A 72,089-nucleotide genomic window follows, 5' to 3' on the forward strand; every position below is an offset into this window, starting at 1 on the left:
ATTTAAGGGAATTGAATCAACTACATAAAGCATTGGGTTTTTATCATAGATACCAAAGTTCAAATCTTTGAACTAACATCTAAAATGAAATTATAAGAAATGATTTAGTTTCTCATTCCTTGGCTTCTAATAATAATTTATAAATTGTTGCTCCTAAAGAACTAAGTAGTTGTATCAGTTAAATCAATTGCTCATTTGATTTATACTTGTAACTATCCAAAATATTTATTTTTCAAGTATAATATCCACCTACATGTGTAGAGAAAGATTTATGAAAGATTCAAGTTGTTGTGGAGTAAGCATCCAATGTGTGACCTGAGATGAAACCTCGCATCGCTATAAGGCGACCCAAAATAGGGTAGATGTAATTATAGATCCAAGGCTAGGGCATGTTGATCCTTAAACCAATCTAGGCCCAATTATGTTCCTAGATATCCAAAATTAATTATAAAAGATTGTGAGAGAAAGAGAGTTGCTCGCTAAAATTGAGACTTAAACACTGCCCTACACTTGTGAACTAAGTTGATACACAATTAAATTTTGGTTGCAATGTTTTTTATTATTAGAAGCAACAAAACAAGGGTGTTGAGCCTGTATTCAAATAGCCTGTAGGCGGCATAAAAGGAAGGCAATAAAAGTGTGCTAACCCTATACAAGCTTGGGTGTAATCTAGCCAATAATAGAAGAACAGAAGGCCACTGTAAAAAGGCCTACCCAACCAACAACAACACAAAAGCAAAACCCACCTCAAGAGTGGGAAGAATCACCCAAATTTGACATGGAAGAGTTTAGGGGAGGGGAGATTTACCTTTACGCCTATGACAAACAACGGTCTAGGAAATACTATTATTAGGAACATCACTGCAAGAGGGAACAAGAAGGGAAATCCCCCATAATGACTGCCAACACCTAGAGCAAATTGTTGCTACAAAGCAATACCTGGAGTAGACTCAACAGAAGCAATAAGAGTAAAAACCTCAAGGCCACACCATTAGTATATAAGGGAGCAGTAGAGGCCAAAGTAGCAATGACCTCATCCCTAGAGGAGTCATCATCAACATGTGAAGAGTCATTAAAATCGAGAACCTTGACAACCAAATGATTAGCACTAGCATCTTTCCACCAAGTAGCAGCACCTTTACATTGAGAGAGAGAACAATCTGAAGATAAGTGACTAGTTGAGAAACATCTACGACAGCAAAAGGGGAGGCCCTCATAATCCAGCGACTGAGTCCATGGCCTATCCCAAGCCATAAGAACCACGTCCCAAAGAGAGGCATAGAGATGTGAATGTCAATTAAAATGAAAACAAAATAAAAATGACCCATGAAGGACGTGGAATCATTAACCTTCAAGAATCAGCCAATAGAGTTGTTAATGGCCTCATAACAAGAATGCTCCCAAAAATAAAGAGAAATATTAGGAAGGTGAACCCACACTGGATGCACATTGAGTGGTTCAATAAGAGGGTTAAAAGAAGTTGTCCAGGCTTTGATCAAGAGAGAGTTGAATCCCCAAGCCCACAGTTTGCCCAGCACTGAGTCATTATCATCAAAAGAAGCAAAGGAATCATTAAAAAAATCCCTAGCACAAGAGAAAAGCTCAATGTAACTAGCAACCAAAGGCTTCCAATAATCACTCACCCGATGATGATTAGCGAGAAAAGGCTAGAACACAGCAAATCTACACACCAACCCACAACATTGGTAAAAATCAACATTTTCAACCACATCTTGACCACAAACCACAACGAGGGAGGTTTTGACATAGGGAAGAGGGCAAGATTTCCCCATGGGAGGATAAGCATCTGTAGATCCACCAACACGGACAAAGCTATGCCCACCATCAGTGGAAAAAGGTTCTTGAGGGACTTCAGCATCCGTAGTAGCCTTGGAAAGACCACCAACATCGTAGGCCCGAGCATGACCACCATCTAAAGCAGCAGGAGCAACATCATCACCCACCAAAATCGAAAAACCCCGCCTACAAGGGGTAGCCCAAGTAATGCAAGCCCATAACCAAATGAAAAGAGTCACTGCAGGAATGAACACAACAGTTGCAGAGGGAGCAAGAGTCACGTCAGAAGTTGTAGTCGTTGCAAGAGGAGCAATAGCCATAATTTCAGACTTCTCAAGGACATAATTTGCCTCTGATGTTATATAAACTATCAAGGACATGATTTTCCTGCATAGACATAATTTGTCTCTTATATTGATAAAATTCAATTAATCAACATTGTACATATCAATGCTTAGCTTTCAAAATTAGGTTAACCATCATTTCCTATCTTTCATTTATAGAATATAAGGCAAATGTGATATGGGGGAATCATAATGTCTCCTTTTGGGATTGCCCTAAATCACAAGTTTCATTAAAATAGTTAGAGTTGTAACTTTCCCAATTAAAATGCTTTAAGCAATATAAATCCTAGTTTAGGTCCTACAATCATATTTGACTAGATTTGACATATAATTCACAAGAACAATTATTTCTACAAGGGTTGGGAATCAAATATATAAGTATATATACATATATATTAATAATTATCATAATCCATTAGATAAGTCATGTAATACCTATCTTCATTTTTAGTATTCAACCATAACAGGGGTTGAATAAGAGAGAAGGATAGGGTGCCCAAAGAAACCCTCACACTAAGACCAAGGGCAGAAGTAATACCCCCTTGTCCCACAAGTTGCAAACACGTTAGTCATCCACCATGGGGTGGCCTACCCAATGCAAGTGCTCCTCACTGCCCTCCCTATTCGTGACACCTTAATCACCTATCTATGATTGTGACTTCAACAATCAACCATTGTAGAGATTGGAGAGGAATAAGGTGCCCATAGTTCCTCCTATCTAAGCCCAAGAGAAAAATGTATACCCCCTTGGCCCACATGTGGCAAACACGTATGTCATCCATCATGGGGTGTGCTACTTAGAAGGGGGTCTCGTATCTTCTCTCCCTCCTTGTATTTCCTTTTCTTCTTTGCATGATGGAGTGTTGGGGAAACAAGTAATCTAATGATTAAGGAAAAGCATTTCATATAATGGTGTATACAAAATATAAGAAGTTATATATACAATATATTATCATATTCCATACCAAAACACTTTGTAAAAATAAAATTTATTGTAGATTCTTTAAGTTTGTTGAGTGCAAATTAGATATTGTTTTTCTAATCTTCTTTTTCTTAGTTTGATCTTCCTTGATGCAATTAAGTTAGGTTTCCCTTTTCTCTTATACCTTTTTATTGAGGGTTGGGTCATGCCTCTTCAATTTGGAGAGATGTGACCCTTCAAGAGGCGTTGTTCTTTCCAAGCATTATATAATGTTTAATTAATTATTTCTTCTATATTAAAATTAGACTTGCTAAATTCATATCCCTTTTACCCTCCATTTGTTGATCTATCATGGATGCCTTTTTTCTGAAATTAAACTCAGGTTTTAGAATTTCTAATCTAATCTTTATTCTCTTCTAGATCTGCTCTTATTTTCCATATATTCTATTTATAGATCAAATGCTTATTCCTTTGATTCTATTTTCTGCATGTTTGTCCAATCAATTTTCTCTTCCTTTTATATCTTCATGTGGAGGGGATTACACTTCTTCACATAACTAATATCTTGCAAAGGTTACACCCCTCAATAAATAGCTATTAACTAATATCTTGCAAAGGTTACACCCCTCAATAAATAGCTATTTAACTAATATGGTCGATCCTATCAATTTGTTATCATTTAGCTTTACTACTTGTTGGCCTTGCTAGAAATCATAATAACCCTACCTTATGAGTTGACCCTCTAATGTATAATTATTTCCTTGGAAGTGGTTGATAATACCTTTATTGAAGTCGGTCCCTAATTAATTGTTTCTCCATTACTTAGGTCAGCCCCCTATTAATCCCTATCGCTCAAGTTTATTATTAAAAGAGGCTGGGATTTTAGATGTTGCGATAGAAGTTGTGATCAATTGTATTTATTTGCAAGGGCATGACAGTGTACTCGTCCCAAGATTGCTTGTCCTCAAACAGATTTTAGATTGGGATGATTATGTTGATGTCTTAATAGGAAGATGGTGAGGTACCTTTCACTGAGGTTAAGAGAAAGAGGGGGAGACCACGGGGCCAAAAGGTGGTCTTTCCCCTCCCAAAGAAAAAGGATAACAAAAAGGAACTACCCAAATGTTCAGCAGCTTTGCAACTGCGAAGGACACTTCTGCATAATAGTTTTTTTATGCATTTGAAAGTCATCTCCTAGCACATTAGGGGATTAGAATCCGCTGACATAAAACACATTGTTAGGAGATTCCTCAATCAATATCTTGGATACATCTTTGTGTTAGCTCAAGAGCTTAACATATATTAAGACGAGGATTAGAAGCATGACAAACATCTAAGGTTTTAATTGCAATGTTCTTTTCAAAAAGTGAATTTATATCCATTTTTTGTTCTTTTTTATTGTCATCATATTCTATAACTATTTCAATCATAAAGTTTCCAGTCTTCTTCTCTTTCATATGTAATTTATTCTTATTCTTTTTAACATCAATAATGTATGGATTGGCCATATGGATATTACAAATATGAATCAATCCTAGTTGAGTATCCACAATATACCTGACAATTTTTATAATTGAAAGCATGGCTTTTATACCCAAATGTCAAAAGTGTTAATAGAGGATCCTTGCCTTATTGAGGTTGTTAGATAGAGCTATATACAATCTTGACAGAGATCTTTCATACTTAATTAATGTTGATATCAATTGAATTATCTTTGGTATGAGCATACTAGAGAGATTTATATTTATGTAATTTATCCTTAAGGTCCTTAAGGAGTCGAGAAGCTCATTGTTAGATTGAAATATCAACTCTTAAAACTTATCATAAGTTTTTCAATGATATTTCAAGGTTTTATGTCGTAATGTTATTGATATAAACTATCGTGGAATCTTGATGAATAGTCATTGCATTTTAAAAGGATTCATGGGTACTTGAGAGCTCTTATAGAATCTAAATTGTTTCGCATTTTCATAATCATGAAGCAACATATAAATACATGTAAGATTCAATGCATTCATATAAGTGCTTGCAAGACACGATGCATAAATATGTAAGATTTGAAGGGTTGCGAGGTGTACTCATAAAAATTCATGAAACATACTTAAATACGCAAACATTTAAGGCATGAAGCATGCATGTAGGACTCTAAGCATAAGATACAAGTGATACATGAGAAAGGTGTTTATGGAGTAAGCACATTGTAAACCATCAATAATGAAGCAAAACCCAAACACTTATGATACGGCGCATCAAGACACAAAGCATACATGAGAAAGGTATATAAAACACATGGAGTAAACACGTGAAAAGCACACTACGCATGAATCCAACACGTCAAGTATAAAGCATACAAATGAATACATAAGTCATGAGTCATACACATGAATACACATAAGGTGTAAAGCATTAAGTATACATATGAAGGCACATTAGGCAAGAAGAATCCACGTAAAGCATGCATTCAAGGCATGATTTATACACACAAATACACACAAGTTGTAAAGCATGGAGTATACATATGAATGCACACAAGACGAAAAGCATCTACGTAAAGCACGGAGTATACACATAATGCACACGAATACATGTAAAGCATGAAATGTACACAAGAATACACTATACACATGAATACATGTAAAGCATGAAGTATACATTTGCAAGGTACTTAAGGAGTAAACATGTTGAAGACACATCAATTGTGAAGCAAACACAAAAATACACATAAGACACAAGGCATACATATAAAGCACAAATGTCAGACATGAAACAAACACAAGGCATACATGAGAAAAGCATGCATATAAAATGTGCATGGAGTAAGCGTGCTCAATACATATAGAAATGCAATGTTGGCCTACTTGAAAACAAAGTGAATGACTATCAAAGTAGGTTTGTCAAGATTAGAGTTACAATACCAATTGTAATGTCCCTTTTTGGGATTGCCCTAAATCTTGCCCTAAAATCACAAGTTCAATTAATATATAAAATATAAAATAGTTGAGAGTTGTAACTTTACCAATTAAAATGCTTTAAGCAATATAAATCTTGGTTTAGGTCCTACAATTACAACATTGGACATACAATTCATAAGACCAATTATTTTTACAAGGGTTAGGGATCAAATATATATGCACGCACATAAATATACATACATACGTATGTGTGCGTGCACGCGTGTACGTATATACACACAGATATAATCCATTACGAGTCATGTAATACATATGTTCATTTTTTGTATTCAGCCATAATAGGGGTTGAATGAGAGCACAATAAGATGCCCAAAGCAACCCTCACACTAAGCCCAAGAGCAGACTTAATACCTCCTTAGCCCACACGTGGCAGACATTTCAGTCATCCACCACCAATTATTTTTACAGGGGTTAGGGATCAAATATATATGCACGCACGCGTGCACATACGCACGCGTACAAATATACATACATACGTATGTGTGCGCATGCACGAGTGTATGTATATACACACAGATATAATCCATTACGAGTCATGTAATACATATGTTCATTTTTTGTATTCAGCCATAATAGGGGTTGAATGAGAGCACAATAAGATGCCCAAAGCAACCCTCACACTAAGCCCAAGAGCAGACTTAATACCTCCTTAGCCCACACATGGCAGACATTTCAGTCATCCACCATGGGGTGGCCTACCTAGTGCGGGTGCTCTCGTCTCTGCCCTCCCTATTCATGTCATCTTATCCACCAGTAGGCTGCAATCCTATTCTACATTAAACTTATAAGGTCTTAAAACCTTAAAAGCAAGGGTTATTTGCGGCTCCCAAACCTGAGTCTTGACAAAGAATTCCTGAATTTAAGTATAACTAAACCTCCCCTCCAAAATTAGATTAAATCTTGTCTAATATTGGCTTTGAATCATGCACTTCGAGAGACAAAAGAAATCTATTCAAGTCCATTCATTAACAGAGAGTTGAATGGGATGAAAAATTAAAACAGGTATTGATAGCAATAAGTGTTTAAACGAGCTCTAAAAAACACTTTGACAGTGCAACACTTTTAACTAAAGGAGCAGAACCCCAACCTGTTGATTCTAAAAAAGAAAGAGCTATAGCAATTCCAGGTTTTGGCCTGGCAGAAGATAGAGAATTTACTATCAGGATGGCTCAGATTCGAAACCTGGAAAGCTCGTAAGCTTTCTTCCTGTGATAACACTGAAACAAAATTAATGTTTTATTATTAACTGTAGTTAATAAGATGTTTTCCAAACTAAAATTGATGAAAAGGGGCTCCTGCCCTTGTATGTATTCTGTAGTACAATCAATTTTTATTTGGTCTATGGGTCTCGGTTCTTTCAAGAAATCAATGGGATGAAAAAACAATGCAAACCCCTAAAGGAGAGTGAATCCAAACTGGAAGAACTTATATGGGCTAAATCTATAAGAGGTCCAGGCTGTGTTCTCACGGTCTGTGCTCTCATGATAAGATGGTGTGATCACCCAGATCACACAGGTTCAAATTCTGGTATGACCAGTTTGCATTAAGATCACACCATCTACAGTTTGTTAAAAGCAAGGGTTATTTGCGGCTCCCAAAACTGAGTCTTGACAAAGACTTCACTCTTGCACCGTTAAGATCACACCATCTATAGTTTGTTAAAATGAAGTGCTTGCTCCGTTAAATACACTCTTCTAGTATGACCAGTTTGCATTAGGATTAATCTCTATAGGTCTCTCATTTCCAGGTCAAATTTAAGAATTTATTGTGTTAAACAAGCATGATGTTTTTTGGTGGATCAGTTTTTAGAAAAGTCTACAGTCAAGTCCAAGTTACTGATACTACGATGCAATTATATTCATCAAGTATTGTACAAATTCTGTAGAACCTAATCAAAAATTGATATTAAGGTGAGTTCATATATACGTAAACAGAGGGGTCCTCTTTTCAGAAATCCCACTTATGTATAAAATTATAAATAGGGTCCTCTTTTCATTCATTAAATTGGTAAATTTTTTGTCAGACTTGAAAGATGCAATACTCTGTTACAGTTGAAATTTTGCAGGAATCAATTCTTGGAGGCACTAGGTTTCCACACATGTACATAGTGTTGTCTTGTCAGACGAACAAGACTTTCCATCTATACGTGAGGATTTGGAGAGACTTACAACATGGAATCACACATTGTAACTTATCTTCTCAGAGATATAACAAGGGTATCTGTGTGCAAGGCATCCAACTAAAGGTCAAACGCCAAACTAATTTTCAGCATGCTCAGTTTACGGATGCTTCTCAAATAATAATAGTACAATGGGTCAAATCAATAGTCCAAGAAATTCAAGGTCCGGGAATTCTTGGATGCCAAGTGGTGAGAAGTTAACTGGACCCACTGATTGAATAAGACTGAACTCACCAACATCTAACCTGCCATGTAGCAGTCCTCGACAAACTTCATATGTATAAAACACTGAAAAAGATTCTGTATGAAGGTAAGACAATAGCTGGTGCATTTCCTTTTCTCCTTGGGAAACATTTTATAAACCCTTCCAATAGAAATCTTGGAGCACAACTAATTTTAAATGTACTATGTAACATGAAGCGTGGTAAGGCAATACAAGTTGACGGAAATTATCTATGTTATATCCAGTTTTCATTCTCCACATCATACAAATAAAGGACAGTATTTTCATTCTTTTTGTTGCAACTGTTTCAAACTGTGAACTGTTGGCAGGAGTGAATCTGCCTTGAAATGATGCATCTGTATGGTGATAATGTGCTTTGTTGCTTGGAGAGATGTACAGAGAAGTGTCGGATCAGTGAGAGCCATGGCCAAGATTAAGTTTTTTCATTGAGTGACCTAATTGTTTCTATCTCACAAAGGACTATGCAAATTGTGACGGGAAAATAACAATAGCAATTACAAAGGAGCTTTTGGATACTGTAGCAGATAAGACAACCAACAGCTATAAATGCATTTGCCACCTGCAAGTAATGTATCAAAAGTAAATCAAAGAGAAATCTACTACCCAACTTCAGCAATCAATTTTGTAGCAGATAATCTAATAAGACCAGTTATTCGAAATGACATCCGAAAAGGCCATCTACAGCTGCATCATTCAATTCACAATAACCAAAAGGTAGATCTTGAAGTATTGGGTTTTTCGAGCACCTAAATTCTGGAAGGCTAATAAAAATAGCAGCAGAAAATATTTAGGGTTCCAACTTACGAGGAAAATTTAGCTTCCTGGTGTATTTTACAGTTCCCGCTTCGGGTATGGGGAAAATTTAAGTTTTCCAGCACAAGACATTTCCGGTGGGCAGTTACCCTATCATCTAATAATTATTTCAAATCATTCTCTAGGAATGACCTAAAATAGAATGGTCGCGGTATTCTCCCTTAACCCTTAATAGATTTCTTAATTTAAAACTTGTACAAAGGATAAAGGCCTACGCATGTCTAGTGGACAGTACTAGTTGAGCCTGTAGTAAGAGCAATTCCTGCATTTCCCAATAATCAATAATGCAGGCATGCTTCACTGATAGTTTTGATTGCTTTCAATGGATGAAAAACTTCCTTGTAAAACAAATCCCATCATCCGTGCCATGCCATCTAGCTATATATTAATAAGACAAATCAGCACCAACTACTTCAAATTCATATTTACTAAAAGATAACAAGTATCATTAACTTGAAAATAAGCTGTCTCAACCTACTTGAGCATGTTCACAACCATCATTAGATATTTTAATAAACTCTAGTATCTTCCTAAATGGTCATACAAAAACCTATTTTCTAATGAACACTACTTATAAAAAATCAATAATGCATGAATAGTTCACTTCATCAATGAATAATACAGATAAGGGCTACACCCTGGTTCTGATCTACAACAGCTACAGCTTGAGCAAATCCCCACAAATAATTGCATGCAACCAATGGTCACAAAATACTGAAAAAGGGATAAAAGCCAGATAAAACCAAGGCAAAATGTGCTATGGTACAAGATTATATTTTATCTAATGCAAAGTAGAGCCAAAATGAAGAATCAAAAAATCACAACCATAAACAATAAATAGTGAAAATAGGGATAAAGCCAGATAAACCCAAAGCAATATGTGCTACAGTAAGAGTAAAGATTTAACATTTTATTTAATGCAAAGCAGACCAAAATGAACAATCAAAACACAATTATACACATAAGCACACAAACATAAACAACATTACTTTTCTAGCACATTCTTTCTCCAACCAATTATACCTTAAATTTAAAGTATGAAACCTTTGAATAAGGCAAACAAATTAAGTACTAGCTATCTCAAATAGTTTATTTCAAAAATAACAAAACTTCTTTTTAAGATTTTTATATATCAACCCAAAGAATTCTGCAGTAAACGTAGATGACAGAAATAGTTAAGAAACTTTATAAGCTCAGGAATTTACTATAAATGAACTTACAATTAAATAATCTGATAGCTATAACAAAATTTAGCCAAAACAAAGCTAGAGATAGTTCAGTGCCAGCTGCCTAAAACACATTCTACCAAAACGCATTAACTGTCTCAACTCAGGGAAAATGGTCTTTCATTTTGATAGTCCCTTAAAAAACAAGTTCATGGGGTTTCATTCCTGATCTCAAAGAAAATCTTGCTGACAAATAATGCTTCAAATCAGGAACCGCTTCAACAGCTTTCAGTACTTGTTCATCAAGTGCTTTCTGGTCCTCCTTTCTATGTGGAGCTACAGACTTTGTTGCCTGCAGCACACAATAGAGTTTACATACAGGTGTGAGTCTTACAGAAAATATAAATTTAAATACAGATGGACTAAGTGTGATTACATTAAAGCTTCCACTCTGCCAAATCTCAAATTACCAAATTTCTAATTTTATTCCAGGAGCTAGACACAATTGTAATTCTGCTGTGGATTGCATAAAAATTGCAGTCTTAAAGGAAAAGGAACAAACTTCAAGATGGAGAAAGATTTGCACATATGTTTAAAACTTTAACCCTTACAAGTCCTTTCCAACAAGCACTAAACACCACCACTAACATCTTTACAAATCATTCTAGTGGAAAAGCAAAAATATTTCTATTGAACAGTTAAACTAGCACCCTTGATAATGTTTAGAAATAACTTTGGATGTATCTTTTCCATGTAATGGAAAACAAGATGACCTACATTCCTTAATCTATCTAAAAATATTTGCAACTGATTCAGACAGTTTTATATTTTACTCCATTCCATTAAAGAAACCAAATAAACATCCTCATTTTACCATTACCCAATGTAATACATAAGACATTAGAGTGCATCCTGTTCAAATCTCAAACTGTGGCACAGTAGAATGAAACTTACAAGCAGGAATAATGTGTGCATGTACATGCAAAACAAATATAGATGATTTAACAGAATTAATCTGGAACCCATTTAGAGGAACAAAAAACAACAATACACCTAGGGAAATCTAGAATGGTTAAAGTGTCTAGCTGTTCAAATGTATACCTTTTTCTCTGCCTCAAAAAATTGCTCCTCGGTCTTCTTCTTTTTCTCAACCTCCCTTTCAAAATACTTATCATCATATTTGCTAACATCAACATTGCTCACATCTATCTTTGTAGAAGTTGCAATAACATAGACCTGGTTCACTCTTCTTGTCGGCACGCCATTAACCTTGAATGGACCTAACCCATTTCAACATATTTAAAAAAATGATAATCAGAATGAATAAGTAATCATTTCAAACAAAGCTAAAGCAATATTAGAGCTGCTCCACTCAATAACTTCAAACTGACTACAACAAAGAAAAAAAGGCAATCACTCGATGGAAAATTCTTGAAAGTTTTGAAAGAGTAACTTCCATGAATTTGACATTTTTCTGAATGACATTAGCACAACAGCTTCATAGAATAATGTTACATGGATGCTTTTCAAAACACATTAAAGTAGCCAGGGATTATGGCCCTTAGAAAATAACCAACATTTAGAAAACAAACAAGAAACCCCAGAAGGTCACAAGTAATACAGCAAATGATATGTATTAGCATTTATAAGTTCACTATTTCCATTACATATTTCCTACACACACTGAAGACAAAAAAAACATTCAAAAAAACAAGTGCACCTATGTGATGTCACCATCCGAAAAAGGGGCCTATTTTATAAGGAGTGCCTCCCTTGGGGAGCCAAATAATTAATTAAATATTACAAATGTTTTTTAGGACCCTTCCTAGGAGGCAGCGGAAGTTGGAGACAGAAAACAACTTAAATTAAATAATGTTTAGTTTACAATTACGAGGAAGCCCAAATGTGGGTTATTAAAAATAAATAAATAAATAAAAGACATTTGGCCTGACTTAATGGCAAGTTGAAATCGCATCACCTATTTAAAGGTGATTATTATTCATTGTAAGGCATCAAGAAGCTTTTATACAAAATTATAAATTCAAATTCTATATTTGCCATACGAGGATGCAAACCCTTGTTTGGAGGTGAAGGAGGACAAAAATAGGAGGATGAAACCCCTCTTCTTGCATCTGAACTTAATAGGCAATTCAATTAAGCTTGGGCAATCAGTGTATTCATCTCAGGTGTTGAGGATTCGAGAAAATCTGTAAGAAAGTTGCAATTCTAACAGTGAGTCATCTTGTTTACATTTTTTGGTAAAATTACTGATATTTAATATTTTACTAGGCAACCAAGATTTCATACTAAGTTTTGTTTTAAGGTGCCTGATCCATACGATTGTTAACCCTGCCATTTTCTAGATTGATCAATATTGCAAATTCCTGATGATAACATAGATTTAATGAAAAGAGTTGTATACAGTTTGATGAATGTGATTTCTGTATTGCTGATTTGAGTTTACTTTTCCATTTTGGCAATATTAGCTTGGAATATGGTAACATAGTATTCTCTGAAGGAAAAAAGCTCTAGCCCATCTTAAGAGTATGGAATTCTGTATAACAGTTGTAGTGTGTCTCATTAAGAGCAATCTGGGAATTAGTACAGTTTGGTACACTCTCGTTGGTTTAGAAAGCATATGATTTATAGAGCCTAGCCAACTCAGACAAACCTAGCTCATCACATTGGCATCAGAACTGGAATCCTGCCAGTCTGTGAATCATTGGATTGGAGGGGAAAGTCAATCATGGCATCCTTTGAGAGAAATCTTGGAATGGATCTTTATAGTGAGGGTGGAGAAGAGACGGCAATGTTAATTTACCATTAATCTTGGGTTGCAGAAACTGCTGAAAGGTATGAAAAATATTTAATATGCATCAGCTGGAAAAGTTGAAGGCAACTCTCTCCTTCCCAATATATGAGGAAATAATGAGAAAGATCTAAAAAAGTATATGGCAAAGCAGGAGTCTTATAATTTCCTCTTTTCACAAAATTGATAGAGGCAACAGAAAAAAATCGTGCTCAATTGCAGGAGACATGCCTCATTCCATTAATCAAGATTAGAAGGAAGAACAGTCAAAACACAAGCAAAACATTGATAAGTTAAGGTGGAACAAGCTTTGCTTGTTGAACACGAAAAGGCCAAGAAAGAAATAAATGTTCCAATCCACAAATTGCCCAGACATGTGTCAGAAGGTAAGTCATTGTAGCAAGTAATTAATATTTGGAGTTACCATGTTGAGGAGAATGTCTTAGTTGATTCTAATGCTTAAATTTTAAGTCACAGAGATGATTGTGTTGGAGTGAGTCTTTCAAAAGCATCCAACTCTGAAGGATGTAAGCACTCTAATTACCGTTATCATATCAACTCAGGATATGAGACTACTAGTAGAAATCTATTTCAGCTTTGCTACCATGAAAAACATCCGTATATGGAAAATGTAAAAGGGTGCATAAATTGTTTTGTCCAAAACCATCTATACATTCTGATTTGGGATCTGGAAGATCATTTTTCTTTGATGTGGGATACTCAGAAGCCTGATTTTGGACCCTTATATCTTGCAAAATCAAAAGAGAACTCAGTCCATGCTTTTGGTGGAAATCTGTTCGCTCGGTGCTCTATATTTACTGACACCATACGTATGGCAACTTCAAAAGAGAACTCAGTCCATGCTTTTGGTGGAAATCTGTTCGCTCGGTGCTCTATATTTACTGACACCATACGTATGGCAACTACCTTACCAAACAGAGTTCAAGGATGTCATGAACATGAAGTAATCGGAACGACATCTTCAGCAGGCAAATCAAACGCAAAGAAATTCTATTTTTTTACTAGAATAAAGACATTACATCTCCGCACAAAGACAAGGAAAGATAGATAAGCATGGATGGAAATAGTGTGTGCTGTAAAAGAGTCAATTCCTAAGAGATGGACTAATTTGGTGGCCTTATCAAAGCCTCAAAAAATAGCAACTTAAAGAATTATTGAAAAATGGGTTAACAGAAGGACTCTTTAAAGAGAGGATCAGGTATCATGAAGGCATAATGAACTATAAATTTTCCACCTTACAACAACTGCTGAGATCACTTCAAAGAAAAGCATATGCTTGAGTGAAAGGTTCAGACAGTTACAGGCAGTAGAATGATAAATTTAAACAAGAGGATAAGTCTTTTCTACTTGTTGACAAGGGTTTTTATGATGGTCTAGGTGCAAGAAAATGGGTAGTCATTCAAACTCCAAATTATGGTGAAATATACACTCAATTCAACAACATCGACTGCCACAAGCACCGTGATGTAAAACCTTTACTGTCTTTGATTTCTGAGCGTGTTCCTATAAATTGTGATGAGAGGGAACTGATTGATAAAGGTACATCACCTGTTGAGAAACAGCAAGACAGAAAGGTGTGAAGTCAAAAATAGGTTATACCATGAGAATGGAAAGCACAATTTATGTGAGATTGAAACTAATACTGATACAAAGAGAAATAACATGAACTCCTCTCAAGAGAAAATGCACAAGAGTATGCTGGATGTCTCTTCAAGGTCTCGAAATGACAGTGCAACTGTTAAAACAGCAAGGTTGAAGGTTAAAAAGTAACATGAAGTTCTTTGCAGCCTTGGACAGTGAAGGTTGACAGGGCAGAACAAGACACAAACGAGGGTCATACAATGGAAGTAATAAAAATATTTTCAAATCAGGTGCTGACGAAGATGGTGTTCACTTTGTAGTTTGTCACAATAGAATTCCTTGGTGCAAGTACATTGAGTGGAAAATCTTCATTTGTGCTATCAAAGGAATTTCCTGAGCTAGATAACTCTATCAATGCATCAACTTATTCTTGAAACAGCTAAAGTGTAATCCATTGCTTAAGATTCTGGAATCAATTCTTCAAAAAAATGGTATTATTGTAACAGGTCTTCTATTTGCAAGATAATTTCTTGTCTCAAAAGATGTTCAATGTGACTATAGTCTAGTTTTGTTTGCAAACTATATAAGGAGACCCATAGATGTTCAAATGATATTAGTCTGTGGTTAGCATCTCAAAAGAAGGTATTAAGAAAATTGAGAGATTTATTATGCAAGAGTTCCACTTGATGAAGGGGGGATTAGGTCTCGTAGTAACTGCAGTCACGGATGGAGGTGAATGGATGCTAGAGGCAAGGGTACTAGCCTTTGTTGTATTGACAATCTTGATAACTCTACTCCTCAGCAGAACTGATATACCCTTAGTAGTATTGGATACAAAGAAGACAGGCTGGGGTAAAATTGAGACATCACATACATTAGTTGAGCATGAATGGGAGGAAGTTAGTGTGAATGATGACTTAAAAGGGGTTTAGACATTGATCATGTTAAAAAGATATCATTACAGTTGTATCCACTCTGTGAGGAGTAATTTCCATCAAGTTTTTAACGAAGCAGGCAGCATAAGGTGAGGCATCCATGACAATGTCTGGCATATGGAACTATGTCAGTAATACTTCTCATTCTAGTCTCGTAGAAACCCTGATGAGAATCATACAGAGCAGGAAAAGCTGATTCTGTGAAAGCTAAATCTTGTGGTTAAAACTTCAGACAACCAATATGGATTCAATGACATCCAAAAGAGTGTTGAAACTTCCAATAATAAAAGGGTAAATATTAATTGTTTTAACAATGGAACACACAGCAACCCAAGCACATGCAGCACTAAGAATATCGTCAAACAATTTGAAGCTCTTCGTTGCAATTTTTTTGGCAGGAAATGGGTCATTATTCAGCAAGAAGATTTAAGGGGAAAATCAATGCAAGCGCTTCATGGAAAAAATTCGGATTCATTAAAATCAGTCAATAAAATTGCAACTAGATCTGATAAAAAACATTAAATTTTGAATTATCTATCTATCCGTTATGCATGTGAAAATGGAGATGTGAATACCATCGATAACATGCCATTCCTAGAGCAACGACAACAGACTGAAAATAGTCTTTTTAATTGGAAGACACGACCTACAGCATTTTCATTTCCCATCCACATTTGACTAGACCCTCGATATAAACAGCAGGCTCACCAATTTTTGGGTGCATACCCACAATTAGCAAAAGTTGTTTTTCATATGAAAATCATGTTTGGGATGGATCTCTCACAAAACTGCCCAGTTTCCGAAAATCTTCAAATTTGTCTTCTCAACAATCAATACAAACAGGTCAGCCCGACTCTGATACTATCTGGTCAAGAAGGTCAGGCCCCATTGCATTCAATACACAGTCAAATTCCACCTAAACCAATCCAGCCGCAAGTTGAACAAAATGGTGAAGTGCAATAGCTACAACAAACCCAGGTCCGCAACGTACCAATACAATTAATTTAAACACCTATGGTAAGTCTCCAATTAAAGTTCATCAGCAATCTCAATCTCAAGTTTCACAACCAATATCAATCTATTCAAACATTATCATAAGATCTGTATTTACCAGTTCAACCTACAGTAAAGTCTCCTCAAAATGTTGTCATATATTACCTGTAACGAGAAGAAGCCCGGATTCAAGCTGTTTAAGGAAAACAACTCTCTTTCCTTTGAAGTGGCCTGTCAGAATGATCAGAACAGTCCCCGGGGTGATGCTAGCCCTGAAAAACACATCATATCGCAAATCAAACCCTAAAAGTAACATCTGGAAACCTCAAACCCTATAACCCAAAACATTTAATTGATTTAAAAACGAAAAAACGAAAAAAAAATAAAACACTAGTGTTATAAGTGTTACCTTAGTTTGGTGGGCTTGTGCTTCCTCTTGTTAATGAGAGGCTTGGGCACATCCTCCGCTGGGTAAAATTTAGGAGACTTCTTCTTCTCATCGACTGCTGACTCTGCTGTGGGCTTGCCGTGTTGCGGGAATGAGCCGCCATTTTTCTGTTTAATGGCCCAAAGGCCACGCTTATGATACATTTTAGATTTGGAAAACCTACCCACGCCCCTTATTAAATCTTTGTTTCTTGTGGATCGGGGATTCACTCTCTTGGCCGCCATTTTTGCTCTGTTTTTTCTCCTTCCTCCTCCCTACTTCCTGCTCTGTGTTTCCTCCTTCCTGTCGTCCTTCCTATCCTTCTGTTTTTTAGGGTTTAGGTTTTAGGTTTTAGAATGCACTAAAATATAAGGTAAAACTTGCTGGCCGTTCGATTTGGCCGTCGCCGTCTTTATTTTCTCGCTGTTCCGTGGAGTATTTCGTTCTCTGCTTTGGTATCCTATACCTAGGGTTTCGTTATATTTTTCTACCGGAATGCCAGTTTTTTCACAAACGTTTGACGGTCAACTTGTTCCATCAGTAAAACTAAGCTCTACAATAGTCCGTAGAATTTAATAAAGGAAAATTAATAAGCATTATATATATATAACACATAGAAAAGTGTGGTGGTGAAGGAGGTCTAAATTTTTATTAAATTTTTAATGGGAAAGATATCCTTTTTGATGCATTTTTTTTTTTTTTTTTCACCTTAAATTCTAGTAGACTTCTTTAGAAGGATATCTTTCAATATATTTTATATATATTATAAAATAAAATATATATATAAGCTAGTAGCAGTCACGATGCAACATGAAAGACATTAAAGTAGTTAATATATATTTATATATTATTTTATTATTAAATAGAATTTACTAATATATAATAATATTATTATATTATGATTAATTTTCAAAATCTGTAATCTTATTAATATTGAAATTTGAAACTCCCATTACCCATTATATATATATATATATATATATATATATATATATATATTTGAAACCTATTTGTACATTTTTTCAAATTTGATATCTCTCGACATATTTTACATAGATTTTTTCAAATAGGATTCAATTATGGTTAGGGTTTGATTATAGTTAGATTAGTGCTCAAGATGGAGGTAGGGTTTGATTCTATATTCTAATTATGGTTATAAAAGGGTTTGATTATGGTTAGGGTTCAGGTTTGATTATTATAAGGGTTACGGTTTTATTATAGTTAGGGTTATGGTTTGATTGTGACTAGAGTTTGGAACAATTATGATTTGATTACGGTTATGATTTAATTATGATTAGATTGGGGTTCAATTAGGTCTAGATTAGGGAAATTGTCAAGGTTAGAGTTTGATTGTGGTAAGGTTTTAATTATAGTTAGATTTATTATTAGAGTTGAATTAAGGTTATAATTTAATTATATTAGGGTTAGAGTTAAATTAGGATTGAAGATTAATTAGGATTAAGGTTTGGGCTAGATTTAATTAGGGTAAGGGTTCATATTAGGCTTAGGGTTCAATTAGGGTTAAATTAAGGTTCATGTTGTAGGTAGGGTTTAATTGTATGGTTAGAGATAAGTTTATGGTTAGGTTAGGGTTGATGGACTTGAAAAGCACTAAGAGGGGGGGGTGAATCAGTTATTTTCAAGTCCATCAATTGGTATCAGAGCCTAACTTCTTTGAAGCCTAATCGCTTAGAAGGGAGCCTTGAAACCACCATGGGGGACATGAGCTACTTCGAGATGGCTAGAGAGCTAGAAGCTAGCAGAAATGAACTTGAAACCCTTAGGGTCAAACTGAAAGCTTCACAAGTCAAAAGGAGAGAGCTAAGTAAACAACTATTAGAGATGTCTAATGATAGTTCTTCAGATGAAGCCAATATTGATGCTTTAGCAGAGGAAGTTGAAAAGTTAAACGATGAGAAACTGAACCTGAGGAGAGAGAGCTAGAAGGTCTCACTATCTGCATGAGTCAGGAATTGGAATCTAGAAGAGCTACTGAAGATCTTATCAAGGAAAGAGATCAAGAGATTACAAAGATCAAACGGGAAAGTGTCACTACGCATGAGCATTTGATTGTTGAAAGAGAAGAAAAGGAGAACCTGCAGCTAGATCTTGAATTGGCATCATCTCTGAGAGAGAACCTGTCAAAGCATAATGAAGATCTCACCAAATAGCTTACTGAAGCCAATGAGAAATTGGAGAAGTTTAGCAGAAGTTCTACCATGCTAGAAGAAAAAATTTAATCACAAAGAATGAAGGGTGATATCTTTGGACTTGGTTTTCACACAACTGAAAAAGGTGAATCCTTTGGTACAAAGAGCAACAATCCTAAGAACAAATCTACTCCTAAGACCAATAAGCCTACCAGTAAGAAGGTCTTTAAACCTGATTGTTTTGTTTGCCATAAACATGGTCACACTACAAATGTTTGTAGAGACAAACCTAACAGAAAATGCAAGTTACAATACTAATGCTAGGTATGTGTCCAAGAATTTTGAAGGTCATTGTTTCACATGTGGAATGCATGGACATAGATCTGTTGAGTGTAGATATGGAACAAACAATCTTGTACCACACATGCATCCAAGACCAAATGGTGACTGGATGAGGAACTTTGACAACCGAGTAAACCTGAACTGGCAAAGACCCTGCAGCAATCGGTTTAGTCCATTTGAGATGGAAAAGGTAACAAATGTTATTTGCACCATCTGTAATAACTTTGGTCATGTGGCTATGAACTACAAAAGAAGAACAGGAAGAGGAAATGCAAGACCTTGAAGATCATCCGGTATGGCATGTTATCATTGTAACAAACTGAGGCACTTAGCAAAATTTTGTAGATCCAAAAATAGCAAACCGGTCAATTCTTCTAAGGAACATAAAGGAAAGCAGAAAGTTAATGTTGAAGAAACCAGAGAGGAAATGAATCGGATTTGGAAGAAGAAAAGTGATGACTCACTTGGAGAAGAAATTATTCCTTCACCCAGTGAAGAGAACCCTGCATCGGTGACTTAAGCCTTTTTAATATGGCTAAGGGGAGCTTAACGGTTAAAATACCTCCGGACCTTGTGAAAAATGAGCAGGAAAATAATTTTGAAACATGAAATTTTGGTAACTTTTTGTCAATATGTTATCAACCGATTTTCCCCTTGAGTGGTGAATTTAGGGAACTTGTAACCCTAATGGGCGAGCATTTAATGCAGTAGGTAAAAAGGATAAAAGCGAGTTTTACTTTGTCATTTTTACCCTAACGTATTCAAGAAAGAAATTTGGAGCGCTTGCTGAGCTAAGAAAGATTGTTTTGTTGTTAATTGCTGAATTGTTTCGCTATTTGTGAAATTAAATTGAATTGAAGGTTGCAAAAGGTTGAACTGGTGTGCACTTGGGCATTTCAACCGATAAACGGAGCAACGTGTGTGAAACAAGGTATTGCTTTGAACATACTACTTCTAATATTGTTCATCTGAAATGGCATCAACTTCAAAGACTGTAGAGAGGTTAATGATTACTTTTGAGCCTATGGAAGTTGTAAAGGCATAATAGATTGTGTCATATAATGCATTGTCACAAGTTATGAGTGGAGTTTTGGTCAAAGGTGATTTGTCTAGTTACATTGACTATAAGATAGAAGATTTAGGATCTCTATACATTTACACGCAGTTGAAATCACTTTGTGATGAGAACGGTAAGATTAAGACAAAGTATGCTAGGGTTTTTGAAAAGGGTTTTCATAATGCCGCTTATTTTCTCGAAGATTTCGAAGAAGGGCATATTAGAATCATTTTGAGTCGAGTTCATGGAGAAAATATGTATTTAGAAAGAACTCACACAATTACAAAGGAAGCCATTCTGGCTATTTCTCAACCGGTGAAGTACCTAAGTTAAGGAGAATTTCTAAGGATATTGTCTTCAACTTAACCAATTCTACATTTGATGGGAGTTTTTTTTTTTGTTAACAACATTAAAGACCATGCAGTGAAACTAGCAGCAATCGTAATAGGTTACCGAGTATTTTACTCCAGTAGACTTAACAGTGTCCCTTCAGCAGCAGTTCATATAGCTCACAGAATGGTTGTTGATAATGCAAATTATGATCTCTATGAAGCTATCAGGAGTCAATTGTTTTTTAATTTGCAATCTATCAAGAAGGATATCAATTTGAAATTCAAGTTTGGTCAGCTATTAGTTGGACTATTCTTTTATTTTCAGAACTTTCTACCAGAAATTGGAGACATTGAGTGGTCAAAGGACTCACCAGTCTCAACACAAATTAAGAATAGCATCAAGGTTGTAAAGAATACTTTCCCTGCTACCATGAATAAGCATTTTAACAAGTTCCAAAAGAAAATGAGCATGAGAATGAGACTACTAGAAGAAGTGGTAAAACACTTTGAAAAGGATATAATCTTCATTGTTACCACTAATTTTTGCCTGATGCAAGCAACTGAGCCAAGAGAGGAAGAAATGGAAGACATGAGTTATGAGGTAAACTATGATCTACTAGTTGGTTATGCTAATACCCTATTAGCATCACCTAAAGACAAAAAGAAGGCAAAATTGCACATTGTGGTAGTCCAAGATGCACCTGCACAAACCAGTACTGCACCTGTTAAAAGTGCAAGAGAAAAGAATAAAAAAATTGATGAAGCATCGCCAGCAATAAAGAGTACTGGGGTTACCAGGAGTGTCCTAACCAAAAAGGAACCAAAACCCAAAGTATATATTAAGAAGGAGACAAAGAAGAGAGGCAAAAAATTAATTTTGCAACCAGAGTCTGAGGGAACGAATTTTGATGAAGAACCAAAGAAGGCAAAAACAACTGGCAGAATATCCAAGAAGGTTAAGGAAGTGCCAAAGGCAACTGTGCTTATTGATATAGTATCTTTCAAGCCAGAAACCCATTTTGAAATAACAATGAAGACACTAAGGAGGAATAGGTTTGACAATGTAAAAGAGCATTTTGATTCCTTCATTGAAAATGAGAAAGAGCAAGTGATTCAACAGGTAATCACTCATTTGTGTCATTACAATAGATATCCACATGAACTAGAAAAGGATATCTCAAATTCTTTGTACACTATTCTTTTGAATAAACGGGAGGAAGTTATTAAATTAGAAAATGAAATCATTGATGAGGTATTTGTACAATATTTCTCTGAATTTTCTAAAGATGATATTAGTGTCTTAGTTGCTCGATACAAATCTCAATTTACATTCAAAACAAGAAGACTGAAGTTACTCAGTGGAAAGAAGACAATTGTTGAAACTGAGACCCATCAAATAGCCTGTGAAATTAGAAAAATGGAAGAACTCACCCAATCCTCTATGAATGAGGAAAATTTTACTGATGACGTTAATCGACTGGAAATGGATGAAGAAGAGATTATTCAACCCGATGAGGTCTATCCTCTTAAGAAAAAGGATGACTCCATTATTCATGTTGTTGATAATGTTCAGGACCAAGTTGACCTATCTGGAGATAACACTGCACCAGATATGGAGCCTCATGCAAATGCTGATGTACAGGTTACCTTAGTTGAGCAACCAGCAACTCAACTAAAAGTGGACAATCCACCAACAACAGAACAACTGGAGAAAGCCCAAACTCCACCAGTCATTCAAGTTATTCAGAAGGAGCCTACTGAAATTGTTGTCACATGGTCCTCTGAAAAGGAAATGAAGAAGAATACAAAGAAAGCAATCATTAAGGTTGTATCCTCTGAACCAACAAAGTAGAAACAACTTGATGAAGATGATGATGATTCTCTAAGTATCTCATGACCTATTGTTATGAACAATTTGAGCGCATCTGAAATGATGAAGATTGCAAATGTCATGCAATCTAGAGCACATAAGAAGAGATTGAAAGAGCAAAGGGTTGAAGCTGAAACAATTTAGACTGTAGTAGATATTTTATCTGGTCTGCTACCGGAAACATCTACAACACATCTATCTACACCTATTAGCAAACTTGGTCAGTTAGTTGCAGATGCATCTGATCAAATCAAGTCAATAGAAGATGATGCTCAACTGTATGCTGAAAAGAGTCACAAGAAGAAATATGGAGAAAATTGGCAAAGGGTATTTATAGTGGCAAAATGGCTCTATCACACAATAAAAGTTTATTGAGTAAAGCTATTGAAACAGGAGAAATGTATCTTTCTTCTACCTCCAATGTTAATTTCTTTTATTTTGACATTTCAAAAAGTCAAATTGAAACTAAGCAAGAACTGGAAAGGGTATGCAAGCCATATGTCCCACTCCAGGACTCCATACTTGCCTTTAGCAGATCTGTAGATGATTTGCATAAAAGACTGGACATCTATGATAATGAGAAAGCAAAGAGACTCTAATCTCTTAAAGAACTCAAAAGTCAGCTCACATCACAGGTAGACATACTTCAGAGAGCCCACTCCAATGCAGAAGCTATTCTTGCAACCCCTGAAACCTGCACACTAGACTCATTGGAAGAATTTCATTTACAATTGATGTCTACATTTGAGTATACTGAGAACATATTGGAATCATGGGAAGATGCTTTGTCACGGATGAAGAAGAGATTCAATGATATTTTATGAGATTAGCTAATGCATGAACTTTTAAGTTATTGTTGTATATGTTGAACACTTTGACTCTCTCTCTCTCTCTCTCTCTCTCTCTCTCTCTCTCTCTCTCTCTCTCTCTCTCTCTCTCTCTCTCTCTCTCTCTCTCTCTCTCTCTCTCTCTCTCTCTCTATATATATATATATATATTACTTTTTCAATTTGGCATTGTTGTCAAAGGGGGATTAGAAATATGTATGTGTGTTTTTTAAAATTTTGTATAATGTATGCATTAAGGGGGAGCATGAGTAACTGTGTAAATTTGTTGTGTATGCACACTTAGCGGTATTACTGTAAAATTTTATGAGTGTTGCTATCAATGACAAAGGGGGAGATTGTTGGCTTGATGATGATCGTAATGTATTCATCATTTGTTGTCATTGATGAAACACTCTCACACACACATATGATTATATTGACTATTGGTGTAACTTCAATTGTTTACTCTGTCAACCGGTATCTTAGAGGTTATACTAAGAGGTTTATCTCTAACCGGTACTTTGTGTCAACTAGTATGTGCATAAGAGACAGTTTGTGATTATACTAAGTCGACATCAAGATGAAGATCAAGATGGAGATCAAGCAGAGATTTTAAGGACATCGGTTCATTTGTTTTATTCAAACTGGTATTTGATTGTTCCAACTAGTATTTGGTGATTTTGTGATGAGTTACCACATTTCATGATGAGTTACTTGCACCGACTGCTTGGTGGCAATTTTTGTGACGAGTTATGATCACTTGTCCAGATACACTGCACCTAGGAAATTGTGTTATTATTTTTTAAGGCCGACATGAAATCATAAGGTCTATATATTGACATTGCAATGAATTATTTGATACAGTGAAAAGTGTTGTTATGTGCGAAAGGAAAAAGAGTTAAGTTGCAAAGTATGCAGAAGAGCAGTGTTGAATATGTTTAGAAGGATCTGATTAAGCAAGTATTGTGCTACTCATAACAGATCAAACCATTCTTGTTGTTTTCTAACCATTACAGCAGAATCAAATCCCCTAACCGGGTAAGTTCTAACAAGCTTCAATGTATAAATCCTTTAACAAGGTGATCCATTAGTTTGGATTCAGAAATCTTCCACCGAGGTTACTCCTAACATGGTACTACCTTTAATAGGGTATAAGCTTCTAATCAAGCTTTGGGATCTCTAACAAGATTCGCTCCTAGTAGAGCACTTTGTAAACCTTAACTGGTCAATTATCTATTACTGCAGATAGTTAACTTGTGAGTTCCATCTCACTGTGGTTTTTACCTATTTGGGTTTTCCACGTACAAACACTTGTTTTATGGTGGATGCTTTACTTTTTGTGGATGTTATATCACTTTGGATTGCATGCATTGTGTTTAAAAGCTTTGTTAAGTTCATCTACCAGTTAGTGTTTGAAGTAGTTTTATTTCTGGTGTCACTGATTCACCCCCCCCCCCCTCTCAGTTCTTTTCAAGTTCGTCAAGGGTTGGAATTCAATTAGAGGGATTAGGGTTAAGGGTTAATGTTATAGTTAATTAGATTTAGCATCCAATTATATGATTAGGGCTTAATTATGGTAATCATTTTATATTTGGGACTAGGATCAAAGTTCAATTAGGGTTAATATTCCATTTGCATTAGGGTTAGGGTTCAAGTTGTATTTAGGGCTAAATTCTAGGGATATAGTTAAGTTTAAGGTTGGGATTCAATTATGGTAAGATATGGTTATGATTAGGGTTCAATTACGTCTAGATTAGGGATGTTGTTAAGGTTAGGGTTTAGTTATGATAAGGGTTCAATTATAGTTTGGGTTAGTATTAGATTTCAATTGGGGTTAGAATAGGGTTTGATTATGGTTAGGGTTAGGGTTTGAGTTCATTTGGGGTTGGAATAGGGTTTGATTATGGTTAGGGTTAGGGTTAAGATTAAATTGCATTAATGCTAGAGTTGAAGTTGTAGTCTGACTTAAGTTTAGGTTTATAGTTAAGTTTAGGGGTAGGTTATGATGAAGTTTCAATTATGGTAAGATTAGGTTATAATTAGGTTTCAATTATATTAGGGATATTGTCAAGCCTAGGGTTTTATTACGGTAAGGGTTTAATTATAGTTGGGTTAGTATTAGATTTCAATTTGGGTTAGAATTAGGGTTATGATTCAATTCATTTAGGGTTTAGGGTTAAATCAGGATTTGAATCAATTAGGGTTACAATTTGAGTTAGAATTCAATTAGGACTAGGATTCAATTAGGGTTAGGGTTCAATTGTGGTTTGATTACATGATTAGGGTCTGGTAAAGTTATGGGTTAATTATGGTTGGGGTTTAATTATGGTCAGATATTGGGGTTCAATTAGGTCTAGATAAGAGAAATTGTCAAGGTGAGGGTTTGATTATGGTGAGGTTTTAATTATAGTTAGGTTTAGTATTAGAGTTCAATTAGGGTTAGTATTCAATTACATTATGGTTAGGGCTATATTAGGATTGAAGTTCAATTAGGGTTTGGGTTTGGGCTAGGTTCAATTGTAGAGGGTTCAATTAGGTGTAGATAAAGGATATTGTCAAGGTTAGGGTTTGATTATGGTAAGGCTTTGATTATAATTGGGTTTAATAGTAGAGTTTAATTAGGGCTATAATTAGGATTACAATTCAATTACATTATGATTAGGATTAAATTAGGATTGAAGTTCAATTAGGATTAGGGTTTGGGCTAGGTTCAATTAGGGTTGGGGTTCATATTAGGCTTAAGGTTCAATTAAGGTTAGATTAAGGTTCATGTTGTAGGTAAGGTTTAATTCTATTGTTGGAGTTAATTTTATGGTTGGGTTAGGGTTGGCATTCAATTGGCGAGATCAAGGTCAAGGGTTAAGGCTATAGTTAATTAGATTTAGGTTTCAATTATGACTAGCATTTGATTATGGTAACAATTTAATTATAGGTAGGATTAGGATTAGAGTTCAATTAGGGAACCTTATGATGTAATTTCATTATGGTTAGAGTTAAATTAGGATTACGATTCAATTAATTGGGGTTGGGGTTAAATTAGGATTAGAGTTCAATTAGGTTTAGGGTTTAGGTTAGGGCTAAGATTCAATTCAATTATGGTTAGATTAGGGTAAAAGTTATAGTTAGGGCTTCATTCTACGATTATAATTAAGTTTAGGGTTAGGTTATGGTTAGGTTTCAATTATGGCAAGAGATGGTTAGGGTTAGGGAAATACATATAGATTAGGGATATTATCATGTGGCTATGGTTTGATTATGATGAGGGTTTAATCATAGTTAGGGTTAGTATTAGATTTCAAATAGGGTTAGAATTAAGTTTATGATTCAAGTACATTAGGGTTAGGTTTAAATTAGGATTAGAGTTCAATTACATTAGGGTTAAATTAGAATTTATGAGGGTTAGGGATAAGGTTCAATTAGGAACAGGGTTAATATCACAATTCAATTAGTGTTTAATCAGTGTTACAATTAGTGTTAGGATTCAAATAGGGTTAGGGTTCAATTATGGTTAGATTAGGGTTCAAGTTGTGGGTAGGGTTTAATTCCAGGATTAGAGTTAAGTTTAGGGCTAGGTTTCAATTATGGTGAGATAAGGTTTAGGGTTAATGTTAGGCTACAATCAAGCTTATGAATGTAGAATAGAGCATTCATAGCACTTATTATCATTTTCTTATAAAATATTTTTTTAAAACTTCATTATTATGTACTTTAATGGGACTAATTTTTAAAAAATAAATACAAATAAATTTAAATTTTATTAATATATAATAAAAGAATTCAAATTCAACTAAGAGATAAATAAGATATAAATAGAAAATTCATATTTATATGACAGACTACTTTATTTTATTTTCATAGTTAAATAGTTGCAGAGGGGCAACACCCATTATATTAAAAATACAAGGTTTATACATTAATGATGAGAGAAGTCTGAAAGGAGAACTGATAGAAGTTATATCCCAGCTATGACACCTTGCTATCTTCCAGCTAGTAGCCTTGCTATCTAGTATACTACCCATAGACTTAACAAAAATTGGGCATACTATTCTACATATCCCATAGCCCAAAACTACCATACAAAAAATAGGAAAAGACATATCAGAAAGCCCATAGACCACAAAATTGGGCATAGTTGCATAAAGATAATTACAAAAGAAAGTAGTCATCCTCAGCTTCTTTCGTCGGCTCTACTACCTCATCCTTTGATTTGCGGTCTCCCTCACTAGCACTTGACACTCTAAACCACAACCAAGATGGGTCAAAGAAGCTACCACCTCTTCCACATCCCAAGCATCATTGGCACCCATTCCCCCACAACCTAAACCCCAATCATCGTTTGGAATCACCTCCTCATTCTCCTTCACCACAATATCCACGCATCCTTGCAAACCCTCCTCCACAAATCTCCTTTGCCACTCATCATCGAACTCGTGCATAATACCAGTTGTATGCTCAAAATGTTTCACCTACACAATAGACACAAACAAGACAAGCACACCAATCAGACATTGCATTAGAGATCAAAATTAACAAAACAAATTTAGTTAACCAAAATCTCTCAAAATCGTCTCATTGTCCTCTATCTCCAAGGACCTTCAAGATTCAAGGTGGCCCTCACTTGGAAGAGCACTTAATCTCTAAGATAATTGCCTAAAGAACAAGATTTGGATGATGAACTAGAATCGAAATGGATGCAACTAAGATCCTAGTTGATTAAATGATTGAAACTAATGATATGAAGATGATATGCAAAATGGAGTTGTGTTTCCAAATTGAAGGATTAAGTGATCTAATTAAGCTAAGATGAAGATGATAATGCTATGAAATTGATATGCAATTAAGTTAAATGACTAATCTAACACATGATAGAGTCCAAACATGATGCAATTAAGATGGCCTAATGCTCGAGAGAGGCACAATGAGAGCCCCTTGATAACATGCAAAACAACTATAATAAGGATGCATAAAGTGAATATTGGGATCCTTTGATATGAGACAAGAGCTCATCATATAGAGTTGAAGGCTTAGAAATGAATGGCCCAAATTTATTACTAATCAAGGGTCAAGATTAAAGGGGGAATGTGGTCCCAAGTTGAAAGGATATGCTAAATTCAATGTGGTCCCACATGTGTGGTTCTACCTTAGGAGAAGGGGGATATGTGCTCACACATGTGTGAGCAACCTTGGAAGAAACAAAGTGGATTAATTAGGATAATGAGGAGATTAGATAGGTTCTAGAAGGATATTATCATGCTAATGAGAAATGTAGGAGAATGCAAGTATGGGGGAGTAATAGGTATTTTCAGATAAAATAAAAGGTTTATTTTAGCCAAAAAGGTGCAACTTGCATTTATAGGATTTTGCAAGTGGGGGGATCATGTACAAGAAAATATTGATTTATTTGATTGCAAAGGGGATTTTTAATCAAATGTGAATTTAATTAAAAGGGAAAAGGCTATTAATTTAATAAATAAGATTTGTTCAATTAAGTGGCTAAAGGGCACTTAATCAAACCTTAGTTTGATTAGTGGGCTAGATTAGAAGAAGGGTAATTAATCAAATCTGTAATTTGATTAATAATTCAATTAGAAGAATGTTGTCCTCAATTTCAACGCGGCCAAAATCGTGAGGCAACCTTGCGAAATTGGTCTGTTTCGTACCTTACGACCTCCGGGAGAGCTTGATCGACTCTGTTGGTTAGCTCATTTAGCTTTTCGCTTTTCATTTTTATTATTTTTCGAGTTCTTTAGATTTGCAATTTTTCCTACAGGTCAGACTTTAAAGTCCAACCTACAGGGTTCCTTCTTTTTAAAGGTAATTGCACATCAGACTTTAAAGTCTGATGTGCAAAGGTTTGGTTTTATACCTGCAGGTTGGACATTTAAAGGAACCATGCAGGTCAGACTTTAAAGTTCGACCTGTAGGTAATCCTTCCCCTGTATATCGGACTTTAAAGTTTGATCTGCAAGTCATTCAGTCAAAAGTTGCATGTCGGACTTTAAAGTCTGACTTGCAAGGGTTTTAGTCCTGCATGTTGGACTTTAAAATCTGACATGCACTGCATAAACTGGTAATTAATGGCCACATTAATTGCTAAATTAGGGGTTATTTATTAATTTTTTGGAGCTTATTTCTTCATTCTTGTTTGCGATTTCTCCTCTGCACGTGCCTCCTCTTTTCTCCTCCATTTTTGCTCACCTACCTTGCGGATTTGTTGAATCTCCATCAGATTTTTATTCACCGTGGCAGATTGAGGTAGGTTTTTGTTCTATTTTTATTTATTCCTTTTGGGTTTTTTCCCTGCATTATTTTCTCTATGGGTTTTTTGTTTGTTGGAGGCGTATCGGACATTAAAATTCAATTGTTCTTAAAATCTCCCAATCCGTAGGCTATGTGTGAAGATCTATCTACTTTTCCTTTTTCCCAGCTTGCATGATGGATTTTATAATTCGATCCGCAGGTTGCATGCAGAAATTAAAGTCCGATATGCAGGAGGGTAAACCTCACATATCGATATGCGAGGGGAGATTGTTCGATTGACATGTCGGGTTTTAAAACCTAACACGTCAATCAGATCGCCCTTCCATTGCACATCGAATTTTAAAGTCCAATGTGTCGGTCTTGCTAGTGACAAAATATTCACCCAACTATTTTTTGAGTTGTTGTCCTTGATTTCAGTGCGGCCAAAATCGTGAGGCAACCCTACAAAACTAGTCTATTTCGTACCTTACAACCTCTGAGAGAGCTTGATCGACTCTGTCGGTTAGCTCATTTAGCTTTTTTCTTTTCATTTTTATTGTTTTCTGAGTTCTTTAGATTTGCAGTTTTTCCTGCAAGTCAGACTTTATTCCTTCTTTTTAAAGGTAATTGCACATCGGAATTTAAAGTTCAATGTGCAAAGGTTTGGTTGTATACCTACAGATTGGACTTTAAAGTCCAACCTGCAGGTAATCCTTCCCCAGTATATCAGACTTTAAAGTCCGATCTACAGGTCGTTCGGTCAAAAGTTGTATGTCGGACTTTAAAGTCCGACTTGCAAGGATTTTAGTCCTGCATGTCAAATTTTAAAATCTGATATGCATTGCATAAATTGGTAATTAATGGTCGTATTAATTGCTAAGTTAGGGGTTATTTATTAATTTTTTAGAGTTTATTTCTTCATTCTTGTTTGTGATTTCTCCTCTGCGCGTGCCTCCTTTGTTTTCACTTGCCTACCTTTGGATTTGTCGAATCTCCATCAAAAATTTTATTCACCGTGGTGGATTGAGGTAGATTTTTGTTCTATTTTTATTTATTCCTTTCAGGTTTTTCCCCTGCATTATTTTCTCTTTGGGTTTTATGTTGGTTGGAGGCGTATCAGACATTAAAATCCGATTATTCTTCAAATCTCCCAATCCGCAGGCTATGTGCGAAGATCTATCTGCTTTTCCTTTTTCCCAGCCTGCATGATGGATTTTATAACCTGATCCACAGGTTGCATTTGGAGATTCCTCCGCATATTAGACTTTAAAGTTCGATATGCGAGGGGAGATTGCTCGATTGACATGTCGGGTTTTAAAACCTGACACGTCAATCAGATCGTCCTTCCGTTACACATCGGACTTTAAAGTCCGATGTGTCGGTCTTGCTAGTGACAAAATATTCACCAAACAGTTTTTTGAGTTGTTGTCCTCGATTTCAGCGCAGCCAAAATCGTGAGGCAACCCTACAAAACTGGTATGTTTTGTACCTTACGACCTTCGAGGGAGCTTGATCGACTCTGTCGATTAGCTCATTTAGCTTTTTGCTTTTCGTTTTTATTATTTTATGAGTTCTTTAGATTTGCAGTTTTTCCTGCAAGTCGGACTTTATTCCTTCTTTTTAAAGGTAATTGCACATCAGACTTTAAAATCTGATGTGCAAAGGTTTGGTTTTATACCTGCAAATCGAACTTTAAAGTCCGATCTGTAGGTAATCCTTCTCCTGTATATCAGGCTTTAAAGTCCGATCTACAGGTCGTTCGGTCAAAAGTTGCATGTCGGACTTTAAAGTCCGACTTGCAATGGTTTTAGTCTTGCATGTCGGATTTTAAAATCTGACATGCACTGCGTAAACTGGTAATTAATGGTCGTATTAATTGCTAAGTTAGGGATTATTTATTAATTTTTTGGAGTTTATTTCTTCATTCTTGTTTGCGATTTCTCCTCTGCGCATGGCTCCTCTTTTCTCCTTCGTTTTTGCTTGCCTACCTTGTGGATTTGTCGAATCTCCATCGGATTTTTTATTCACCGTGGCGGATTGAGGTAGGTTTTTGTTCTATTTTTATTTATTCCTTTTGGGTTTTTCCCCAACATTATTTTCTCTTTGGGTTTTATGTTGGTTGGAGGCGTATCAGACATTAAAATCCGATTGTTCTTCAAATCTCCCAATCCACAGGCTATGTGCGAAGATCTATCTGCTTTTCCTTTTTCCCAGCCTGCATGATGGATTTTATAACCCGATCCACAGGTTGCATGTGAAGATTCCTCTACATATTGGACTTTAAAGTTCGATATGCGAGGGGAGATTATTCGATTAACATGTCGGGTTTTAAAACCCGACACGTCAATCGGATTGCCCTTCCATTGCACATCAGACTTTAAAGTCCGATGTGCCAATGATTTTTTTCCCAAGTTGCACATCAGACTTTAAAGTCTGATATGCAAGTAAGATGTTTTATCTTTGCACATTGGACTTTAAAGTCTAATGTGCAAATTTTGACTCCTAAGGTGTAGATTGGACTTTTTTCCCCAACTTGCCATTTTTGACAGTTTTGTTCCCAAGCCCGTTCTGAGTCCGATTGATAAAATTTGATTTTATTGATGATGATAACTATCAAACGAGCTAATCCTCAGTGTTGAATGTAGTCATTTGCAAATGTCAAGGCCCTCTCATGACAAATCAGAGCCCTCCTCAAGTCAGTTGGAATCTTCTTCAGGTAAAACATCAGCAAAGAAGATGAAGTACAAGTACGATAAGTACTTGAATTTGTACCTAGAAAGTTCAGTAGATTCAAACATCAAGGAGATCAAAGATACAAAAAATGGACATGTCAGTATGCAGGAGTTTATTGATCAAGTTGAGAAAGCTCCTGCCCGCCTTACAAACTTGATCAAATCCGAGTTGCATAAATATGCTTCCTTCCTAGTTGCAGCTCGTGATATGGATTTTGTACTTGTAGTAGCAGATCACTTTGATCCAAATATAAGATAGGTTAGGGATGTTGATCAAAATTTGATCATGAATTTGGATAGTGTCTTCTTCAACAACGTTTTCAAAGGTTCTTTAGTCGAAGAAGTAGTCGACATTTCTCAAGAAAGTGCTCAGGAGTACTATGATTAAAATGAGATCAAATGCAAGAAAGTGATCAATACTGTGCACCTCTCTGCTGCCAGAAATTCTACCACCTCGCGATGGCCTAAGTATTTTCACAGGAGTGACTTCAATGAGGAGTACAACGATATGGTCACCATGTTATCAAGAGTGAAGGGTTTAAAGGATTCTCACTACTTTAAAAAGCTAGATGTGTTATTACATAAATATAATCAGGAAAGGGGCTGCTAGGATTGATTGGGGTGTGCAGATCAGTGATGCACTCTATGCACAGTTGAAAGAAGTCAAAGTGACATTGAAATTTTATATGACTTCTTACCTGGTTTATGCAGTTGCTTCCATGAGGCAATATCCAAGTTTGTCTACTAAAGGTGACAGGAGATTAGTGCCTGTCTAGGAATACTATGATCAAATCACAATCAAGAATCAAGGTAGCCACTTTATAAGAGTTAATGATGCCTTCTTTGTTATCTGGAAGTTCATTTTTGATAAAAGGCTGCAGAAGAAAAGATTATCAGAGGCTGCATATAACAGGGTGTCTCATTTTGGATGTGTTTTTCTTCAGTTCCCAACATTCACTTACATCCGGATCGGATGTTTCTTAGGTGAGCCCTTCATTCTACCAAGGAATCCTTCCGATAAGATCATTCTCATGGAGTTGTGTTGGCAAATGATCTATGTGCATGAAAAGCAGTTGCAAGCACATAAGACCGGGTTGAAGTTTCCATAATCTATCGACAGGTACTCAGTTATAACTAACCCCAAAGCCAAGAACATGGAGGAAGAAATGCAATGGAATATTATGAGAAGATTCAAGGCATGGAATAATTTTGATTTTCGTGGCATGAAGAACAAGCTCAAGAGAAGTTACACCCATGTCTATAGGCTTGAGGATGTATGGACGAACTGCAAAGATGAAGAAAATATAAGAAGGATGGATTTCAGTCGTCTTACCCTATAATAGATTGAAAACTTGGATTTGGCAAAGATCCCAATGACCATGGAAGAAACTGATGACATAATAGATCCAATCTATTATGAAAAGAAGATTGTCGACTCTCCACTTCCACCGGTGCAATGGTCAAAAAAGAAAGTAAGTCTATCACCCAAAGAATCTCTCCTATTTTGGAAAACACCAAGGCATGGTTGTTAAAAAATAATCTTAGAATGAAACAATTTCCTGATAGTTCTGGAGACAAAGATAATAGTGATGGCCCAGTTGGTAAGACAGTTATGGCTGAAACAAGAACCAAGGGCAAAGTAGATTCACAAGCATTATCCTCGGCCCTTGCAACGCAATCCAAGGGGAAAGGACCCAAAATCAATTTCACAATTAAAGGGTCCAAGAAAGTTGAATCATCTTCAACACCACAGGAGACAACCACAAAAAAACCATAACAACAAACTGCTAGAGATACTAATAAAGAGAAGGAAATTGAAGAAGGTGAAATTCCTCAACAAGAGGAAGCAGAGGTTGAAGAAACATCACATCTTGGTGAATTTAATGTTCCAACCAATTCATAGATGCAAAAACTTTCTCAACAACTTATCTAGTTAACACAATACCAACTGGTTGTCACCATTACTGAACTTAACCATGGCAATACCGGTTAACCACAGTAAGATATCAGCTATCATAAACTGATAAGTCTGAACACTTCAAATACGATCAATACTTGATATCAACTTCACCCATAAACATATGCATGTGGTATACTAGTAATATCATAGCCTATTAACTCTTCATGCATAATCTTTCAACCAAATACTTCATAAACATCACATGAAAAATGCATAACACATAACACACAAATTTTTCACGTGGAAACCCAAATGGGAAAAACCACGGTGGGGATGAATACCCACAAGCTTGTTTTTGAATTATTTTGAAGCTTGCCCTGTTAGGAGCCTAGTCCGGTTAAAGACTTTACAATAAGGTTTTGTTAGGAACCAATCTTATTAGAGATCACCCGGTTAAGGGATGGTTATATACCCTGTTAAAGGTTGAAACCCTGTTAGAGGTTACCTCGCGAGAGGATTTGAAGAACTCAATGATCTCGAGTCACCTAGTTACAGGTTTTACAATAAGCTTGTTAAAGCTACTTGGTAAAGGGATTTTCTAACTGTTGAAATGATTAGAAGACAACAAGTAAAACTTCTGATCTGATAACAACACTACATGCCAAGGCAGATCCTTTTCATTTCCTCTACTCTGCAATCATACTCTATAGTTTTCCTCTTACTGGTCTGGCAAGTATCTCATCACTCGGATACACACAATATTTGCCAACAACTTTACAATAACAAATATCATCGACCTTATAGACAATAGTCAGGTCAGTAGCATAAACCCTAAAGTCTAAGCATCTTAGGTTTACAGCATAGGCAGTCCATTCCTGACTGTCCAAACACATTGCATAAAGTATTACAATTTCAAACAGATCACAAGACAATCTACATCGTTCATTCATCACTGTACATTGGAATCAGTAACCCATCACACTTTCTTCTCATACCACTAAGAAGAATGATCATTCTTGAGGTAGACTTCAAATGCAGTCAATCTTCTCATACCTCAATCCTTCACGTGCACAAGGCTGACGTGGCACCTTGATCTCATTCACATCTCTTAGCTAACTCATCACAGAGTATCATTGGTTGCATCGCACAAGCTGGATCGCCAAACCGATAACCATAGAGCTGAGACTACCAACCGGTAGTCACACTTAGTGAAAGCCTGACACCCGTTCACTAGATCTCTTCATGCCTCTTCATACTGGTTCACCAACTTCTTTCAATCTGCATATCAGTTCACTTACACTTATTGATATCAATGACAACATACATTATCATCATATCAACATGCTAGTTCATCATATGCCAATGATATCCAACAATCTCCCCCTTTGGCATTGATGGTAATATTCAATGTAGCATTGCAACTGTAGACATCATAGACCAGTGTATCTTTAATATCAGATATCTTCTCCTCCATACATCAGATATCTTCTCCCCCTTTGACAACAATGCCAAAGTGGAGGCACAAGCTTCCAAAATCTACTATGGTGCTCCCCCTAAGGAGTAGCATCCTTCAACACATCAATCTTGAAGAATTTGTCACTGTAGTACTTGACTGATGCGGAGCACACAACTTTAATTCACTTCATGAAGGGGCAGAACCCCTAGTTCACCTCTCAAATAGGTAAATGTAGTCTTCGGTAAGGGCTTAGTGAATATGTATGCTAGCTACTCCTTACTACAAACATTTTGTAGTACAACCTTCTTATTCTGAACTTTCTCTCTCAAGAAGTGATATTTAAGCTCAATGTGCTTAGTTCTAGCATGCAATACCAGATTCTTGGAAATATTTATTGCACTTGTGTTATCACAAAATATATTCACCGGTTCAGATGCAGGCACTTTGAAACCTTCCAATACATGCTTCATCCAAATTACTTGAGTGTAGTACATAAATGTTACCACATATTCTGCTTCAACTATAGATTGGGAAATATAGCTTTGCTTCTTACTTGTCCATGATACTAATCTTCCACTGAGAAAGAACACTCCATCGGTTGTGCTTTTTCGATCATCCACATTACCTTCCCAATCGACATCGATATATACCTTGAGATTATAGTCACCATTATATGGATACCATAATCCATAATCAACTATTCCTTTCAGATATCTAAGAATCCTTTTGAAAACTACCAAGTGGGATTCTCTTGGACATTTCTGAAAATGAGCTACTATGCCTACTGCATGAGCAATATCTGCTTTGTTGTGCACCACATAGTGCAGTTTACCGATCATTGACCGGTACTCCTTTTCATTCACCAGTGCTAAATCATCTTCCTTAGTTAGTTTACAACCAGACACCATAAGTGTACCAACCAGTTTGCTTTCCTCCATGCCAAAAGTCTTCAATACCTCTTTGACATACTTGGACTGGGTAATAAAAATACCCTCTTTCATTTGCTGAATCTGTAAACCAATGAAGAACTTTATTTCTCCTATCAAAGGCATCTCAAACTCTTTCTTCATTTCATCTGCAAACGCATGACTCATTTTATCATCTCCTCCAAAGATTATGTCATCCACAAACACTTCACATATCAGAATCTGATCACCTTCTGATTTCAAGTAGATGTCGCTATCTTTACATGTTCTCTGAAATCCAATCTTCACAAGATGAGAGTGTAGTCTTTCATACCATGCCCTAGGTGCCTGTTTCAATCCATATAGGGCTTTGTGTAATTTGCACACCATGTCACTATCTTCTGATAAGGCAAACCCTTCAGGTTGCTCTATATACACTTCCTCTTCTAGGATTCCATTCAGAAAAGCATACTTCGCATCCATCTAATAAACCTTAAATCCCTTAAATGTTGCAAATGCAAGTAGCATTCGAACACCTTCTAGTCTAGCCACAGGAGCAAAGGTTTATCCATAGTCTTCTCCCTCCTCCTGAGCGTATCCCTTGCATACAAGCCTAGCCTTGTTTCTTACAACTATGCCTTCTTCATTTAGCTTATTCCTGAAGACCCATTTGGTACCTATGACATTTTTATGTTCTGGTCTAGGCACCAAAGACCATGTTGCATTCTTCTCTATCTGGTCTAGCTCCTCTTACATTGCTTTGATCCAGTCTTTATCTGTAAGAGCTTCTCTGGAAGTCTTGGGTTCAAATTCAGAAATCATGCAAGAATTCTCCTTCACTTTTCTTCTTGTGAGTATCCCTGCATCTTTATCTCCTGTGATTTTCTTCAGATCATGACGCAACTTCACATATCTAGGAATGATTCTAGCCTGATCTGCTAGCTTCTTTTCTTTTTCACTAACCTCTTCTTCTTCTCTTACTGCAGCTTCTACCGGTACAGGAACACTGAGATCTTTACAAGTTTTTTCTTAACCGGTTCCCAGAAGGCTATACCCGGTTCATCTTCCACTTCTTCGTTGCATGTTTCCTCAGGTTCCTCAGGGGATTCATCAACCTTGACGTTGATGCTTTCAACAATTTTCTGAGTTCTATTGTTGTAGCACTTGAGAGCTTTGCTCTTAGTGGAATATCCCAGAAATATTCCTTCATCACATTTTGCATCAAATTTGCTCAAATGCTCACCTCTCTTGATATAACACTTACTACCAAACACTTTAAAGTAACTCACAGTGGGAGTTTTCCCGGTCCAATACTCATAAGGGGTTTTATCTTTGCCTTTCTTGATGAGTACCTAGTTCATAGTATAGACTGCAATGCTCACCGCTTCTCTCCAAAAAGTGTGAGCAACCTTTCCTTGGATCAACATTGTTCTAGTTGCTTCAACTACAGTCCTGTTATTTCTTTCTACTATGCCATTCTATTGTGGTGTCCTTGGGGCAGACAACTACCTCTTGATACCATTATCTTCATAGTACTTATTGAATTCATCAGAAGTGAATTCTCCTCCTTGATCAGTTCTCAGGCATTTTATCTTTTTACCACTTTCTTTCTCTACTAATACTCTGAAGGCTTTGAATTTTCCAAATGCTTCAGACTTGTCTTTCAAGAATGTGACCCACATCATTCTTGAGAAGTCATCAGTAAGAATCATAAAATACCTATCTCCCCAAATACTTCTAGTTTTCATAGGACCACACAAATCAGTATGCACAAGATCAAGTAATTTTTCTGTTGAGAAAGACTTACCTTTAAAAGTTGAGGAAGACATCTTCCCAAGTTGACATTCTCTGCACAAAGAATTCCCAGGTTTGTTCAGCAAAGGTAATCCTCTTACTACCTTGATCTTATTGGCTTTAACAATGTTGTCAAAGTTCATATGATAGAGTCTCCTATGCCATATCCAACTATCATCAAACTTAGCCATTAGACACTGACTTATCTTAGCATTCAATTGAAATAGGTTACCTCTGGTCTACTTACTGGTGGTAATAAGTTCACCACTCTTCCCAATTATATTGCAAATTCCACCTTTGAATTCCAAAACTAATCCTTTGTCATTTAGCTGAGCAACACTCAACAGGTTATGCTTAAGACCTTCTACCCAATAGACATCATCTGCACAGCTCTTTCCATTCAGTGATATGGATCCTTTACCTTTCACCAAGCATGGTGCATCGTTGCCAAATTTGACAACACCTCCATCATATTCCTCTAGAGACATAAACTGTCTCCGGTCACCAGTCATGTGGTGAGAACAACCACTATCAATTATCCACTTATTAGAGTTGTCAATGCAAGAGACAAGAGCTTTCTTGTCAGACACTTCTTCCTTTACTGCTACAAACACTATGTCTTCATTTTCTTTATCCTCTGATTCTTCATCAGTGACACCTTCATCCACAACAACTAGACAATTTCTTCTGTTTCCTTTTTTATACTTTCTGAACCTCTCCGGTTTATCCTTATTGTTATTGTTAGGACAATTAACAACTATGTGTCCTATCTTTTTGTAGGAAAAACATTTCAAAGGAACTTTACCTCTATATTTTCCAATTCCCTTCGGAAGTCTTTTAGCAAGAAGAGCTTCAAACTCCATTAAAATATCTTCATCGTCCATATCTCTGCATTGTCTGGACTCATAACTGGTATTAGTTTCTTTTCCTTTTCTGGATGGTATAGTAGATGCTTTAAAGGCTAACCCAGTCTTCTAAATATTGCCATCATAGCTATTCAACTCATATGCAGTTAACTTTGCAATGATAGAATCTAAGGATACTTTGGTTTTAGCAATAGAACTTAGTTCCTGAATAGCAGCAACTCTGATTGCATAGATTGATAACAATGATCTAAGGACTTTACTAACAACAATGGTATCATCAATAATTCCACCAGCGCTTTTGATATCACCAACCACAGTCTTAATCCTAATGCCATATTGTTGAATGGTCTCACCTTCAACGATCCTCATATCCTCAAATTTACCTCTAAGGCACTCTTCCTTAGCTTTCTTTACATGCTCATCACCACCATAGATGTTTTCTAGTGCATCCCATACATCCTTAGGTGTGTCCTTGTCTTGTACATCAATAAACTCAATATCTGACAGGCTGCTGATAAGGGCTTCCATGATGCCCATTTTCCTAGATCTCTCTCTTCTGATCATCAATCAAAGTGCCAGTGGGAGTCACATAGGCATTCTCAACATAGCTCCAGTGTTGAGCACCCATACTCTTGATGTAAATATTCATTATGTCCTTCCATATCTTAAAGTTATCTCTATTGAACTTAGGACCTTCCCTCTTCATCATTACAGCAGGATCTTTTATCTCAAGCAGTTAATCTTATATCACCGAGGACCTGGAGGTGCTCTTATACCAATTGATGAATAATGATGAACAATAGATACCCCAACCGGTACTGAGAGGGGGGGGGGGGGGGTGAATCAGTACAGGCAAAAACTTTATCAACAACTTATCTAGTTAACACAATACCAATTGGTTGTCACCATTACTAAACTTAACCATGGCAATACCGGTTAAACATAGTAAGACATTAGATATCATAAACTGATAAGTCTGAACACTTCAAATATGATCAATACTTGATATCAACTTCACCCATAAACATATGCATGTGGTATACTAGTAATACCATAGCCTACTAACTCTGCATATAAGAATAAAGATGATATACGACCTGAGGATTACATCATGCAAATCGTAGAGCTTGGGGAGGAGATGCATGAGATTGTTAAGTTGGATTCTCAGACAGCTTTAAACTCTTTGTTAAAGAGACTTGACCAAGAGAGGGATGAGAAGAATGAATTAAAACACAAATGTGAACAATTGACTAATGTTCTTCTGAAAGTTACCCAATTCTCCCAGGAAGTTGAGCCCATAGGATCATCAATGGATACTGAAGCTCTTAATAAAATTGAATAGGTAGGAGCCAAGGGCCGAGTGGTGGACAAGTGGATTGCAAGGCTGAATTCATAAGGGTCTCATCTCCTAAGTTCAACAGTTGGGTTATTGACGGATTTTGAAGTGATCCAAAGTCATATGCAAAGTGTCGAAACTTCATTATCTCAGGAGATTGAAAATATTGAGAAAAGTACAATCCTTTTGAGCAAAATGGAGGACTTTAGAATAGACGTCCTCATTGAAAATAAAGTGGTTCCTTCAAGGGAAAAATATATCCAAATCTTGTCGCTATTGTCTTACATAAAAGAGACAATAAGGTTGATGATAGCAGAGCTGGATCGAGAACGAAAGGAAGGTGATGATGAGATTGATCTCATTTATGCCAGGATTGCTGACCTTCCTTGTTATCTGTATGATGACAATCAGAATCTCGTCACCAGTGATGCCATCACACAGGAATTTTTGGCCTTAATGGATCACTGCACGGGGTAGGAGTTCCCAATTGGTGCATTCGATAAGTTACTAGAGATCCAAGTCAGTTTTGAGGTCCTCGCATCCATGCTGAAGGATGAAAAAAATAAATATGTAGAGGTTGAGGATACGATCTCCCATGTTCGTGTGATCATAGATTCTACCCAGATGTCGAACCAAGCAGAGATGGAGGCCATCCTGACTAAGTTCGAGGAATTCCACAAATCAAACGAGGAGGAGAAAAATGAATAAAGTGTCCCTTTTTGACATTTTCTTTTCATGTAGTTGCATTGTTAGATGCTGCAAGTTTTCTTGCAGCTGCACTTTTTCTTTCTACTGTAGTTGTAGTCAAGTGGGACTGTGCAGTTGAATTAGTTAACTGTGCCCACATTTTTCTCCACTCTTCTTATATATAAGGGGGACCCTCATTTGTATATTTTTATCTTGGATTATGCTAAGCAAAACTCTGCTAAATTTTTGCTTCAACTAAGACTTTGAGCTTTTGTTGTGAAAATTTGATCAAGAAAATAAAGAAAGCAATTTTATTTGATCCCAAACTTTGTGTTGTGTTTAAAAAGAGTTGCTTATGTGAGTTTATGTTCTTACGTTCATGACTTATATATGGTCTTGAATTTCTTAATATAAGAAGTATTAGTAAGTGGATTTAAGAGCTCTTGAATTGTGAAAGTAGACTTTGTGCTTCTTGAATATTTGAGAAATTTTCTATTGTTAAGTGATTGGTAGTAGGCTTTGTATTGCTACTATTGCTTGTAGTTTTTAGGATTAAGGAATTATACTTGAAGACTTTGAGTTGCAAGTTGAATTCCTTATCATTGTGATAATTAGTTTAGTTAGTGTTATATTCAAGAAAGACTTTGTGCTTCTTGTTTATAAAACCTTGATATAGTTTGTTGGATAAATTCGTTAATTTCCTTAAGTATTGAAGTGATAGAGAAATTGTAACAAAGTGAAGGGAGAATACATTAACTCTTAAAAAAGAGAGTTATATGCCCAACACTAACCCACAGACTTTAATTTCTTATTAATTAGAGAAGAGATTTCAAAGAGAACCTCCCCTTGATGAGAGGAGAGATTAATTTCTCAACATAGCTATGTGTGAATCATATATTTTGTCATTGGTACGCTAGTGACAAAATATTCACCTAACAGTTTATTGGCGACTCTGCTGTGGAGCGACGTGCAACCGGTATTTTCCCTTTGGGTTGCAATGCTCTTTTCATTGTAATATCCATTTTTTATGATTTTCTAAAAAAAAAATTCATAATTTGGCTTATCAAAGTTACACTCGTGGGCAACGATTAGCGAGAGTTGTTGATCCTACTTTTGAGTTTTTGTAGCAACATAATTTTCCTTTTGTGACACCTCCATGGACGCTTTCTCCTTTGCAGCGGACACAAAGTTTTCCTCCTTCTGCATGGCGATCTCCTGTACCAAGTGAGGCATCAAGTTTACAAATCTTATTTATTCCACTTGTAAGTCATTTTGTAATACCACCATATAATCTATTAAGGATTGTTGTTGCTAGCCCTTGGGGTACTGCTTTTGGTCCACTGAACTTGACCGCACCTTTGCATGAACTTCCCAAAGGCACGTGAAAAAATTTACCTAAATTTTTTGGGGATGGTTCTCAACACCTGGACGAATACATTGTTGCCTTCTACATCGCATGTGGAGTCCTAGGTTTTGAGCATGAAGACATTTCAGTAAGATTGTTCATTGAGACTTTGCATGGAGCCACTGCTGATTGGTTCTATCATCTTTTGAATGCTTGTATCACAAATTGGGCAACTCTCAGAACACTGTTTGAAGCGAGGTTCAAGTCTGTTGAAGATGATCATGCGCTACTAGCACAATTAACTCAAATGAAAAAAGAACCTCAGGAAGCTATGCGTGAGTTTGTAGCAAAGTTCAACAGATTGCACAATCGCATTCCAGTTGCTTCACAACCTACCGTTGGAAATTTGAAATGCTTCTTTATCAATGCTCAATTGCCAGAGGTGAGCTTTCTTTTGCAAAGGAATAATCCTACAGATTTGGCCACTACACAACAATTGGCTATATCGGTTGAAGATAATCTTATCCTCGCCGATAAGATAAGGAGAGATCCTAACAAGGTTAGGAATAATCAAATTGTTGATTCATCTTTTCCTTCAATGAATTCTGTTGATCCCATGATACAAAAGTTAGCAAATGAGTTGTTATCACTTAAGAATAAAATTTCCTCACAAGGAAATACTTCTTATTGTGATGTTACAAGAAGGACTTATCCAAATAATGCTTCCAATTATGCCATGCGTAATCAAAATAAATTGCCTCCTGCTCCAGAGAGGCTAGCGTTGGAAGCACCACCCCAAAATTCAGATACAGGTTATTATGAAGCTTAACAAAATGATATTCCCCCTTTTGGTGAAAAAGACGCCAATTTGCATCAAGAAGAAGATGCAGAGTTGGCTAGCGACTCTAATATCATGTTTATGCAATATCAAGAAGATGATACACCAGACACACGTGATGGGAATGTCTTTGCAGAATTCACCCGTTTGCAAGCACAGGCAGCCCAGCTACATGTCATTACGAAGAGTGATGATCCTATTCAAATCAAGGACTCTCAACGTTTGCCAATTTCTATCGCTAAGCATGGGACTCCCATACCAAATCCTGCGAAAGACAATGTTATCTTGATGGACGCCGCAAAGGATAAAAGTGTAAGTGATTCTTTGACTACTGTCAATTTGTCTACACCTGTCAATTCTTCTACACCTACATTGAAGACTAGTGTACCTAATATTTTAAGTTCTCAAAATGAGAACCCAAATCAATCTTTGATGAATTCTTTTCAGTCATTTGATATTTGATACCATGCTAGGAAAACCAAAATATAAATGTTTGCGGTTGAATTTTTGAGATCTAATCCAGATCAATTTGACCATTTGGTCAAGTTTGTTAAGGAAAAAGATACTATCCCTAGTAATCTTCTGAAGTCTAACTTACTTCGAAATAACATAGTGACTTCCCCTTCTCCTATAGAAAAGATACAACCATTCTATATCTCTTTGTTGATAAATGGTTATAAGCTTAGTAATTGTGTAATTGATTCTGGGGCATCTAATAATGTTATGCGGTCAAAAGTTTCCAATGCCCTTGGCTTAACTTTGACCAAAACATTTGGAAGATGTTTCTCTATGGACAACAATCAAGTCCCCCTGATAGGTCAGATCAAGGATGCGCAGTTTGCTTTTGCTGCATGCCCAGAAAAGAAGATTAAGATGATAGTACTAGTAGTCGATGTGTCGACTTCCTATGGTCTATTGTTGGGAAGAATTTTTTGTAGAAATGTGGGAGGTGAGTTAAACATGGATATGACCGAGGCTCGTATTCCTGTTAAAGGAGTTATCCAAAAGTTGCTTCCAGAAAAAGAATCAAAATACATCGTTATCAAGTCTGATGATCAGCGGGCACAGATTCTTTTCGAATCGTCAGGTATGGGTAATTATTTCTTGCATACTGATGATGGTTTAGAGGTTGTTCCTGAGATTGAAGATGCCATTCCACTCAATGAGGTTCCAGTTGATTGTGAAAGTATTGTTACAGAATCAGAAAGATCTTCAACTTCACAACAAGAAATTCTCAATTTTGATATTGTCAGCATTGGTAGTCCAGATGATGTTTGGACACTAGAATTTGATGGAAGTTGTTCTTCTACTGGATTAGTAGCTAGTGTTGTGTTAGTTTCTCCTAATGGAAATTTCCTCCCTTTCTCCTTCAAATTGTAGTTTGGCAACACAAATAACACTGCTGAGTATGAATCTCTTGTTTTGGGGATGAATGTTGCTCAAAGGAAGGGGATTAAAAATTTACATGCTCAAGGGGATATTGAGTTGATAGTTTGTCAAGTTAGGAACATATATCAGACAAGGAGCGATAGGCTACGACACTATCATAACCTTGTATGGGATCTAATAGAGGCATTTGATGTTTTTGATATATGTGGTTTCCCATGAATTTAATGACAGAGCAGACTCGTTATTAGTATCAACAACCTCTTTGGTTCCTCACAGAGATTTTTTGGGGTCAACATACATTGTTGAATTCGTCTTTCAACCAAGTGTTCCTGACAACTCTAATCATTTGCAAGTGTTTAATGACAATCATCATGTAATTAATTTCTTGCAGACAACTGACAATTTTGATGATCTGTACTTTGAAGGTAGTCACCACCCTTCAAAGGATGCAATTGAAAGTATTGATGCTGAAATGGGAGAGAAATTTCTTCAATTAAAAGGAAACAAGATCCCTAAGGGTCTAGTTTCTTTAGAAAAGCTTTTTGACAAACATGACTGTTATGTAAAAAAGCAACAAAGATCAGCTCCATGATCAATGGAATATGAGCAAGTAAACATTGGGACTAAAGGCAATCCAAAAATGATCAACATTGGAAAGTGTTGTTCACAAGAAGAAAGGCATAAATTTGTTGCATTATTGCAGCAATATGTTGACGTCTTGGCCTACTCCTACGAAGATCTAAAGTCTTTTTGTCCTGAAGAACTCCATCACGACATTCCATTAAAGTCGAGTATCACGCTTTTTCATCAGAAGCAAAGGCAATACAACCCAAAGATCTCCGATACTATCTTTGTTGAAGTTCAAAAGATGTTGAAAGCAAGGATAATCTTCCCCATTCCTCATTCTTATTGGATAGCCAATATTGTACCTGTATGTAAGAAGAATGGTGAGATCCAGATATGTGTTGATTTTTGGAATTTGAACCAGACATCCTTAAAAGATAACTACCCTTTACCTGTCATGGATCATGTCCTACAAGTTGTTACTGGATCAGAGATGATGTCCATGTTGGATGGGTTTTTAGGTTACAACCAAGTGGAGGTTCTTGAAAAAGATCAACATAAAACTGCATTTACCACACCTTAGGGGCACTTTTGCATATCACAGAATGCCTTTTGGGTTAATAAATGCAGGAGCGACTTTACAATGTGCAATGGACTTAGCCTTCTGAAGTTTCCTTGGTAAGTTCATTGTAGTCTATTTGGATGATTTGACTATTTATTCTAAGAGACGTCAAGATCATTTCTATCACTTGCAACAAGTTTTGGGTAAGTGTCGTCAGCATGGAATTTCCCTCAATCCCAAGAAATTTGTTTTTGGAGTTACCGAAGGTAAGTTAATTGGGCATATTGTTTCAAAAGAAGGTATAAAAATTGATGCTGAAAGAGTGAAATCTATTCATGATCTTTCCATGCCAACAAGTAAGACTGTTGTTCATTCATTCTTCAGCAAAGTAATTTTTTTGTGAAGATTTATTTCAGACTTGCTGAACAAACTCGTTACATAGTTAACATGATGAAAGTAAATTCTCTTTTCAAGTGGACTCCTGAAGGAAAAAAAGCTTTCCATCAAATCAAAGAGGCCATGGCAAACACCCCAGTCTTGGTATGCCCTGATTATACAAAAAAAAATCATGTATAGCTATGCATCAGATCATACATGTTCGGCCATACTGATGCAAAAAAATCATGAAGGAGCAGAATCACCCATTGCATTCATGAGTTATCAGCTAAAGGCTCATGAGTTGAAGTACTTAGAAATGGATAAACATGCTTTTGTTGTGGTAAAAGCGGTGAAACATTTAAGGTTTTATATTCTGAATTCATATGTCATCGCTCTTGTTCCCGTTGTTGTTGTCAAGTCAATTTTGACGCAACAAGAGTTTGGAACTAAAAGGGGCAATTAGGTTGCTAATATTCAGGAATATGACATGAAAATCAAGCCCACTAAGTTGGTTCGTGGAAAAGGTATACGTTAGTTGATAGCTGACAACAAATCAATTGATGAAGTGGTGCTGGAAAATGAAAGTATGAATCAAGATCTTCCCAAGGTTCTCTTTGTCAGCACCACTGATGAGTGGTATTCCGACTTGGAATATTTCTTAACATGTGGAGACTGTCCTGCACACCTATCACGTAATGAAAGCCGAACCCTGAAGCTTAAAGCAGTGAATTTTGTCCTATGGGACAATGGTTTGTATAAGAAAGGTCTAGACGACAATTTCCTGTGCTGCGTGGACAAACAACAACAAGTAAGATTACTTCAAGATTTTCATGATCTTGCTTGTGGTGGAAATTTTTCTGCCCATGTCACTGCACACAAAATCTTGCGTGCTAGATACTATTGGCCGACATTGTTTAAGGATACATACAGTTGGGTTCGCAAATGTGAGCAATGTCAGCAATTTGTGGGTAAGCCTAAACTAGCTACACTCCCTCTTAAACCAATTGTAATTGAAGATCCCTTTCAACAATGGGGATTGGACTTCATTGGAACTGTCAATCTGACATCTAGTGCAGGTCACATATACATTCTCACAGCGATGGATTACTTCACCAAGTGGGTGGAGGCAATCCCAACTAAGCAAGCTACCTCGGCGGTGGTTTGTCAATTTTTGAAGGAAAACATCGTTTAAAGGTTTGGGGTTCCTCATAAGATTATAACCGATAATGCTTCATGTTTTTCATCTTATGAGATCATTGAATTTTGCTTTGATCATGGTATTACTCTTTCATACTCATCTGACTATTATCCGCAAGGAAATGGTCAGGCCGAGTCAAGCAACAAGAATCTGGTTACTATTATGAGGAAGCTTGTTGATGAGAGACAACAAACTTGGCATAAATTTGTTTATGATGCGCTATGGGCGGACCATATAACTCTAAAAAGAGCAATCCGTATGTCACCTTTTCAACTTCTGTATGGGTTGAATGCTGAGATTCTAATTACTGTGGAACTTCTAGCATTAAAGCTCGCCAAGGCCATTGAAGATGAAACCTATCAAGATTCATTGGATAAGCGGATTATGTTTCTTTCTCAATTGGAAGAAACAAGAACATAAGCGGTTGATAGGATTGTTGCACATGAAAGCCAAGTGAAGGTGTTGTTTGATAAGAAAACAACTTCTTGTGAGTTCTCAGTTGGTGATCAAGTCTTGTTATGGGACAAGAGGAGGGAACCAAAGGGTTTGCATGGAAAGTTTGACTCCTTATGGAGAGGTCCTTTCACTATTCATGAAATATGTGGCGATGATAGCTACCTACTTGCATGTGCTAATGGTACCTCATTCTTGCTACCTCACAGAGGAGAACATTTGAAGCTCTTTACTCAATGAAGAGCAATGTAAAAGAAAGTTGTACTCGTTGTAAAAATTTGTGTATATTTTCGTTTTAGTCTTTTTTGTCGCCTAAGTCTATGGCCCAATGGATATAGGCACTCGGAGTTCTTGATTCTACAAGCTTCAAGTGGTGTAGCTTGTTCCTCAGTCAGAGCTAGTTGTCCTCGATTTCAGTGTGACCAAAATCGTGAGGCAACCCTATGAAGCTGGTATGTTTTGTACCTTACGACCTTCGGGAGAGCTTGATCGATTCCATCGGTTAGCTCATTTAGCTTTTTGCTTTTAGTTTTTATTGTTTTATGAGTTCTTTAGATTTGCAGTTTTTCATGCAGTTCAGACTTTAAAGTCCCACCTGCAGGGTTCCTTCTTTTAAAAGGTAATTGCACATTAGACTTTAAAGTCTGATGTGCAAAGGTTTGGTTTTATACCTGCAGATCAGACTTTAAAGTCTGACCTGCAGGTAATCCTTCCCCTATATATCGGACTTTAAAGTTTGATCTGCAAGTTGTTTGGTCAAAAGTTGCATGTCGGACTTTAAAGCCTGACTTGCAAGGGTTTTAGTCTTGCATGTCAGACTTTAAAATCCGACATGCACTGTGTAAACTGGTAATTAATGGCCACATTAATTGCTAAATTAGGGGTTATTTATTATTTTTTTGGAGTTTATTTCTTCATTCTTATTTGCGATTTCTCCTCTGCACGTGCCTACTCTTTTCTCCTCCATTTTCGCTCACCTACCTTATGGATTTGTCAAATCTCCATTAGATTTTTATTCACCGTGGCAAATTGAGGTAGTTTTTTGTTCTATTTTTATTTATTCCTTTCGGGTTTTTCCCCTGCATTATTTTCTCTTTGATTTTTTTGTTGGTTGGAGGTGTATCAGACAATAAAATCTGATTGTTCTTCAAATCTCCCGATCCGCAAGCTATGTGCGAAGATCTATCTGCTTTTCCATTTCCCCAACTTGCATGATGGATTTTATAACCCGATCCGCAGGCTGTATGCAGAGATTCCTCCACATATCGGACTTTAAAGTCCGATATGCAGGAGGGTAAACCTCACATATCAAACTTTAAAGTCTGATATGCGAGGGGAGATTGTTCGATTGACAAGTCAAGTTTTAAAATCTGACACGTTAATCGGATCGCCCTTCCATTGCACATTGGACTTTAAAGTCTGATGTGCCGGTCTTGCTAGTGATTTTCCCCCAACTTTCACATTGGACTTTACTTTAAAGTCCGATGTGCCAATGATGTTTTTCCCAATTTGCACATTGAACTTTAAAGTCTAATATGCAAGTAAAATGTTTTATCTTTCCACATCGGACTTTGAAGTCCGATATGCAAATTTTGACTCCTAAGGTGCAGATCAAACTTTTTTCCCCGACTTGTCATTTTTGACAGTTTTGCTCCCAAGCTTGTTCTGAGTCCAATTTTCCGATTCGATTGATAAAATTTGATTTTATTGATGATGATAACTATCGAATGAGCTAATCCTCAGTGTTGAATGCAGTCATTTGAAAATGTCAAGGCCCTCTCATGACAAATCAGAGCTTTCCTCAAGTCAGTTGGAATCTTCTCCGGGTAAAACATCAACAAAAAAGATGAAGTACAAATATGATAAGTACTTGAATTTGTACCCGGAAAGTTCAGTAGATTCAAACATCAAGGAGATCAAAGATACAGAAATTGGACATGCCAGTATGCAGGAGTTTATTGATTGAGTTGAGAAAGTTCCTGCCCGCCTTACAAACTTGATCAATTCCGAGTTGCATAAATATGCTTCCTTCCCAATTGCAGCTCATGATCCAGATTTTGTACTTGCAGTAGCAGATCACTTCGATCCGAATACAAGACAGGTTAGGGATATTGATCAAAATGTGATCATGACTTTGGATAGTGTCTTCTTCAACAACGTTTTCAAAGGTTCTTCAGTCAAGGAAGTAGCTGACATTTCTCAAGAAAGTGCTCGGGAGTACTATGAGAAAAATGAGATCAAATGCAAGAAAGTGATCAATACTGTGTACCTCTCTGCTGCCATAAATTCTACCACCTCACGATGGCCTAAGTATTTTCATAGGAGTGACTTCAATAAGGAGTACAACGATGTGGTCACCATGTTATCAAGAGTGAAGGGTTTAAAGGATTCTCACTACTTTCAAAGCTGGATGTGTTATTACATAAATATAATCAGGAAAGGGGCAGCTAGGATTGATTGGGGTGAGCAAATCAGTGGTGCACTCTGCGCACAGTTGAAAGAAGTCAAAGTGACATTGAAATTTTATATGACTTCTTACCTGGTTTATGCAGCTGCTTACATGAGGCAATATCCAGGTTTGTCTACTAAAGGTGACAGGAGATTAGTGCCTACCCGAGAATACTATGATCAACTCACAATCAAGAATCAAGGTAGCCACTTTAGAAGAGTTAATGATGCCTTCTTTGTTGTCTGGAAGTGCATGCTTGATAAAAGCCTGCAGAAGAAAAGATTATCAAAGGCTGCATATAACATGGTGTCTCATTTTGGATGCGCTTTTTATCAGTTCCAAACATTCACTTACATTCGGGCACTTACATCCATAATAAGGCCTTTTGTACATATGCAAGCATCATGGGTTATTTCTCACCATGGTTTGGATCATTGTATATACCCATAATAAAGGTTTGTTTCTGGACTAGGGGCAAAATCTTGAACCTAGTCGGTGGTAATCTGCATTGAGCTTAAGCACAACAGGCAGGACAACAATGAGACTACACTCATACAACAAAAATCTCAACGTACAATGTAAAACACCAACCTTAACAAGTATCACAATCAAACTCAACATCCTTTAAACAAAAGGTAATGGATGATATCTTATGAAACACAATTTTAAGCACTTTGGCAAGAATGTTCAATTGTTGTATTTGATTTTTGAAATCATGCTTCCCGAGTAACTCAAGGATGTCTTGAACTAGAGGAATAAAGAAGGAGCATGATATTTTCTTTGTCTATTGTCTGTCAGTTAATCATTTATGCTATGAAAATTTGTGATAGGACGTGATCAATAATACATCATCGAAGATATTTCAGATTTGCATACGAAGATGATTAACTTCTATCTGTTGAACGCGAGCAACACTCAGGTCATCATGGTTCAATTATACCTCGATGCTTGTGTTAACTTGCAATATCAAAACCCAAGTAAACAATACTTAGGTCATCATGATTCAATTATACCGTCGATGTTTGCACTCACGGCCTTTTAAAGGCTCAATGATGACAACAAGCATGATCAATGAACGGTTCGATCATGACATGGCATTAATTGGTCTTGGCATATAGTTTAGATTGCATTTCATATTGAATTTTACATAAGAAGGCTAGACATTCATCATTTACAAGGTTGAAGGCTTCAAAAAGGTGTCATCTCTTTTATTCAGTGATTGAGTACATTGGACATTAGCAAAAATAAAAAGAAAATCATTCAAATTGCATTGTTCATAAATTACCACATTTCATATCATATAATTGCACAACATATCATTCATCTAATTAGTCCATTCATTGCATATGGCATTCTCATATCATCACATTGTATAACATTCCATTTCATATTACCATTGCATCATTAAGCATTAAGTAAAGTCATACATGCATAAAGGTAGAAGGAATCACATCAATAAACTTCTCATGTGATCAGATAGTGCATCAAATCATCATTTCATTGCATGTGCACAATATAGTACATAAAACCATTGCATCATTCATAAAGCATAATCATATAGATCCATCTAATACTCATTCATATGCATAAACCATTACATATTAGTAACCATTGCAACATCATAAATATGCATATCATAAGCATTCATCACATAATCCATTACATAAGCAACATTACATCATAAATCGAACCATCATGTATTACATCTCATCATAAGCATACAAAAAATCAAGGCATAATCATGAACATAATTGCATATCATAGAACCATATAGAACATGTAAAAGTAAAATGCATCCATAATGTAAAAACTACATCCATCATAGCATAAGCATACAGAGCAATAATCACAATTGCATCTCATATCATCAAAATAGAATTAATGTCTAATGTACAATGATATCACAATAGTATCAAAGATCCATTATAGAAATACTTTATAGGAATCATCAATGTCTCATCAATAAGTGTATAGAAGATAATCAAATGTATGATATGACAATAAATCAAGTCGGACGATGCACAATACCTTCCCTAGAACCTGTAGGTCTCGCACCACCTGTGCCTACTGCAGTATTATCTGATGGACCAGCACCTCATGGATCCCTCCTAGGGACTGTAATGCCCCGACTCTTTGAAACTCAGCATGAGCCCCCATGCCTAGTGCTCTACATGTATGACTTTTCCCGTCTCTCTAGGGGCACAACCTGGAAATATAAGCCCCTATAGTAGTCTTCCCAATTAGAGTGATATGTTAGATCTGTTATGGTATCCCTGGTCAGAACCTGAGTAGCTATCTGTTGTAGTGTTTGTGATATCTCCTCAGCATGACCATATCTTTTAATGGCAGAATCCCTCTCAGTGATCAGTGTGGTGATCTGCGCCTACGTCTGTGATAACTATGTTGGCATTATGTTGTCATTGATGTCAACCGGTATGGGATGAGCACTAGTAGAAGAGATGTATGTGCAACATTGTTACGAAGGAGTACAAGATGTGATAACTTGGATATCACCTTGTGTTGCTGAACATTGGTAAAGGTAAGGAAGATGACCTCAAAGGTCATCAGTACACAAGTTAGCTCCTGACTTGTGTGATGAGATGGAGAAGTGTTTTGAGCGGTTGCTTGTGATGAAGAGGCAAAATGTTATCTGAATCACTTTAACACTGGAAGAGAAGAATGAACTGGTATGATGTGAGGTTGTAGAACAACATGACTCCCACTGGTTGAAGATGTAGTCATCATGAGAAGAGTCAGAGGAAGTTTGAAGTGTTTGTCACCTTGACAAATCGGTAGAGGAAGAAACAACATCGATCAGGAAGAAAGGCTGAGTAGGTATAAACATAGGAATCTGACTTCACTGAAAGAAGATAGGAGTCTTGTGAAGGTTGATGACATGGTGTCATCATGAGTAGTGACCGGTATATGAGTCCATCGGTTATATAAGCAAGGTGAAGTTGCAAAAGATTTCTCATTTGTGGGAATGAGCATACTTTGGATTTACCAATCTGGAGACCGATTTGTGTGTTCCATCGACATGTCAAGATGAGAGCAGATATGATAAGGTAACCGGTAGAATGGTTGAAACTGGAAGAAGTAAGGAATTGGTAGGGTGGTTGGTCGGTGATCCTACTTGGACCGACTTGAAGTGCCAAGCTGGCAGATAGTCGACATGGAGTCAACATGGCAAACCCGCAATTGGATAAAGATAGAATGTACAACGATAGGGTTGTTGTAGGGTTGGTCAGCTTTAATGAAAAGTCACCCAAATCACGGGACATGTCGTAGAGCTATTACAGGGGTTTGAGGCTCAAGGTCTGGAAGACAACTACGAGTCAACTAAGAGAGATTGAGAAGATCGAGGCGATGAAGGAAACAACACGACAAATCTTTCGTGATTGACCGAGGGATTAGCTATGAGGGTAAAAAACATGTTGCCAGAAAGGGAAGGCGTGATCCAGGAGATGCGACCATGGCGGAGTTGTGCATTCAGATGTCAGAAATATCAGATCATGCAAGATCTGATTGGATTTGGTTTGCCTCGAGAATGGTGAGGAAACCCTAACCGCCTAGTTTTTTAATTGGTTTTTGGAGGGAAAACCAGTCTATAAGTATACGACAGAAGAGGGAGAATGTTGCTGTTGAATAGGAGAATATGGTGTTGTTGCAAAGTGGAAGACTTCTGCAAATAAGAACAAGATTAGCCAAGTGCTCAACGAGCATCTAATAAGAGAGTGGGAATGAGAGTGAACCTGGTTGAAGCTTTCAACCGGTTGGAGAGAAGAACCGGTAGTTCTTATACCGGCATAGTGTGATACTGGTGATGTGCAAAGAGTGAGGTGTAGATTCAATAGAGAAGAAGCAGGTGCAGAGCAAGAAGAAGAGTGAGTCAGTAAAGGAGAGAAGGTACTTCACCGACAGAGTAAGACATTTGATAAGGTTGCAAGATTCACTTGTAACATGATAACAACTTATGTATTTTAAGTTTACATTGTGAACACTGAGTTGTAGCTCGGTGCAGGGGTTGGTGCTCCTTTGGGTTGTAGCCCATAAATCTGATAGGGGTTGTAGCTCCTTGGGTTGGTGCCCTAAACTTTGTAACAATGTTTTATTGTGGGGTTGGATTGGAGCAGTAGACTCCAACAACATTGCTCACCGAGGTTTTTCCCATATTGGGTTTTCCTCGTATATACTAGTGTTATGTGATATTCTCTTGTGAGTATGTTTTGCATTTAAGTTAGTCTCCTATATAATCGGTAAGTCTGCATTAAGTTAGACCCTTCAACCGTTGTGCTTATAAAGGAGAGCTGAAGGGAAAAGTTTTGAGAACCACTGATTCACCCCCTCCCCCTCTCAATGGTACATTGTGTCTAACAAACTAACCTTGTGCTTGAGCCAACTGGGCCTGTAGTTGTCTATCCTAGCCCTATAATCCCTGCATTTTCCTCTCCAGGCCTTTGAGTTGTGCCTCCTGTTGGTGGGAGGGCACTTGGATATGTATATGTCTCGGCCCCTAAGTTTGGTCTAAAATCAAGCAAAGAGTCTAAGATCTTTGTCAAATTCTTCTAAGTTGTTGTTGCGTCAATAAAAAATAGTAATTCTGCCCGAGTCAAAGGTTCAGGTTGACTGTGGGCTAAATCGGATGGGATGATAGAAACCGTTTCAATCCTACAATAAATGGAGAGAGCATAGTTACAAGGAGTCCATTATGTTATGGCTCCACAAAAGACGCATTCTCAATTACTCATGCTCTACCATGAGATAATCAGGTGCATATGGCGAAAAGCAAGCCAAACAAATAAGTTGCATATGGCAGAAAGTATTCAGGCAGATTGGGCCAGCCTTAAACCACACACACTAAGCAACATATTAAGCCTAGAGAATGTTAGTCGATTCTAAGGGTTTAACATTTTTAAGCCTAGAAGTTAATTCTTAGTGTGACCACACACCTTAACCAACATATTAAGCCTATAAAATGTCAGTCAACTCTGAGTGTTTAACACTTTTAAGCTTAGAAGTATAAGCTTAGTGTGTGTGATTTAAATCGTTCCACAGATTGACGATCAGCACTGACCAATTTTTTTTTCAATTTATCGTCTTTAGTTTTAATTTGTTTGCCATTGAATGGTCATTTTGCAAACAAGTTGTAAGATGTATGTTTGCAGTATTGATGAATAAAATTTATTCTTTGTTGCAATTTGAATTTTGAAATTAAGAACATAGAGTCTCTATTTTGTTTTGTATTTTATATTTCTCAATTAGTAGGCAGAGAAGAGTGTCTTTGCCTAGCACCAACTCATAACCTGCACACATAAGTGATAAATTAGAAATATAGAATGGAGCAACTACACCAAATGGAGAAGTAAATATGAGGGATTATACATACCTTGCGACGTAGCAATAGAAGAGGATTTCCAAGAGCGTTCCTGAGAAACAGCCTGTGTTTGACAATGGGAGTAGAGTCTTCTATTACGAAGATCAGATCTCCTAATGAATCGAAGGTCGTAAAACCTACACCATTGAAGAATAGTGCTTTCTTCCATACAATGAAGGTTATGGGGAATGGTGGTTTTGGGAGGTGTCAACCAGACGATGGGGATAAACTTGAGACATCTTTAGGTTTTACTTGGGTGTTAAAATTCAACATATAATAAGGTTTGAAATCAGTTTTATGGTAAGAGAGTTGAGTGGAAAGAGTAGAGAAAGAGTGAGTATAAAGGAGTAAGGCAAACGCCCAAGGGTAATTGTGTTTCAGAGATTCATGACCTAAAGAAAGTAGCTTGATACAAGGGAAGAAGATCCAGCCAAAACCTATGATGATGGACTTGTTATAAAATTCTTAAAAGCACGAGGGATCAAAATGAAAATGAGTACATTCAGGGCATGTTTTCATGTGGGTGTTTAACTTATTTTGGCTAGCAGTGACTGTTCAATATTTTAAGGAGTAATTTGTGAAGCGGGTGGTCCCATGAACAAATTTTTTTCTGCTTATAATTAAGCAGTCAACTTAAATTCTTCTCCCACGTAAATAATAAATTGTTTAAATAGTATTAACATGGTTATATGTGATATATTTTAGAGAGAAAATTTGTTAAAAATGCAGGCAAACAAATTTGTGCTGCCATGTGGCATTTTTTTTAATATACAGTGGCTGCTTATTTCCAGCCCCACTATTTTTTCCACAAAAATAGGAAAAGATTTCAAATTATCCTTTTCCCATGATTAAAGATTTTAATGGGGACACTCTAAGTGCTTATTTTTAAGCAGAAAATGGATTTAAGCAGTGGCATGGGGACATGGGGTTAGTGTTCGAAATTATTGCAAAGCATAGTGAACGCTGGAAACAAAAAATCAATGCATGAAAAAACCAAAATTCAATGGTGGGGATAGTTTCTATAGTCTTGTATCCCTTCATCGATTTCTAAAATCAATTGATCTACTACATGAGATCAGCAAATGATGTTTGTGCAATAAAGAGAGAGAGAGGTATAGAGAGGTGGAGAGAGATATAAATGGAGAAAGATTGAGAGATAAACATAGAGATAGAGGGGTAAGACTGATAGAGAGGGAGGTGGATATGTAATTAGATGGAGAGGGAGGGAGATAGAGGGAGAGAAATAGAGAGAAAAGAGATATAGAAAGAGGGGGGCGGGGGGAGGTAGATATAGGGATATAAAGGTGAGATGGAGAGAGATATAACTTGGAAAAGATAGAGGGGGTGAGAGAGTGAGTGAGTGACAGAGAGAGAGAGAAAAATATATATAGAGGGAGGGATGGAAGGAGAGATAAAGAGGAAGGTGGAGAAATAGAGTTAGAATAAGGAAGAAAATAAGAGAGGGGGCATGCAAAGATATGAAGATAAAGATATGGGAAGTGATGTACATAGAGTTAGAGAGGGATATATAGACCTAGGAAACAAGAGAGATAAAGGAGGTCATAGAGACAAGTAATAGAAAGAGATAGAAAGAGGAGGGGGGAGATAGAGATAGGGAGGAGAAACATAATAGTTGGTTGATATGACTCTAAATATTTGGCTAAAAATATTTGGTTGATAATAATGTAAATAGTTGCGTAAAAAGTATTTGATTGGCAAGACTATAAATATTTATGTTGACATGAATATTTGTGGTCTTGTTGGTTAAGTATTATGCTAATAATTTATTGAAGACTATAAATATTTGTATCTATAAACTATTTATAAGCAATTTTAGGCACAAATGTTTATAATCCACTAAATATTAGCTGACATAACTATAAATATTTGTACTATCAACTCTTTAATGACATTTTTAGATATTGTTGCTAAGATATATTATTGTAAAATATTTTTTTAAACTAATAGACATAACTATAATGTGATGAAACCAACATATTCACAAGAACTACTAAATAGCTCATATAAAATAAACTAGCACTTGCACCTATAGGAGGTTCAAGAGATGCACCAATAGGATATTAAAGTAAAATCTAAGTGTATTTTAACATTGCGTAATTACTCATATAATAATTAAAATCTCTATATATTTTAACATATTGTTGGAACATGATTCTTTATGTGAGGTACTTCTTTTAAACTTATTAGATGTTATTATATTAATTAATATTAGTATAGGTGGTTGGGTAGTTTTGGACTAAGAGTTTGTAAAATGATAGTTTTGTAGAAAGCCTTTTGAAAGACTTTTTCAAAACAATGTAACTTTAGTCTTACATAATACATTTTTATGTTTATTACACATCTTTAATATTAATTTTCTTATATTTTAATTCTCAATATTGATATGAAAGCCTATTATGACATATGCATTAGACTTTACATCCAAATAATTTATTTAGATTTAAATTACAAATACTAAATATACATTAGATGTGTTAGGCTCTACTTTTTCTCCTTGCATTTGCTCAAATGTTTTCAATGTTTTGGTCACTTTAAATGTTGTAGTTATGATCTATTTCCCTAAACATCTAAATTACAAAAAATAGTTTAGAATATCCAAATGCATGTGATTAATAGATTGAAGTACCAAAAAGTGTTACTTAAATATATTCTCTCCCTTTATTTATTATAATAAAATTTATAAATATATAATGCTTTTTTTAACACAATCTTAATCTATTTAAGATATTATAGAGAAAAATGTTATATAGATTTTTGGGAAAATTTAACTCATATTTGTAAATAAGAAAATATAATTATTAAGTTATAGAAACATCAAGAAAAAAACATTTTCCAAATTTTATAACAATGCCAATATTTTTGACATAGTTTCAAAAGGTTTTCCTCCATCACATGATTCCAATACTGCAAGTTCCTCATCATGTTGTTGAAGCAAATCTGCATACTTGTTCAGTATGCAACCTCTCTCCTGAAATAAAAAAACATTTATTGGATTATGATTTATTACTTGAAAAAATTAAGTCAAAACCAATTTCCTTGATGATGAGTGAGAGAACTCATGTAACGAGGCATGTGAGGCCATGGGCCGTGATCAAAGGCTGCCTTGGTTGCTTTGACAACCAAATCAACATCTTCTTTAGTGGCCTCTGATACACTTGTTATCACTTCCTCTGTTCTTGGATCAAATGTCTCAAATGTTTTCCGTGAACATATATTCATTACAAGACATTAATGGATGTTAAAAAGTTCATAATTGATGTACCCACCAAAGAGAATTACCTGAAATTGAATCAACAAACTCTCCATTAATGAAGAACTTTGTGTATTTCACTTTGACTAGAGATTTTATGGGTCCTCCATCCTCAATTTCCAAGGCCCTTGTTGTGCTTCTAAACCATTAGGCAGAATCATCTGTATAAATGGGAAGATGAGGCAGCAAAGGTTTATATATATTGGAAAATTAAAGAAAGTGGCAAGAGTGTATATTTTTGTGTAATATATATAATCTAGCAGATACTGATGTACAATATTCATCAAAAAACAAGGAAATTTTTATTATAAAGAAAGTTTTCATCAAAAATTAAAGAGATAACAAGTCACTTCAGTGATTTGATGAGCTGATCTCTAGTCAAATTTGTACGAATTTCATCTCCTGTAGCAAAAAACACAATAAGTTTCAAAGCCAATTCGAAACAAATTTTGTTGTTCAAATGGAAATCTAGGGTAAGTGCACCAAGATGGTGTGCAAAAAGGGGTATATGTGGACACCTTTTTTCTAAAATTATCTAAACTTAAATTTGGAGGAGAAATTTGAGACTCGTCCACTCAAAATATGAAGATAATCAAACAACAAATATTATAGTACTCTAAATCTAATTTCCAAACTACTATTTTTTTTCAAAATTGGATAAGATTAAGGGGGTCAAATCCTTTGTGCATGAAAAATAGTTCTTAATGTTTTTTGAAAAACATAACATAGTGTCTCGCATGCACATCAAAAAAGTCATAGTTAGATTTAGTATTTTGACAAATCCTTTGGTAGAAAGATAGTTAAGAGTGAGCACTAGAAGTTGTGTATTTTTTTTGTCTTTCTCTCTTGAGTATTTTTTTTAATGATTTTTCAAAATGGGCACATCTTGAAAAATCAGGTACTTGTTCTAGCACAAAGCACAACTTACACCAAAATAATCGAAAATGCAATTTTTTTTTAAAGTGTAAAGAATCAAGTGCACTACAATAATATATAAAGTTTTTAAAATTTGGATAAGTAGATCAAAAGTTATTAAAAAAATGGTACACATGTGTCTTTGAGAACTATGGAGACACAGGGAAAAGAAATTCAAGATTAATATGTTAATGTTGTTCAAATTTAAAAAAAAGTTATACGGTTAGAAAGCTCAGAAGATGGGTCAAATTATGGTGGAAATTTTAGAAATTCCCAGTTGATGAGGTGTAAACTTCATGATGAAAAAATTGAGAAACCGATTTGATCAAATAACATATCAAAAAGGAGGAAAATGGAGGGAAATCAAACTCCCAATCCTCAGCCTTGTCATCCAAGCCTATTCAAAATCTTAAACGCGCTAGATGCGAACAAGTTTTTTTAATTAAAAGAGCGAACGGGTTATAGAAATCAAAGCACGTACGAGGTTATAAAAACAAAAGCCCATACATGTATGTAAAATATATGCATATATATTGTCTCTCAATATCTTAGCACATTGTATTCCCACCCTTTCTAAATATCTCTCTCTCCCTCTCTCCCCCCCTTAGGACCCCACATGACCCCTAACAACATCATATAAGGTCCCTTATATATATATATGTGTGTGTGTGTGTGTATGTGTATGTATACATATATGTATGTAAAATATATGCATATATATTGTCTCTCAATATCTTAGCACATTGTATTCCCACCCTCTCTAAATATCTCTCTCTCCCTCTCTCCCCCCCTTAGGACCCCACATGACCCCTAACAACATCATATAAGGTCCCTTAGCACACCATATGACCCCTTGAGACCATATGATGTTCTAAGGGGTCATATAATGTTCTAACACATATGCGGCCCCATTAGGAGCCCACATGACCCCCAATGACACCATATGACCCCTTAGGACCATGTATGATGTCCTAGGAGATCATATGGTGTCCTAAGGGGTCATATGGTGTTCTAATACATGTGTGGCCCCTTAGGACCCCACATGACCCCTAACAACACCATGACTCTTTAGCACACCATATGATCCCTTAGGAGCATATGATGTCCTAAGGGGTCATATGGTGTTGTAACACATGTGTGGCCCAATTAGGACCCCACATGACCCCTAACAACATCATGTAACCCCTTAGCACACAACATGACCCCGTAGGAGCATATGATATCCTAAGGGGTCATATGGTGTCCTAATGGATCATATGGTGTTGTAACACATGTGTGGCACCATTAGGACTCCACATGACCCCTTAGCACACCACATGACCTCTTAGGACCATATGATGTTCAAAGGGGTCATATGGTGTCCTAAGGGGTCATATGGTGTTCTAACACATGTGTGGCCCCAATAGGACCCCACAAGACCCCTAACAACACCATATGATCCCTTAGTGCACCACATGGCCCCTTAGGACCATATGATGTCTTAAGGGGTGGTATGGTGTCCTAAGGGGCCATATGGTGTTCTAACACATGTGTGGCCCCATTATGAACCCACAAGACCCCTAAAGACACCATATGACCTTAGCATGCCACATGACCCCTTCGGACCGTATGATATTCTAAGGGGTCATATGGTGTTGTAACACATGTGTGGCCCAATTAGGACCCAAAATGACCTTTAATGATATCACGTGACCCCCTAGCACACCATGAGACCCCTTAGCACCCCACATGACCCCTAATGACATCATGTGACCCCTTAGAATACCAGATGTCCCTTTAGGAGCATATGATGTTCTAAGGGGTCATATGATGTCCTAATGGGTCATATGGTGTTGTAACACATGTGTGGCCCCATTAAGACCCCACACGACCCCTAAAGACACCATATGACCCCTTAGCACACCATACGACCCATTTGGACCATATGATGTCCTAAGGGGTCATATAGTGGTGCAGGAGCACTTAGTTGAACAAAACTCTCCTTTTTGAGTATTTAATGCTTTCATGTTTGTAATGTCTTGTGTCATGTTTGTAATGTTTTTTCAGGTTGTTGTGTGTCTTGTCTAGTGGTTTTGATCTCTTTTTGGGCTCAAGAGGTCAAGTTTTGCCTTTAAGGTTGAGTTGACAATTTTTGGCAAAAATGTGCAAAATTGCCAAAAGGTCTTCTAATGCTTTTCAAAGCATTGAAAAATGTTTGATAAGTTTTTTTAGGCATGTCTAAGTTGTTTAGACAAGTTTATAAGGTTAGATTGTCAAAAATGTCTTTTGGAGGAAGAAATGTTGTCATTTAGCTTGCCAAAGTTGTCACAGTTGTCATTTTTGGGTTTTTCTAGCAAAATGCAGTTTTGGAAGCCTCATGTCCATATAGGGCCTGGTAACTAATTAGAAATTCTATAAAAAGGCCTCCCTTTTCCTGGAGAAAGGTTGGTAATTGTATGAGCAAGAGATTCCTAATAAAATTCATGAAATTTTGGCTTTATTCATTGTTTTTTGCTTCTTTGGAGTAACAGTCCGTATTGTACCTTTGGAAAGTGTGCATAGTAGTCATACAGTAAGTGATTTTAGTATTGGTTTCCTTTGGCAATTTGTTTGTACAAAATTATTTTACTTATGTGTGCTCACTGCCCTGTCAAGGGTTTGAAGTTCCAAAATGCCACCACTTGACTAATCTAGGTCTGGGTTCCCACAAAATTGATTTATTCAATTTGGTACTCATGTACATAGTGTACATATGCTTCTTGTTGTTCCAAAATTGTGTTTGGAAGAAGGACTTGAGTGAATACTAGGCAAGTATTGATTACTCGGCTAGTAGCATGTTCAAAATCTCAAGATTTGCACCCAAAAGTAATTTGGAGTGAACAAATGTATGAGGAAGAGGTATGGACATATGGCCAAGGGTGTTGAAGATCACCTTGGTTTTTTAGAGTACCTTGTTCCTATTAAACATTCTCACTTTGTAAGCAAAACAATGAGTTCACTGTTTTTGTGAATTGTGTTTACCAAAATGCTCAAGGAATGCTTCAAAAGCATAATCCAAGCCTTGTAACTATGAAGGCTATGTAATAGGAAAATTCTTTAGTATCTTGTAGACCTCTTTGAGGTATATTTCCTCTTCAAACCCCTTATTATGCAGGTCCAAAGAGGTGGCAGCAACTGACTGGTAAAAGGCAACATTTTGACAGTGACAGTGCTATTCCACTTCCTTTCTCAGATGTGTGCCAAGTGTTTGGCATTATGTTTGTAGGGAAGTAATAGGGGAAGGCTTTATTTGGTGTGGCAAAAGTCCTAAGCTAGTTTGGAGGCTTAATTAGTGGAGTTGGGAAGACCTTTCTATGTTCTTTGGTCCAAACCCTACCGAACCCTTCAAAAGTGCCACAAATAGTGGACAGTCATGATTTTGCATCAACAGTGGCCTACACCATGAAAATCCATTAACACATACCTATAAAACACCAGCCAAATCAATTTTTTTGGAGGATAAGCCCATCATTGGGCAGGGTGAGCAAAAAGGTGCCAATTAGGCCTCCACGGGCTAGTAGCCCTTTTGACTGCATAACACACACTTTTGAGAACCCGATTGGTTTGGGATTGGTAAAGCTTGAAGAACCTAAGGGTAGCTGTCTAAGGAAATTGAAGGATAACCATCCACCTCCTTGATAGTATGGCAGAGACATTTGTGGTTTGAAGTCTAGCAAAGAGCTTGAGTAAGAAGACCAAAAAAATGCTTAATTACCCCAAGATTACACAAGATCAAAAACAATACCTTTGCTTAGGTTTCTAGACCACTTGGAGGAGTTTATAATGACAAAGAACAATCTGAATAATGCCCAAAGGACAGGGGAATGTGTAGGAAAGTTGTAATGGTTGGACATAGCCTATAGTGGAGGAGCTAAGGAATGAGCTCTCTAAAAAGGGGAGTTTGTTAGGAAAGTGATACATGAAGTGCTTGGCACTATAACCACAAGAATGATTTTGTAAACACATACAACACCCTCAACAAGTGTTTGGGAAACAAATTGAACCTTTAGACTTAAACATCCTTATTGAGCACTATTAATCTTCCCGAAGACTATGAAGTACAACTCCACAGGAAAAGACAAAATTTGAGACAAAAAAACCTAGATGTCAGTAGCTACACTGAGGAGTTTCAAAAACTGTGCATGAGATCCAGAGTAGTAGAGGATGAGAGTATAAAAGTGGCAAGGTACTTGAATGGGTTAAGATGGAACATCCAGGAGGAGATGAGCTTGTTATGCCCACAAACAGTACACAAGTGTTATCAACTAGCACTTAAGGTGGAAGAGAAAAGTAGGAGAAAGCAAGAACAAAATAACAGAGGAAGAGGTAGGGGAAGAGATGGTAGAGGCCATAGAGGCAGTTTTGGGGGAAGGAGCATAGATCAATGATCCCAAGGAGAGTCTAAACTTATAGAGCAAAGTGGGGATTCTTAGAGCAAACCCAACTATAGGGGTAGGGGATCAAGCAACCTGAGTAGGGGTAGATCTAATGGACTAGGGAGAGGGTCCTACTTCTCAACCATGAAGTGCTAGAACTGTCAAAAGTTGGGCCACCCTGCCTATAGATGCCCAGAGAAGCCTAGTTCATGATATGGTGGTGAAAAGAGGGTAAACTATGTTCAGGAAGATGGAGGTAATACCAAAACTTCAGCATTGAACCACCTAGCTTCAGAAGATGGTGCGAGTTTAATGATCAAGATAGTGTTAACGAAGAAGCCACACAGTACAGAGGTCTCACATAGAAGAGCATTGTTCAGGATTAAGTGTAAAATCATGGGAAAGGTGTGTAAGGTTATCATAGACTCAGGATCCACAGATAACACCATATCAGAGGAAGCAATAAGTAAATTGAAACTACCTAAGATACAACACAAGGATCCATACAAGGTCACATGGTTAAATAAGGGACAACATGTGTTAGTAAAAGAGAAAGCCTGGGTAGATTTCCACATAGGTGGATATACAAATAGGATCCTATGTGACATCATTCCTATGGATGCTTTCCACCTATTGTTGGGTAGACCATGACAGTTTGACAGAAAAGCACACCATGATGGGGAAAGAAACTCCTACTCATTTCAGAAAGATGGAGTAACCTATCAGATTCAATCCCTCATTGAAGAAGGAGAGCACAACAATCAAGTGCCTAACATCTTGTTAGTGAATGAGAAAGAGTTCATAAAAACACTAGAAGAAGGTGAAGGAGTGGGATTTGCACTCATAGTGAAACCCAAGGAAGAAAAGGTAGAAAAGAAAGTTGAGATACCATATGAGGTGCAACAAATCCTTGATAACTTCAAAGAAATAATCAGTGATGGTACACCTGCAGCCTTACCACCTCCTAGAGCCATTAGCCATCAAATTGATTTCATACCTGGAGCCTCTTTACCAAATAAGGCAACCTATAAGATGATCCCTGAACAAAATGAAGAGGTAGCAAGACAAATACAAGAACTCTTAGACCAAGGGTTGATTAGGAAAAGCATTAGTCCTTGTGCAGTACCTACAGTGTTGGCACCTAAGAAGGGTGGAACATGGAGACTTTGTATAGATTCTAGAGCCATAAACAAGATCACCATCTGATACAGATTTCCCATACCCAAGATAGAGGATTTGATGGATTGTTTGGGGGGTGCACAGTATTTCAGTAAGATTGACTTGAAGAGTGGTTACCATCAAATAAGAATCAAAGAGGGTGATGAATGGAAGACAACTTTCAAAATGAATGAGGGTCTTTATGAGTGGCTTGTCATGCCATTTGGACTCTCTAATGCTCCCAGCACATTCATGAGACTCATGAATGAAGTTTTACATGATTTCATTGGAAAATTTGTTGTTGTGTATTTAGATGATATTCTTATTTTTAGTAAAACTAAGGAAGAGCATTTGAAGCATTTAGCTAGTGTTTTGAGAAAGTTATCTGATGAACAACTAACCATTAATCTTGAAAAAGTGTGATTTCTTGAAGCAAGAATTGGTCTATCTTGGTTTTGTTGTATCGGGAGGCAATATGAAAATGGATCAATCTAAATTTGGCGCAATAACCGGTTGGCCAACTCCTAAGACAACCAATGATGTCAAAAGTTTCCATGGTTTGGCACAATTTTACAGAAAATTCATCAGGGGATTCAGTGAGATTTGTGCTCCAATGTTAGACACCATCAAAGGGGGTGTAAAGGTAAAATTTCAGTCGATAGATGTAGCCAATAAGGGGTTTGAATTATTGAAAACTAAAGTAGCTACTCAACTAGTGCTCATTTTACCTAGTTTTGATAAGCTTTTTACTATTGAATGTGATGCTAGTAATATTGTTGTAGGAGTTGTTTTAAGTTGGGAAAATAGACCAGTTGGATTCTTTAGTAAGAAGTTGAATGATGCCAAGAAAAATTGCTCTTCCTATGATTTAGAACTTTATGCATTAGTACAGGCACTTAGGAAATGGAGGCACTATCTTCTTCCTAAAGAGTTTGTTGTATACACAGATAATCAGGCACTAAGTTTCTTGAACTCACAAGATAAACTTAATTATAGGCATGTTAAATGGGTAGAGTACTTGCAAGCTTACACTTTTACTCTTAAGCATAAGAAGGGTCAGTTGAATAAAGTAGCAGATGCTTTGAGTAGAAGGTTGTTAGCTATTCATGAGATTCAAGTTTAGAATATTGGTATTGATAGTTTTAAAGATATGTATCCTACTGATGATGATTTTGTTGAAGCTTATAAAGTTTGTCAAGATTTTGAGAATCATTTCCATGGTGCATATGCTAATTCACTTTGTAGGATGCTTTGTTATTTAGGGGTGGACAGTTGTGTGTTCCAAAAGGTTCTATGAGGGAGAACCTCATTCAGAAGAAGCATAATGGGTGCTTAAGTGGACATTTTGGTCTCAACAAGACCTTAGAGCTTGTTCAAAGATACTATTAATGGCCTAAGATGCAGAGAGACATCAGGAGGTATGTTGAGCAGTGTTTGGTATGTCAGAAGGCAAAAGGTAATTCCTCCAATGCTGGTTTATATCAGCCTCTTCCCATTCCACATAGGCCTTGAGATTGCATTAGTATGGATTTTGTGGTAGGATTACCTAGAACTCAAGTAGGATTTGATAGCATCTTTGTAGTAGTTGACAAATTTAGCAAAATGGATCATTTTATTCCTTGTAAGACAACACATGATGCAAGTCATATTGCTTACTTATTTTTCAAAGAAGTTGTTAGAATTCATGGTTTGCCTACTAGCATTGTTTCAAATAGGGATGTTAAGTTTCTTGGTCATTTCTGGAAAACATTGTGGAAGAGATTGGGTACTAATCTCTCTTTTGGTTCAGCTTATGATCCACAAACTGATGGCCAAACCAAATTTGTGAACAGGTCTCTTGGAAACAGGCTTCGGTGCTTGACAAAGGAATATGGATAGAGTTGGGATCAACTCATTCATCAAGCAAAATATGCCTACAATGATAGTGTCAACCGGTCTACAGGTAAAAGCCCTTTTGAAGTTGTTTATGGTATGCATCCAAGGGGTATAATGGAGTTGAGGGATATCAATAACTTGCAGCCTAAGAGTGGAACAAGAGATGACATGGCTCAATCCATGAAGGAGGTTCATGAGCAAGTGAGAAAAGCTCTTCAAGATACCTCCCAAAAAGTCAAGGCAAGAGTGGATGCTACAAAGAGAGATGTTCAGTTTTCCATAGGTGATTATGTGATGGTTCATTTGAACAAGGAAATGCCACAAAAGGGAGTTCCAAGCAAACTTCAGATAAGGGGAATAGGCCCTTACAAAATCTTGGCTAAGTATGGGTCTAATGCTTACAAAGTTGGTTTGCCTACCGATGTTTCTTTGTCTCCCATTTTTAATGTTGTAGATTTGATTTCTTTCAAAGGGAAGCCACCTGAGGGGATTCAAAGAGTTTCAGATGTTGCACAATCCCTTTCTAATCTATCTCTCCCTTCTCTTTCTATTCCCCAAGCAGAACAGGTTCTAGACTCCAAGATTCTCAAAAAAACAAGGAATCACACCTACATGGAGCATCTAATAAAATGGAAGGACAAGCCTATCTCAGAGGCCACATTGATACCTAAAGCTGACTTTCAAAATTTTGACATCTCTTCTTCTTTGTTGCCTCAAGGAGTCACATGGCTTCTTTGTTTTGGGGGGAGTATGGTGCAAGAGCACCTAGTCGAACAAAACTCTCCTTTTTGAGTATTTAATGCTTTCATGTTTGTAATGTCTTGTGTCATGTTTATAATGTTGTTTTAGGTTGTTGTGTGTCTTGTCTAGTGGTTTTGATCTAATTTTGGGCTCAAGAGGTCAAGTTTTGCCTTTTAGGCTTTGAGTTGACAATTTTTGTCAAAAATGTGCAAAATTGCCAAAAGGTCTTCTAAAGCTTTCCAAAGCATTGAAACATGTTTAATAAGTGTTTTTAGGCATGTCTAAGTTGTTTAGACAAGTTGATAAGGTTAGATTGTCAAAAATGTCTTTTGGAGCAAGAAATGTTGTCATTTGGCTTGCAAAAGTTGTCAAAGTTGTCATTTTTGGGTTTTTCTAGCAAAATGCAGCTGTGGAAGCCTCATGTTCATAAAGGGCTTGGTAACTAATTATAAATGCTATAAAAATGCCTCCCTTTTCCTGGAGAAAGGTTGGTGATTGTATGAGAAAGAGATTCCTAATAAAAATCATGAAATTTTGGCTTTATTCATTGTTTTTTGCTTCTTTGGAGTAACAGTCTGTACTGTAGCTTTGCTAGTCTGTACTGTACCTTTGGAAAGTGTGCATAGTAGTCATAAAATTCTCTCCAAGTGATTTTAGTACTGGTTTCCTTTGTCAATTTGTTTGTACAAAATTATTTTACTTATGTGTGCTCACTGCCCTGTCAAGGGTTTGAAGTTCCAAAATGCCACCACTTGACTAATCCAGGTCTGGGATCCCACAAAATGGATTTATTCAAGTTGGTACTCATGTATATAATGTACATATGCTTATTTTTGTGCCAAAATTGTGTTTGGAAGAAGGACTTGAGTGAATACTAGGCAAGTATTGATTACTCGACTAGTAGCATGTTCAAAAACTAAAGATTTGCACCCAAAAGTAATTTGGAGTGAACAAATGTATGAGGCAGAGGTCTAGAAATATGGCCAAGGGTGTTGAAGATCACCTTGGTTTTTTAGAGTAGCTTGTTCCTATTAAAAATTCTCACTTTGTAAGCAAAACAATGAGTTCACTATTTTTGTGAATTGTGTTTACCAAAATGCTCAAGGAATGCTTCAAAAGCATAATCCAAGCCTTGTAACTATGAAGGCTATGTAATAGGAAAATTCTTTAGTATCTTGCAGACCTCTTTGAGGTATATTTCCTCTTCAAACCTCTTATTATGCAGGTCCAAAGAGGTGGCAACAACTGACTGGTTAAAGGCAACATTTTGACAGTGACAGTGGTATTCCACTTCCTTTCTCAGATGTGTGCCAAGTGTTTGGCATTATGTTTGTAGGGAAGTAATAGGGGAAGGCTTTATTTGGTGTGGCAGAAGTCCTAAGCCAGTTTGGAGGCTTGGTTAGTGGAGTTGGGAAGACCTTTCTATGTTCTTTGGTCCAAACCCTTCAAAAGTGCCACAAATAGTGGACAATCATGATTTTGCATCAATAGTGGCCTACACCATGAAAATCCATTAACAAATACCTCTAAAACACCATCCAAATCATTTTTTTTGGAGAAGAAGCCCATCATTGGGCAAGGTGAGCAAAAAGGTGCCAATTAGGCCTCCACGGGCTAGTAGCCCTTTTGACTGCATAACATACACTTTTGAGAACCCGATTGGTTTGGGATTGGTAAAGCTTGAAGAACCTAAGAGTAGTTGTCTAAGGAGATTGAAGGACAACCATCCACCTCCTTGAGGGTATGACAGAGACATTTGTGGTTTGAAGTCTAGCAAAGGGCTTGAGTAAGAAGACCAAAAAATGCTTAATTACCCCAAGATTACACAAGATCAAAACCAATACCTTTGCTTAGGTTTCTAGACCACTTGGAGGAGTTTATAATGGCAAAGAACAATCTGAATAATGCCCAAAGGACAGGGGAATGTGTAGGAAAGTTGTAATGGTTGGACAGAGCCTATAGTGGAGGAGCTAGGGAAAGAGCTCACTAAAAAGGGGATTTTGTTAGGAAAGTGATACATGAAGTGCTTGGCACTATAACCACAAGAATGATTTTGTAAACACATACAACAACCTCAACAAGTCTTTGGGAAACAAATTGAACCTTTAGACTTAAACATCCTTATTGAGAACTTACCTAGCAATCTCCCTATCATATAGTGTTGTAACACATGTGTGGCCCCATTAGGAGCCCACATGATCTGTAACGACACCATAAGACCCCTTAGCACACCACATGACCCCTTGGGACCATACATTGTCCTAAGGGGTCGTATGGTGTCCTAAGGGGTTGTATGGTGTCCTAAGGGGTCATATGGTGTTGTAACACATGTGTGGCCCCATTAGGACCCCACATGACCCTTAACAACACCATAAAATCCTTTAGCACACCGCATGACCGCTTAGAACCACATGATGTCCTAAGGGGTTGTATGGTATCCTAAAGGGTCATATGGTGTTGTAACATGTGTGGCACCACTAGGACCCTGCATAGACACCATAAGACCTCTTAGCACTCCGGATGACCCCTTAGGACCATATGATGTCCTAAGGGGTTGTATGGTGTTCTAAGGGGTCATATGGTGTTGTAACACATGTGTGGCCCAATTAGGACCCCGCATGACTCCTAACGACATCATGTGATCCCTTATCACACCATATGACCCCTTACGAGCATATGATGTCCTAAGGGGTCATATGGTGTTGTAACACATGTGTGGCCCCATTAGGACCTCACATGACCCCTAACAACACCATAAGTCCCCTTAGCACCCCACATGACTCCTAACGACATCATGTGACTCCTTATCACACCATGTGTCCCCTTAGAAGCATATGATGTCTTAAGGGGTCATATGGTGTCCTAATGGGTCATGGTGTTGTGACACGTGTGGCCCCATTAGGATCCCATATGACCCCTAACAACACCATATGACCCCTTTGGACCATATGATGTCCTTAGGGGTCGTATGGTTTTTTGACACATGTGTGGCCCCATTAGGACCCCACATGACCCCTAACGACACCATAAGACCCCTTAGCACACCACATGACTCCTTAGGATGATACGATGTCCTAAGAGGTCATATGATGTCCTAAGGGGTCATATGGTGTTGTAACACATGTGTGGCCCCATTAGGACCCCACATGACCCCTAACGACACCATAAAATCCCTTAGCACACAGCATGACCCCTTAGGACCATATGATGTCCTAAGGGGTCGTATGGTGTCCTAAGGGGTCATATGGTATTGTGACACATGTGGCACCACTAGGACCCCACATGACCCCACATGACCCCACATGACACCATAAGACCCCCTAGCACATTGCATGACCCCTTAGGACCATATGATGTCCTAAGGGGCCGTATGGTGTCCTAAGGGATCATATGGTGTTGTAACACATGTGTGGCCCAATTAGGACTTCACATGACCCCTAATGACATCATGTGACCCCTTAGCACACCACAAGACCCCTTACAAGTAT

General features: G+C 36.8%; 1 protein-coding gene across 1 annotated transcript; it reads right to left on the bottom strand.

Annotated features, from left to right (window-relative positions):
• Positions 1-10,434: 10,434 nt before the first annotated feature.
• On the bottom strand, positions 10,435-17,714 carry LOC131029300 (large ribosomal subunit protein eL6). Its single transcript, XM_057959737.2, has 4 exons — positions 17,186-17,714; positions 16,942-17,048; positions 11,539-11,717; positions 10,435-10,789 (listed from the first exon to the last, which is right to left on the bottom strand). The coding sequence occupies exons 1-4, from the start codon at positions 17,446-17,448 to the stop codon at positions 10,634-10,636; spliced, it is 705 nt and encodes a 234-aa protein (XP_057815720.1). The 5' UTR covers positions 17,449-17,714; the 3' UTR covers positions 10,435-10,633.
• Between the last annotated feature and the right edge of the window lie 54,375 nt (positions 17,715-72,089).

The sequence above is a fragment of the Cryptomeria japonica genome, chromosome 10 (assembly GCF_030272615.1).
Source record: "Cryptomeria japonica chromosome 10, Sugi_1.0, whole genome shotgun sequence".
NCBI classification, from domain to species: domain Eukaryota; kingdom Viridiplantae; phylum Streptophyta; class Pinopsida; order Cupressales; family Cupressaceae; genus Cryptomeria; species Cryptomeria japonica.

Bases quoted from the DNA above. Each gene is read 5' to 3' on its own strand.
- LOC131029300 (XM_057959737.2), bottom strand. From the start codon at position 17,448: ATGGCGGCCAAGAGAGTGAATCCCCGATCCACAAGAAACAAAGATTTA. The intron at 17,049-17,185 runs GTAACACTTATA...TGTGTTTTTCAG, and splicing joins CACAAGCCCACCAAACTAAG to GGCTAGCATCACCCCGGGGA. The intron at 10,790-11,538 runs GTATACATTTGA...TGTGTGCTGCAG, and splicing joins TTTTTGAGGCAGAGAAAAAG to GCAACAAAGTCTGTAGCTCC.